Source organism: Varanus komodoensis, unplaced genomic scaffold (assembly GCF_004798865.1).
Source record: "Varanus komodoensis strain SLA01 unplaced genomic scaffold, ASM479886v1 scaffold38, whole genome shotgun sequence".
Classification (NCBI taxonomy): domain Eukaryota; kingdom Metazoa; phylum Chordata; class Lepidosauria; order Squamata; family Varanidae; genus Varanus; species Varanus komodoensis.
Window position 1 is genome coordinate 849,167 of NW_025335909.1, and position 71,107 is coordinate 920,273.

The 71,107-nt window shown below is 44.4% G+C and overlaps 3 protein-coding genes across 5 annotated transcripts in view; all 3 read left to right on the forward strand.

The window, feature by feature from the left end:
• PPM1F (protein phosphatase, Mg2+/Mn2+ dependent 1F) overlaps positions 1-17,599 on the forward strand; it is an 18,170-nt gene extending 571 nt beyond the window's left edge. The window contains exons 2-7 of the mRNA XM_044440937.1: positions 1-2; positions 4,381-4,580; positions 5,560-5,748; positions 7,010-7,153; positions 8,334-8,427; positions 10,184-17,599. The exon at positions 1-2 is cut by the window's left edge and continues 200 nt beyond it. Of these exons, the coding sequence (XP_044296872.1) occupies positions 1-2; positions 4,381-4,580; positions 5,560-5,748; positions 7,010-7,153; positions 8,334-8,427; positions 10,184-10,551 (997 nt within the window). The 3' untranslated portion in view covers positions 10,552-17,599. The remainder of the gene's footprint in view (positions 3-4,380; positions 4,581-5,559; positions 5,749-7,009; positions 7,154-8,333; positions 8,428-10,183) is intronic.
• Positions 17,600-22,827: 5,228 nt separating this feature from the next.
• Positions 22,828-57,962, forward strand: MAPK1 (mitogen-activated protein kinase 1). Of its 3 annotated transcripts, XR_006415720.1 has the most exons (11): positions 22,828-22,970; positions 27,378-27,560; positions 28,060-28,249; positions 29,171-29,287; positions 30,806-30,920; positions 33,760-33,891; positions 36,380-36,489; positions 37,865-37,992; positions 41,531-43,703; positions 46,765-46,771; positions 57,951-57,962. XR_006415720.1 is itself a non-coding variant. In XM_044440664.1 (9 exons), the coding sequence occupies exons 1-8, from the start codon at positions 22,828-22,830 to the stop codon at positions 37,979-37,981; spliced, it is 1,107 nt and encodes a 368-aa protein (XP_044296599.1). In that variant the 3' UTR covers positions 37,982-37,992; positions 41,531-46,036. The 3 variants fall into 3 exon arrangements, 1 of the variants encoding a protein (XP_044296599.1); XR_006415721.1 differs by lacking the exons at positions 46,765-46,771; positions 57,951-57,962 and having other exon boundaries at positions 41,531-41,729; positions 42,477-42,495; XM_044440664.1 differs by lacking the exons at positions 46,765-46,771; positions 57,951-57,962 and having other exon boundaries at positions 41,531-46,036.
• Positions 57,963-63,479: 5,517 nt separating this feature from the next.
• The window catches only part of YPEL1 (yippee like 1), a 16,725-nt gene continuing 9,097 nt past the window's right edge, over positions 63,480-71,107 (forward strand). Inside the window, exon 1 of the mRNA XM_044440665.1 lies at positions 63,480-64,008. Within this exon, the coding sequence (XP_044296600.1) occupies positions 63,892-64,008 (117 nt within the window). The 5' untranslated portion in view covers positions 63,480-63,891. The remainder of the gene's footprint in view (positions 64,009-71,107) is intronic.

Consider the following 71,107-nt stretch of genomic DNA (forward strand, 5'->3'; position numbering starts at 1 on the left):
CTGTAAGTACATTTCCCTTCCATAGTCTCCTGAGCTAACATTCATTGCCATTTGTTGAGTCTGACTCCATTCATTTAAAATGATGAAATATTATACTTTATTCTTCTTAAGCTGTAGATTTTAAAAGTCTCTCTAACCAATTCATCCATGCTTTGTTTCAGGGTAGTGTGGAATAATTAAAAACAAAATGCCTTGGTAAAGTTACATTATTGGCAAGCAGTAGATGAAAGGGAAAACAAACAATACTTAAAATGCCCGTGTGCACCAAAAATGCTTAGCCTGGCACCTAAAAGGTCACGAGTGTTGTGCCATGAGGTTGTTCGGGCTTCGCAATCAAAACCTCCCTGTCTCTGGGTGACATCAATCCTACTTCAGCTAGAAGCAGCACCAAGAAAAGGGCATCAGGAAACGATGAGTGCAGCTGATGAGGTGGTATAGACACGTCTTCAGGACTTTGGGTCTCAAAACTATTGAAAGCTTTCAAGGCAAGCACCAGCCCTTTCAATGGGAGTTGGAGTTCAGCTGGCAGCGAGCGAAACTTTTTCTCAAACTGCCGGTATGCAGTTGGAAAGGGCTGTCGTAATTAAAATGGACGTAGCTGCAGGCTGCATTAACTGAGCTGTCTTCAGTGACAGCCCCGTGTATAATGCATTAATCTCCAAATGAGAGAGAAAGCAAGCAGAGACACAGGCCGGGGGCTGGTCTTGCAAAGTGCAGAATCAGAAGTGCTTTTTCATCAGTGCTTCTGCATCGCCTGGGAATTTCGTCATGCAGGGTGCGGTACAACCGTGCGACAAAAATCGTTTTTGCAGCCGCTTGTTGCAACAGACCGGAGGGAAGCAGAAGCAAACGGTGATCAGTGATACAGGCACGTTCCTTGGGAGGACCCAATTTCTCAGTTTCGCTTTTCTGCCTGCTAAAATGGAGTTCTGTGTAATACAGGACTGGAGTCAAACCTGGGCGGACAAGGAAAAGCCACCAGTGCTGTTCTGCAGGAGCTCAAGAGCTCATGCCATGCTTTTAAGCAAGTTCTTTTGCACAAGCAGAGCAAATGCTCTGGGTTCGATTTCACTGTTTTCAGACAGTGCTCTGGTAGGAGGTGTGAAAGCCCAGAGCCAGAACAGAGGAAGTTGTGTTCCACCACACCAGGGCATTGATTCATCTAGCTCAGTACTGGCTGACAAAACTGTTTCCAGGGCTTCAGGCAAGAATTTATCCCAGATTTATATGGAGAAGTCACCAATTGACACTTGGGGCCTTTTGTGTGCCCTGCATATGCGCTGCTTCGGAGCTGCACATCTTCTGTGAACAGAAGATGTGTCTATGAGCAGAAGGGCACCTTTGGACCCCATCCAGCGCAGCTTGGGGTTTCTGTGTTAAAGATCCATTGTAAACCGCCGAGCAAATTAAAATGCTGGACAAGTTTGTCTTCATGGTATCTCTCCTGTAGTTGGGTCTAAAATCTTCCCGGTTGGCTTTGATATCAACTTTGTGTGGGGTTTGCAGAATGCTGCTTCCTGTGAGGAAGGATGTGGCTTCAAGCCAGCCATGTCCTTCCTCCTCTTCGCTAGAAGGGGGGTGTGGTCGGCCGATCTTGCAAGGGTGGGTAGGAACGTCTTGCGACTGGGCAAGTCCGCTTGTGCCAGACGGTGTTGCGGCTTTCCCTGCCTCCTCTTTATTTTACACACAGTAATAGTGCTCCTCCTTCCATTGATCTTCGTCTCTGATGCCAGAACCACCAGCTGTTCTGAGAAGCCGAAACAAAGCCTCAGCTAGGCTTTTGGTCCCTCCTTTTCTGTACACCCCCCCCCCCCCCCCCCCCGTTCAGCCTGTTGCCAAGGCATGTCAGTTCTTCCTCGAGAGCAACCATTCAGTCATCCTTTTATTACATGTATCGCCCCCTTGGTCTTTTCCTTCAAGGAGCTCGAGGCAGCACGCGGGATTTCTGTCCTACACACACGTTTTATCTTCACGCTCACCCAGGGAGGTGGGTTTGCCTGGGAGAAACTGACTGGCCCAAAGGCATCCCCTGAGCTGAGAGGGGGCTCTGGGACAGGGTCATCCGCACCACGACACCATGCCGGGTGGGCGTTTTTGCACTGTGAGAATGCTGCCGTGGCACAGTTTTCGCGGCCCTTCTGTGACTTGCCTCCCACCAGAATGCGGAGAAGTTGGCTGGGCTGCTCAGCTGTGGGAGGTGGCGTTGCTTAGCTGAAGCAAGGCTGAGGGGCGAGGCAGCTCTGGATCGCCTTGCCCTGGTGGAAGGACTGGACCCGGACCCTGCAGAAGCAGGTAGCCCCGGGGCAAAGTGGCCTAGGAAGGCTCCCAGGTCATGAGTCACATGGTAAGAAGAAGGACCACGATCATTAGCCCTTGTGGGGTCACAAGGGGGTTCGGCTTTAGGTATAGGAGGGGTGATCTAGGAGCAGCCTCCTCCTCTGGCAGAGGCAGATCACAGTGAGTGTCCCGTTCATTAACCTAACAGCACAAAGCATCACATCTGGATTATGAGCAGTATCCTTTGATGGAGATGCCCAGGCTGTTGGCTGTGGCACTGCTCCCTGCAATCCACATAGCACCTTCCTTGGCTAAAAACTCTGGTTTCCACCTTGTTTTCCATGACTTTCTTCTCTTTGACCTGTTGCTGTCATTCCTCAGACCTTTTATGTCTATCCTAAACTCTTCGATAGTTTTCAGCTTGATTTAAAGTGTCATACAGGCTTTATAAGGGACTTTATAAGGGACTGTAGGTGGCGCAGTGGTTTAAACTGCTGTGCTGGGCTTGATCGAAAGGTCGCCGGTTCGAATCTGCACAGCGGGGTGAGTTCCCGTTGCTCCGTCCCAGCTCCTGCCAACCTTGCAGTTCGAAAGCATGCAAACGCAAGTAGATAGAAAGGTACCACTTTGGTGGGCAGGTAACAGCGTTCCGTGCACTTGGGTGTTTAGTCATGCCAGCCACATGACCACGGGGACCGTCTGCGGACAAGCACTGGCTCCCTCTGCTAGGAAACGGAGATGAGCACCACCCCTGAGAGTCAGGCCTGGCTGGGCTTCACGTCAAGGGGAAACCTTTACCTTTTACCTTTACAGGCTTCATAGTTTTACTGTTATGTGTCTAGAGCCTTTGGTGATGCAGCAGTTGGAGCATTAGACTAGGGTCGTTGTGCTAAAGGTTGAAATATCCACTCATCACGACGTTTGTCAGCTCCTATTTCTCGGACCAGCTTACCTCACAGAGTTCTTGTGAGGATAAATTATGGCATGGAGAACCGGGTATGCTGTTGGGAACGTCTTGGATGATGAGTGTGGAATATAAATGTAATTTAAAATGCCAGGATTTTGCCAAACACTGAATATCCTTTAGCTCTTCTGATGAAACCATCTGTTAGTTTTCCCTTCTGAATCAAGCTGAAGTGGCAAGTTGGCTCCATCTAGCGGGAGTCATTAAAACTGCATGTCCTTTATTAAATATTAAATTTACTCCAATTTTCAGGAGCTCTCCAATGAAAGGATGGAGAAGCCGTTATAAAGATAAAGGAGGGTCATTGTTTCATCTGACAAATAGCACTGCCAGATCCTCAAACAAATGATAATCCAAGAATAAAGGAAAGTTTTCACATCCCTGTCCCATAAGAATGTTTCCAAATAAAAATCTATTTACTAAACAAAGGTGGCTGGATACATGAGGTCAGCCAGCTCTTATGAATGTCAAGTAGTTTGAATGGATTTATGGATTTTGGCATATCGAGGCAAAATTGGGCTTTTCTGGGCACGCTTTCTGACCCTGCCTGTGTACTGACTCCATTGTATATGGGTAGATACTTGTGAACTCCAGGAAAAACCAAGAGCTTATTGTGATAAATAAGCTTTTTATGTGTCGGTAGAGCCAAGATGATTGTGGAGACCTCCACGACCCAGAAACAAATTCCTGGGCTGAGCATGTGGTCAGAGGCACTCTGTTCCCTCTGTTCTCTGTCCCTCAAGCCACTATTTTGCTTCTGGTTTGGTTGGTGGACCTCAGTGTTCCAGTAAAAAACACACACAATACGATCCATAAATGTGTAGCCTGCCTGCCTCTGTTCTAAGAGAAAGAAGCCAGACTTGGGGCAGTTATTGTACAGTTGCAGCTTAATTTCTTCATGATTGGTATGGCCCCATGCAGCAAAAACAACCATAGTCAGTGCCTAGAGAGAAATGTGGAACTTTGCCTTGAACATAAAGATGATTAATACAATACTACACCATCTTAGGTAAGTAAACGGATGAGAAAAAATCTTAAGCAGTAGGAAGAATGGTGTGCAAACAATACACAGGGAGCCATACAATCTGACCTTCTCTCCCTCCCTCTCTCCCTCCCTTTCTCTGTTCTTTTACTGGCAGTGCTGGATGGAGAGCCTTTACAGCGCTGCTTCTTTAACAAACTTTGGGATCGGTGCTGCAAATGGCAGAAGCAGCTACCCCCTCTGAAACCACTGGAACGCTACCTCCAGATTTCCACCCATGCAACTCGTAACACCCGCCGGAAAATGGAGGACAGGCACGTCTCTCTCCCAGAATTTAATCAACTTTTTGGCCTGACGGTAAGTTTCTCGGACACAGATGGGGAGACACAGGTACTCAGAGAATTCCCCATTCCTTTTCAACATAACTTTAGCAGCTGAAAAGCAATGAAAGGAAATCGGCCAGTTGTGATTCTTCCGATCGGCCATGCCACAATTTCTCACTGGCCGGCTGGACATAGTCCAGGCACCTTTGGCAGTGATCCCAGGTCCTAGTCACACAGTGTCCCGCAGGGGTGTGGTGTAACAGCCAAGTTGCAGAGCTGAAAGAAGGAAGCTATTTGGCTACTTGATTTGTAGGAAGGGTGTCTGGGTACTGTATGTACACTGGAGCCAGGCATTTTCTGCAGTAAGTTGAATACAGATCATGGCAGTGCATTACCATTAAGGTATATACAAGTTCTACAAAGAAACTGCTGTAGAATAGGTAGAACCAGGTCTGGCCAAGCGCATTTTCCTACCTGAGGTGGGCCAGCAAATACCACCCTCATGCACATTTCAAGGGGCACAGGAACCAAAGCTGGCCAAGTTACTTCGGCAGAGGCAGAACTTCCTGCAAGCACCTCCCCTTTTCTCCCTGTGGCATTGCAAAATATGACGGCTCCAGACTTAATCACACTTTGACTCAATCAAGTCAGTGGGGGTAAGTCTGAGGTTACTAATAACTGATTAAAAATAAAAAATTTGCTGGCTTTTCTGGACACTAAAAGCCCAAGGCAGCTGTCTCACTTTGCCTAAGGGCAGGCCCAGGCCAGACAATTCTCAAAACTATTTGCTAAGATCTACCAACATTAAGTCAGTAAACAGGAGAGTTGCTTAATCATACGATGGTAACCCAGAGTAAAAGGAATTAAGGGCTGTTGGGTGATGGGTGGGTCTTAGGGCCTTTCTCAAAGCCAGTAGGGTGATTTTGATACAAGCACGGACACATTTTACATGTAAATTTCCTTCTATTTCGGGTATCTTTTCTCATATATTTTCATGTCCTTGCTACTAAAAGGATGGTGTTGACCGAGCGTACTTTGCTGTGTTTGATGGTCATGGTGGAATCGATGCTGCTAACTTTGCAGCTACCCATTTACACGTAAATCTGGCACATCACGAGGAACTTCTGAAAAATCCAGCGGAGGCCTTGAGAGACTCTGTCCAGAAAACAGACGAAATGTTCCTTTCTAAAGCCAGGAGGGAGGTGAGTGAGAAGTAGGCACCGTATACTGGCATATTGTTGACCTACCGGAGGAGGTGCCGCTGTTGCAGGCCGTTGACCTTTCTGTAACATGTAAGGTCTATTCGTTTGCAGAGCATCCCAAATGAATAATGTATTGGTACCTTTAATAGACTAGCTGGAGAATCGTGGTCCATAAATTTGAGGCACTGAACGTTTTAATTAGGCCAGCATCAATCAATATCTTGATTTTCTCAGAGCTATAGCCATGTGTTTTAAACACCAGTAAGTTTATCTAGTTGACTTCTTTTTCTTCTCTTCACCTCCACTGGCCGGCTGCGATGAGCTACAGTGTGCAGGCCAAGAATTAGGAAAAACTGTTTCTGGGGTCAGCCCACTACAACTGATCCCTTCTTTCTTATTTGGGTGGGCTATAAACCTGAGAGACCAGTGGACGATTGTCCCACTGATGGAATACTAAAAGTACATGCTAGGATGGTGAGTAAGGTAAGCAGCGGTGTGATAAGACAGACAAGGAGGTGATGTGAGTGGGTTAGCAATTTCAAAGCAACCTGGGACGATAGGCCGGTTTAAATCAACACCATTTTAATCACCAGAAACACCCCACCCTATTTGCTTACAGAGGAGAACAGTTGTGAAACTAATGGATTGCTATTTGGCACTCTCTACACATATGCAGAATAATCCTTAAGCATAATAATGTCACAAATAGCCAGAGCTTTTCAAAAGCAGGCACAGATAGTTGCTGAACAAAACTTCCCATTATATCCCTGCCTGTGACCTTCACTCCTTTAACACTGCCCCTCTGATGCACAGGAAATCTGTACTCATAAATTACTGCACTCGATTCTCTCTCCATGCTTAGAATTCCCCCTCACATCATCGGTGTGTGTCATTGCTCTCTGGATGCTTCTAGATGAGGTTTCAGTTCCTCGGTCACCCTGCTTCACTCACTGAATTTTATGGAAGGTCCAGCTAACGATTGGCTCCATGTATGACCCTCCCTTGATTTCTTACGGCTTTCTCTAACTTTTTTCTAATCAAAGAAAATCTAATCCAGAGTTAAAAATGGAAAGACTCCAGAATGTCTTTGGATTGGTATCTCTAGCACCCTCTCTCTTTGAATCCTACCAATGCTGTTTATTGAGAGAAAGGACCTTCAGCTGAAATGACCCTTAGAAAAGATATCTCCAATTTATCCCCACATAGTTTCATCCTTTTAAAGAATCTTTAGAACATTCCCCTTTTTTTTCTGATTTCACAGAAGCTGCGCAGTGGCAGCACAGCCGTATCTGCCTTCATTGTCGGGAACAAGTTACATATCGCCTGGCTTGGGGACTCCCAAGTCATGCTGGTGCAGCAAGGGAAAGCTGTAACCCTGATGGAACCTCATAAACCAGAAAGAGAGGTAACTGCATCTCCTTGGAGCTATTCCCCCAAAGCTCTTGGGATCTGGTCCATGTTTTGTATTCCCTGGTATTTCTCTCTCCCCAAACAAGAAAATGATTTATTTGTGTGGAGGATTCTGTAGGTTATGCAGAAGGGTGTTTGTTTCCAAACTGAATGGAAGAGAACGGCTCAGGGCCCAATCCTATGTATGCTTAGACAGAAAAAAATTCTACAATGCCCAGGATTCCCCAGCCAGGAGTATCAGATGGACTATGCTCTGTGTAAGCACAGTAGAATTGCATCTTTAAAGGCCCTTAATGGCCACAGAAAAGCCTGTGAGATTCTGGACTCGCAGAATGTTGAAGACAGCAGAATTATGGAGTGTCATGGACATCAGCTGAAGGAAGGGGAAGATGAAAATGGAGCCTGTTGAAGCTCTTTATAGCACAGATCTTTGGATTGGGAAGTAGCATTCAGGAAAGAGTCAAAGTTCACTTTCTACAAATAGTGTTGCCATTAGAAAGATGACTAGGGAACCACCAACCAATGATCTGGACAGCTATTGAGTTTTTTAAAATTCATTTATTACTGTATTTATATTCCTCATCCCACTTGTTTCTCCTGTTGCAAAGAATCCAGTATACCACATCAGCTCTCTTACTCGATCCAAGTGGAAGTGTTACAAAATGCATTTGGCTGGGTGCGACCAGCTTTCATTGTGGGTTGGGGCTCCCCCACCTGTGGCTGACACGCATACAACAACAGGCACAGAGAAAGAGGAGGAGGACGCACAATTGTTTCATTCACGTGCGGTCCTCAGCCACATGATATCAGCTTACAGGCAGCCGGATCCCACATGGCTGGGAATACATGTGTGGACACAAGGGAGGAGGTGGGTGGGTCTTATGGGATTTTTTTCCCCGCTAAGCTTCATGCACATATGCACGGAGGAGGAGAGAACAAGTTCTGAAGCAACGGCTGTAGTGCTTTTCTCATATCCTTCACATAGCAGAGAAACCAATGCCTCATTGTAGGAGTAAGAAGCACACTGTGAAGCAAAAACGCACCCTTATTTCCCTTGGAAGGAGAAGAGGAGGAATGACAGTGGCTTGCCCTTCCCACTTTCCGGAGACTGCACCTGTTTTTGGCACTCTGCAAAACAAACTCTTAGTTTTTCTTCAATTTCTTTCTTTGCGTAGGATGAGAGGCAGCGCATAGAGGCCCTGGGAGGTTGCGTAACCTTCATGGACTGTTGGCGCGTCAATGGAACCCTGGCTGTTTCCAGAGCTATCGGTAAGCACAATTCTTGGAGCTAGTCAGCCTACAATAGAAAGTTCATTGAACATGCTTCATGCTAATAAAATATTACCAGCACATAAATGGTATGGGAGGATGTTGCATTCTTTCTCCTGCAGTTTGTAGCTTCATATTTCTCATTAAATAGGGAGTTATTTCACAGCACCAAGTCTTAATCATTAGAAACTGCATCATAAAACTGTACACACACACACACACGCACACACACACACACAGAATGCCTCTTTTGGAAGCCTGTAATGAAGGAGACCAGAAACAAAATACAGCCAAATCTTAATTGTACTAAGCAGTTCTCTCTCTGTCTCTCTCTCTCTCTCTAATTGCATCATTTGCTAACCTTGAACTTGGTTGCTGCCATTGCTGCACCTACATTTATAATTGCTCTGCACAGTACATTGCCATAGTAACACATACCTGACAGTGTTGGCTAAAGCATGAAGCTCTTTCCGTTCCTTCCCTGAAGCATCTGTAACGGTATTTTAATATTGTGCTGTGAGAGATGATCCGAGCATATCTGTTGGAATCAGAAGCTGATCAGAATCGGCCTCTTCCCTTTTTCACAGAGAGCCAATATGCAGGATTAAGCGTTCCTTAATCCAGGTGTGCTGTCTGAAAACGCCCCGTCCCATGCCCTTGAAAGTGAGGGTGGCTGTGATGCGAGGCAAGGAGCTTTGTCAGGCAGTGCGAGCCTTGTGGCATTTGGCTAACGCACTTGCTTCTCTAAGGCAACATTCCTCAACCTGTTGCCCTCCAAACATTTTGGATTATAACTCCCACTATCCCTTACCGCTGCTTGTGCGGGCGGACGGGCCGATTGATTGGTTGTAGTTCAAAATGTCTGGAAGGCACCAGAGAGGGGAAAGAAAGCCGCGATAAGGCTTGGGCAGTATTGTTGCTGAATTCCATTGCCTCCCTTTAATTTTAGGATCTGTTTCCACGTTGGGGGAATTGTCTTTATAAGTGGTTGGTATTGTATTTTATGGGAGGGTTTTTCTTTTACCTATTCCAAGGGTGGAAAGGCAAGATAATCCGTTTTTTAAATTTGACATCAATAAATCTGCATGCGTGTGGGCGTATTGATTCCATCAATGAGCTCAGTGGCATGAAGCTATTTCCTTGCCAGTATTCCAGCTATTACTCAAGATTCTGCATTCAGCCCAGCAAGTCATGGAGTTTTCATACTCCCAACTGTTTTGAATAGGAAGAACCTTTAGCTGCATCCCTCACAGCACTGTAATGAAAAGTACTTCAGAAAACTCAAACAGCTGGAACATTGCAGCCAGACGTCTTAGGCCCAGTGCAGGCATCATGCTAAACCATGGCTAAGAAAACTTGGGATGATTTCTGGACTGGCAACCCATGGTTTGCAAGTGCCCAGCAAACCAGGCTGGAGCCCATAGTTGGATATGGGTCTGCAAACCATGGTTCATGGCAATGATGATGGTTTGGTGCTGCTGTGGCCCTGCCTCCAGAAGTTGCTGCACTATGGAGACAGAGAACCTGAGCTTGCAGAGTGTAAGGAGGAGAAGGAACAATGGAGCCAATGCCTGGAAGCTTAAGCAATGGCTCGGATTCTAAACTGTTGTTAGTATCAACCATGGTCCTCTTTGGAGGCAGGGGGACATTCACGGGCGGAAAGGCAAGGTCTGGCACTTACAAAAGGAATGGAGTAGCCGGAAGTTCTTACCATGTGTGAATATTGACCTCATTCGCTCCTGCTTCCTTGTTTTAGGTGACCTGCTGCAGAAGCCTTATATCTCTGGAGATGCAGATAGTGCATCCTTTGAGCTGACAGGTTCTGAAGATTATGTGCTTCTAGCTTGTGATGGATTTTTTGATGCCATCCAGCCTTTTGAGGTGGTGGACCATGTTCTGGAGCACTTAATGAAAAGCAAAGGAGATGGCCTCAAGACCGCAGAGAGGCTGGTGGCTGCGGCAAAAGAGAGTGGATCCACTGACAACATCACTGTCCTTGTGGTGTTTCTCAGGGAGCCCAAAGATGTCATGACCGACTGTCTCAGAGACCCCAAAAGCTGCTGTGCTGAGGATGGTTCAGCCAGTTCACCCTTTAACTTTTTCAGCTCTGACGCGAACAATTGAACTGGTAGCAGTCAAAGGGTGACTGCCAAATCCATTTAAAGCACAACATTCAAATATAAAGCAAGCTTTAAAAACAAAACACCCACCTCCCAACTCTGGAAACCAAGGTTGTTGTGCAGTGGACAAAATGCCAGAACGTAAGTGACCAGCACTTCTAAAACCTAGATTCTTCCATAACACAGGCCTGGGCCTGAGCTGTACAGCTGCAGGTTGAGGGATCACAAGACTAAATGATCTTTACAAAAATGGAATTCCTATATCTATGCAGGGGGGAAACCCTATTATATCTGTGAGAAGGTAGGGTTCTATCTCACCTTTTCTTTGCTTGCCATTTTTCTGTATGGAGGGATACTGTTTTATGGAGAAGCATTCAATTAGTCCAAAGTATTTGCCATACCAGAAAGAACTGGGTCTAAGGGAGCTTTGCAGCATGTAGAAGTAATTTTTAGGCTGCTCATTCACATCCCTGTATCTTAGGAGATGGTGAAAGTTATAAGACCAATACTTGGGACTCTCTGGAATACATTTAAATAACATCTGATTTTTAAACCGCTGCATTTAGATATTATTTAATTAAAATATATGTGAATAAGCTACCACCACCACCAAAGACAAATTAACTGCTGTGGACAGATTCAGTATTAAATGAAATAGTCGAGACTGGAACATGAACCATCTTGTTTTGCCATAAGGGCTGTGGCCCCTTCTCTCCCTTGCAGACCAAGGAAAATATTAGTAAGTAACATCAGTAATGTGTTATTGAAGGTTGAGAGGAAAGGAGGATTTGATACCAAAAGGAAAACGATCTGCCAAAAAAAAAAAAAAAAAAAATCCTCTAACGTACCAAACTAGCTGCATAGAAAACTCCCCTGTGGACTTGCCATTTTAAATTTCATTAGTTTAGCTGAGGCCATGTAAACATGAACGGCTGCAGCCAATTCACCAAACACCATTTTGTGCATGAGCCGCTTCCATTCAACTAACTATGCAAGGGAGCAGCGTTCAGTGGATTTTGGGGTGGGGGGTTTGCCAGGGGTCTGTTCAGTGCTATGTATAAACATGTTGTCATCCAGTCTGGAAAAAAATATTGCCATTATGTACATCTTATGGTAAACCATATGTAGAAGTAAGTATTTTATTATTTTTATATTAACCTGTGGCTGGGAACTTTTAAAATAGTATTATATTATTTTGAGGATTTTATTTAACTTAAGTTTTCAATGTATATAGGGCTTATTTTGCCAGTATATTGAAATTGGCTACTTTCAAGTGTCATATGCCTCCTGGCCAAGATAAAAAGGAGCGTATTTTAATAACATACTGTATGGACCTTTTGTCTTAATTTTATATGCTTTTTAATAGGTGATTTATTTCATTCATTTAAAGCCATCATGAAGCACTTAACAAGTTTTTCTTTCTGTATGCAGAAACAGGGGTGGTTCAGAAACCTTTCCATTGTAAAAACACGTTTGGGAAACATACTATTTACAATCTTTCACGAGGAGGTGTGTCTTTGATCTATGTAATATGAGCAGCTTACGTTTAGGCAGATACCACCCGCTAGCACAGTTTTCCCGGTTCAACCCACCCATGATGCTGCCAACTCGTGCGCTTCCTTTGAGCTTGGCTCCGCTCATTGCCCAGTTCCTGAATTTCTTTCTCTCCAAAGTGAGCCCCAATATCCCATCTGGAAGAAAAGCATCAGTGTGGGGGGAATAATGTTCAGGAGGGAAAGTTCCATCACCCCTTCTCTGTACACCCCTTTTGCTTTCAAAATAGGATCCTCCACCAGCAGCTGTCTCCTCACCTCACCGAGACTGACCTAGGCCATAAACCAGCAGGTCTGCCCGTATCATATGTGATTTACACCTGAGTTCTGAAAGTTGGCCCGCATCTTAGTAATTTTAGTTTCATCTGTAAATTTAGACAATTGCTTGGTGGGTGGTAAAACTGGTTGGACCATGCTTGATCCTAGTTTGTTCCAGTGTGTGCTATGATTTTTGAATAAATTGTATGAACTGCTGTTCTGAAAAGCAGAAAGGATGGCATGTGTTGGAAGGAGAAGTGTCTCAAACTGAGGGGTTAGTTTTTCCGAGAGTTAAGAGTGCCAATTTATCATAAAAATAGCAAGTTAGCTTTTAAGACTTTTTGAAGAGAGGAAGAATAGCTACTTGTTCTGGAAGTCTTTGTATCCAAAGACACTATCGTGTCTCAGATTGCATCCTAAGCAGACAGTAACCTCTTCATAAACGTGGTAAATAATTCAGCATAAATTAATAATGTGTACAGCAGTTCCAGATGGCAGTACCGTCTATTTGTACTCTTCCCATGTTTTCCTACTGCATCTTTTGTCTTTCTCCTTACCAGAAAAAAGGCTGTTTTGGAGGCAGAAATGAAATAGATGCACATCGGCTTTTGACTTGCGGCACTAGGGGCTTCCAGCCTGTTTCTGCTGGGATATCGTTGCACATGTTCCATTGCAGGGAGATAGATTGTTACTGGGTATGAATGCCCGGTGTAGTATCGCTGTCAGCTTGGGATTATTTTTGGTTGAGAATGTGTAGCTTTTCAAGAAGCAGCTGGATTGACCTCTACACCAAAACGAAAAGCAGAGCCATCTAAGTCTGTTTTTTGTAGAGAAGTGGCACATTGGAAGATAGTTCAGAGGGGCTGCCAGAGAATGTAAGGTGTGCCTTAAAGCCTTTTACAGTCCTTACATCTGTAAATACTGTGGCATTTGTGAGCCGTCCCGAGGCTTCGGCGAATGGGGCGGCATAGAAGTTCCCCAAATAAACAAATAAATTTACAAAACAGAAAATGCAGGGAAACAAGCCAAACCAAAAAGTACCATTTCTGTACAGACAGGTAATGCCACGCATAAACCTGCTACTGCAAGTTAGCTTCCCAACTCTGCTAATGGCTTGATACTGCGGGTTTGTTCTGCTAGGATGACTATTTGGTGGCTGGATTGTGTTTTTCACAGCAGTGACATGAATAGTTGCCACTTAGTGGAATTCAGGGGCGGGGTTAGACCTTTTCTTCTCCTCTGTGTTCCCAAAGCAATTAGAATCTTTCCTGTTCAAGCCCTACAACCTGCAGAAAGCAGGCAGCAACCCTGTTTGAATTGGGCTTTCTCTTTGTATCCCTGGCAATTAGTTCATCAGAGCATGCCGTTTGCTTAGCAAGTTGGCCAAAGGGACGGTATTTCTGCAGGGAAGGCATTGCTGTATGTTCGCTGAGACCTGAGTGGGTGGCAGGGGCTGGCTCGCTCTGTCATCGTGCCAATTCACGTCCAGCTCTTTGAGGATGGCTCCTACTCTGACAGGGTAATTACATTTGAATATGATTAATTTAACAGAGAATCTGAGGCTCCTTAGTTCAACTTTATCACAGCGACACAGGCTTGTGGCATGCCGATCCCCTCTACGGAACCACGGTGCCTGTGAAGCGCAAGGAACTGCAGTGCTTGCCCTCTACAATCTTGAAGGATGCAGCCAGGCTTAAAGGCTTGGCTTCTTTGGGCGGCTGCCAACAAGCATGGTCCAACCAGGGCAGGGGGGGGGGGGCATCCCTGAAGTCCCTCGGCCCTTCTTGTCCCTCCTTATTCCCGCCCACCTGCCAGTTCTCCCCCTCTTGGAGGCAGGTCATGGGCAAATGGCAGCAGGAACGAGAAGGGAAAGTCATCTCTGCCCCCTTCTGCTCATTTCCCTCCCCATCCTTCTAGAAGGCAGTGAGGCAGCTGGGATTCGATCTGTGTGTGGGAGGGGAGCATACCCCTCATTGTGATAGCCAGATGGGGCAAGGAGTATTTCACAGGATATGCGGTGCCTGCCTGTGTCCACGTGGCACCTTCCCATGTGGTCCTTCCAGTATCCCTTTCTTCTGTAGAATCAAATGATTGCTATTCTTTCCTGTGAACAGCAGCAAAGCATCATGCTTGTGTGACTGCTGGAGTGATGCACCAGCATCCCAAGTATCTGGATCAGGTCAGCATTCCAGGTTTTGTCTCCGCCCCAGCACTCTTGCCACTTTGAGCCCATTTGCTGCCTTAAACTAAACAACAGCTTATCGGCTGGGGTGCAGTCGCGGAGGAAGCAAAAGTTGTTTCGGACATTAGTATTTCTGGCAGTGCATCAAGACTCCATTTTCTCTGGACTGTGAAAGCTAATAAATTTGTTAGCTGTTAAGGTGCCACAAGCTTGTTTTTGCTGCACAAGATTAATATGAACATCCCTCTGGAGTTACGCTGATCCAGGGATCTTCAGTTGTCTGCTGATAGACTTGTTTGGAAACATCCATTGTCATTTTCTCAAAGAAATACTTGATGATCCCATTAAGTGCCCAGTTTTACAAACAGTTCTTTAAAAGGCAGCGTTCATCACTTGTTCTGCATGTATGCCTGAAGAAGAGGATAACTTAAAACATATTTGTCTTAATTAAGGCAATTAATTGTGTTGTATTTTCAAATGGGGATTTCCTGGTACCATACCTTTTGTGCCTTTCTGTAAAGGTGCAGCTTTCTCAATGTATGGCTCCCATTACACTGTTTTTAAGAACTACTGACTCATGTTTTGTCAAACAGCTTAGAGAATTCTAAGAAGTTTGCAGGATGTAGCATTACTGATTAAACTGAAGCTGACCCGCTCAGCATGTTGGCACTGTCTGAATCTTAGTTGCTCTTATGTACCGTCAAGTTGTCTTTGACCTATGGCGACCCCATGATTGAAAGCCCTCCAGAAAGTCCAGTCCATGACAGCCCTGAGTCCAAGGCCGTGGCTGGCTTCCTTTATGGGTTCATTCCATCTCATATCTGGTTGAATCGAGTACAAGAAAACATTTGAAAACAGAGTTTTCTGCTTCTTTTGCAGCTGTTACCTATTCGATTTGCCTATTACACGTTTTTAATGGTGACGCTTTTCCATTTTTAATTCTTGTTCAGTCATGCCTGGAATTGGCTGGCTAGGAAAAAGTTGGGGAATCCTTTTTATGTGGTTTTCAAGAACAGAATTGTTTGTTAAATTGCTCCATGTATTAAGACATGCAGCTCTGAGTGAAGGCTTGGCATAAATGACCTAATGAATCCTTCCAAAGCGTATGCTCCTGTGAAGTTGCAAAGGCGCTTGCATGACTTATAGGAGCCTTGCGCACTGAGGATGACCCGTGGCTCAGTGGTAAAGCCCCTGTATCATACACAGAAGGTCTTACATTCGGTCTGTGGCACTTCCACTTTGGACCCATTTCATCAATAGCAATGCAAGAGGCAGGCATAAGAATAGTTCCATATATCCAGGGTCTCATCTAGTGGTCCAGTATTATTTCTTAATAGGAGAACCATCTAATGCTTCTGTTTTGCTCTAATCCATTGTGTCAAACATGCATTATCTTAAACACTGGAAGTTTTATTTGGGGATGTATATTTATACTACTACAAACAATGCATCTAGTGGAACTGCTACTATTTAATATTAGGTGTTAATATCAGGAATTCATCTTTTCACTTTTCTCTGTTTCTTCGCCAGTTGCCTAACAGAAAAGATGGCATGTTACCCACGCACAAGAACTGCCCTCAGACTGTATTACTGATCTCTGCTGGGGTATCAGTTAGACTAGGGGTACACAACCTTTTGTGCCCCAAGGTCTGCAGCCAGCATTTCTTCCTTTCTCAAAACACCCTTTCTCTGCTAAACCTTTGGAATAGGCCCTTCATCCACTTAGTAGCTGAAAGATGTGAAAGTGAAATAAAGGCATTTTCTTTCTTTCCATCTTCCACCCTTTCTTCACAGTTTTAGTCTGTGAGCTCCCCAGGGCTAGAGGCCTGTTCCCTTCAAGTCTTAAATCAGCATGAACATGGATGACAATATAGTGATAAGAATGTTTGGCAAGTTTGTGCTCTTAAAACGTCCTACTTTAGAACACCGCGGATAGGATAGCAGGTTACAGAATCTTAAGGATAGCCAAGTGTACCAGTAATCTGCACTCATCTTTGTGCCATCAAATTCTGCAGCTCATATTCAGTAACAAGCACTTGCATTGCTTAAATTGCAACATGCAGGCCGGTAGGTGAGGGACAAGACACAGGGGGGAGATAAGGAATAAATCCAGGCACAGAAGGAATAGAGCGGAACCTGTGGAAGCATTAAGCAAGAACAGCCCCTTTGGGGTGCAAGTGTCTTTCATGGTCTGTTTTAAGATTAGGAACTTTTTGGGAAAAAGAGCATATTCTCAGGAAAGGATTCTTCATTTTGCAGCGTGTGGATTGTAGAAAATGCAAGGAACCTTGCCTGTGGGTAGTCAGTAGGTCATCCATGCTTCAGCGTAACTGAAGACGATCAAATAGCCATGGTTACTAATGCGACCATCTTTCCAGCAAACAATTTCTCCAGCATTTGGCATATTATATAACTACCGAAGTACAGGCAGTAATGTTCTACTTCTGTAACCACATCTTTTTCTTTTTTTACAAGTTGTCAGTATTAATGATGTTGCAAGGACTTAACTGTTGCTTTATCGTGGCATCATTCCTTCATTCTAGCTTATTGCCTAATCAACCTTACAAGAAACCCCACAGGCAATTATGTTTAGAAGGAAACTCTTATCTGTGTCATTTTAAATATTATCCTATTTATTTTGAAAGTCAGTCTCCACATAAAAAGACTGAAATAGGGAGGGCTTTCATAAGCTATTACTCCGGCCATTTAGCCAGTATTTTTTTTTTTTTTTGAGGGGGGGTGCGTGTGTGCGCACATGCCAATTTATGCTATACATGTGAACTGTAACCTTATTGTTAATCATGATTACATACTTATGCAGATTGTACCTTCCTTGTGTACATGGGGTTTTTTCTAATGGTGGTTGTGTACATTATGCAATATCTCATATTTATATTGCACGAGGTTGATTGGATTTTGTGTGTTGAGATTATTTTTTCCAGTATTTGCGCAGTGTGCCTCATGTACCTGTTTGCATACTGTAAGGAAGGCTGTGTGGAGAAACCACTAACTTATAGGATGTGATGTTTTGGAGTGTTAATAAAATACTAAAGGATTCATTTTCAGTTTTCTGTGCTTTGTTTATAAATGGCTGAAACAAGAGGACTAATTTTAAAGACAACAACTGGAGTTCCAAAGTCATGGGCACCAGATGTATGTTCACTTAGCTTTCTTCCCCCTCCAGTTGTCAGTTCAAGCAGCCCTTCCTCCTTGCCAGCTGTCAAAACACTATTTTAAAAAGGGGGGGGGGTTTAGCTTGCACACAGCTGGATTTCCCCGTTAGCTGAATTGCAGCTACATGTTTTCTAGCTGCCACAATAGGATTTTTCTTGCTGCTGCTGCTGCTGCTGTTGTTGAAGAGAAAAGGGTGGAAGAAAACAAAGTAGCACACTCTAGTTCGATGGTAATTCTGAAAACGATGGAACAGCACTGTCTCACACTTTGCGACTCGGCGTACCTGTATGCAGGTGGCATCGAAGGTGTGTGTTTCTAACCATGCTTAGAACAAGACACGCAAGAAGCAATTCTCTGAATGAAGGGACCTGGTTATCTTGGGGTAGGGGGCCCACAGAATTCCATTCTTGTCCATTCCTCCTTCCTGGAAACAGATGTGACCAAAGGCAGTATTGGCCCAGCTCTTCTTTGGCAGCCTCCATCAACATCTGTTCCACCTGGCAGTATCAGTGGGAAAGGTGAGGCAGTGAGCGCCTCTCCAGCATCTTCGTGCTTGCCTGCAGTGTCACATTTGACCTCGTGAAGTTGTTTGGGTTTCATCTTTCTTAAAACATAGCCAAGGGAGCTGTCCAATGTTTATACATGATTTTATAAAACAAAAGGATACAATCTAGAAGCAAAAGCCTCAAAACAAAAGCCTCCCCATTTCCTCCTTTGTTTCTTATCTCCTAGATAGGGCAGACCCTGTGAAACTTCTGCAAGCCTTCCAGTAGATCCAGCCTCCCTTCTGCCTGCCCTCCCTGCCTCCTTAGGCATGACTACACTCATGAAGTATTCTCCGTCCCTCAGTTATGAAACATCTTCCCTCTGTGGATTAATCCAAGTCTAAATCAGAACCTTTCAGTATTCTCTTAGGCCTTTGGGATTCATGGTTAAGATTGGAAATGTTAATGAATTCAGTGCAATGTTTTCTTGGAGGCAGGGCTGCCTCTGTTGCCCAGGGCCTTCCAGATGAGGTGGTCTTTAATGTAAATAAACAACAGGAAGATCTGAGCTGCGATCCTGCATACAGTTAGCTGTGCTTAAATCTAGTTAAGTTTTCTCGGCTTACAAGAGCTTAACAATATACAGGGCTGCAACTTTAACCATCTGGTCCTCCCCCTCATGAAAGCCGCTTGGATTATGTAATAAGATGAGAAATATTTTTGTACCAAGTAACATTATCATCTGTGGTCTCCCCCGGCCCCCATCCTTCTCTTGTTCCTGACCACATTTTAAAAAAAGAAAACACGGACAAGAAAAACAATGCTGTCCTACAGTATTGCATTGGAACCTCTTGTCGCAAACAGGTGTCTGGGATGGATGGATGGATGGATGGATGGATACTTGTTGATACATCATTTGTTTGAACCTTGGACTGCACAACTCACATTGAACACCACTGTGTGACAGATAGACACCTGTACTCCCAACCCTTGTGAGGTAGGACAGGCTGTTTGTTGTCCATGTAGGGCATTCACTGCTATATTGAACTTAAAGAAAAGCAAGAAAGTTTTAAAAGTTCAACAGGTAGCATAGCATGCTTTCCCAGAGTCCGAAAGCCAGGAAGCTTTTTGGAGCTATGCTAATACCTCAGGGCCTTCAGCTTGTTAGGAGTACCAGAGATAATTGCCTTGAAGCTGCCTTCCCCCATTATATTTCTTAGATAAAAGCTGCTTTTCCTAAGAGAATTGAAACTGTTTGCCTTATTGAAGCAGCTCTGCCCCTCCCCTGCCTTCCAGAGTGTACTGGCAGTTTCTGAAACAGAAGGAGCGAAGAAATGTACAAAAAGCTATGGCAAAAAATGCTTTTGTTCTCAGCTTTGGGAGAGGAATTGATGAATTGCTCACACAGGCAACTTTCAAAGCCCATGAAGCATCCCATAGGCTATCTATGTGTGGCAAATATGATCACACATAAGGGAGTCTAAGCTTTCATTTGCCTGTTTATATTCTGTATCCACGTTTCAGCATTTTATTAAATAAACATAAGATCATCCTTTACACAAGTGGTTTGGTTTTATCCAGGGTATCTTCAAATACGAAGTGAGATGCCTTGGCTAGAAGTGGCCCTTAGGAATTAAAACATTTGTTGCCACACACAATTAAGTCTAAGTTTAAACACATAGAAACTTTAGACTTTTACACTTTTGGAGAATTTCCAGAGTTTTCTTTTATCTTTCTGCAAACCATGTTAACGTGTATGCCAAGCAGCCCAGTGCAGGAGTAACCAGAGGTAAGTTCAGAAATGATGGGTTGCTTTTAAAATAAAATGAAACAAAGGAAGATTGCGCAAACGAAACCATTTTTGTGTGGAGAAAGGCAGTCCCAGGAAAAAGTGTGAATTTAAGTTGAACACACAATTGCCTGATTAACTTGCTCCAGTACCCTCCAGATAATTCATGCACCTAAGGCTGAGACAGGGAGAGAACTAGAGAAGAGGTAAGCTCAGAGCAATTCAAAGTCCTTACTGCTGGCTTTTGTTCCATCAGGGAATGAGGAAAGGCTGTGTCCATCACAGAAGTGCAACCCTCCCATTCAGGGATGCCGGAAGGAGGGAAAAGATATAAGTGCCCTCACTGATTTTTGCCAGAGAAGCTAAGCAGCCAGATCATCAGACCGAAAAGACTAATTACAGGCAAAGCTGATTAACAGCAAAGATTGTTGTCTCTAATGCCAGTGCAGCAGTGTATGCACTCTGGCTTTTAGTCCGAACTTTTAAAATCTACCCCCTGAATAGGTTCAGCACCATCCAGCTCGCCTTTACCCTTCAGACTGACCAGACGCACTGAGATGGACTGGTTCTAGCAGTTTTCATCTCCTGCAGCGGATCTTCTGTAAAGCCAATGTGTCTTAATGACCCATTGAACACCAGACTTGGCCAAACCACTTTGAATTGTTTCTGGGAAAACCAGTCCCTCCCAGCCACTGTACTACTGCAGCTAAACTCAGAGGGATCAGGGAGGTTGCCGGGAGAGGTATGTTTGTGTCCCTGCCAGGCCTGGGCACACGACACTGCTGGGAAGAAGCTGAGCTAATGTGTAGAAAAATTAGGATGGAGACAGAGTTATCATTGAGCTTGAAGCAACCAAGCACTGAACAGTGAGCTATTAGTTCAACTCTTCTAATTTTACTTTTTAATGGTGAACTGCCTTGGTTTTCCACCCACCTTCTCTTAAGAAACACCTCTGGAGCTTTGCTTTCACTGTATAAATCTTACCTGTCACAGGGACAGCTATAGGATCAACAGCCAGCAAATCTTGGTGGTTTTTAGAAGCTGTGTTTGCATTTTTTGCATGTGTAATCTGAATGAAAAACTGCACTGGGGAGAAAATGCATTCCAGTTTGAAATGGCTCTTTTACACTACTGATGACTGCTGGCTGGAGCTAATGGAATTCCCATGGCTCAAATAATTATCAGATGTATTCTTGACAACAGACAATCGATGCTGCTAGTTTGCTCTGAACATTTTCACTGGAAACATCTAGATGGACAGTTTTCTAAAAATACAGGACTACTTTGAGTTTCCAAATAGGGGATGGATGGACTCCAACAATGGATGCCACAACCCTGGAGTTTACAAGAGCTAAGCAGGGTTGTGAAGGACTGGGTGTTCCGAGGGGAATTCATTCACAGAGTTGCCATAACTTGGAGAGAACAGCACAAAACAAACTTGCAAATTTTGTCATATCCTGTAAAATAGGTCTTTGTATCCCATGCACAAGAGATACATTCCTCTTCAGAAGGAAAGTTTGACATTTTTGTTACAATTCTTTTACAAGCATAGATGCAAACTATGATTTAAACTGCTTTTGGAAGGCTCTCAAAAAGCATGAAGATTGCCGGATTTGCGTTTTTTAAAAATACAGCTCGTGTGACAAGATCGTGATTTAGAAAATGGATGGGTACGGATAGGAAGGTTTCTCTTTTATAAGCAAGATCTTGAGGCATCAAGATTCCAAATAAATCTATTTGTGAGTTTCCCCCACTTGGGGACAAAACCCAAGTCCAAACAGCAGCACCACCTGGAAGTACAAATGAAAACTTCAGCTGCCTCTGTTATTTTTATGCAACCCCAACTTTCACTTAAAACAAAACAGTGAGTAAATGCACCCACTTTCTGTCAGCCTTCTTTCGCCCTCCTCTCCACACTCCAACCTGCCCTGTGTAACAGCTTGGAGAGACCTGGCACGCCTGCGTTACTGTGCTGCTGATGGTTTATGTTGCAATTTAGGCGGCTCTTTCTCCAATCGCATCAACCTTTAAGTTCCCAAGGATGCGCAGACGTTGTTGAGACTTTTTGTGGTGGAAAGCTTGGCATAAATTAAATCCCTTTTAACCTCGATGCGGACATTTTCCTTACGGATAGTACGATTCCCTTAGCTCTGTGGGCACAATGTGATTTACCTTCTCCGGCGCATGACCCTATATCTGGGACGACCGCTGCTACGAGGTGGGGGCCGCACCTGGAAAGCAGGACACGCCCGTACCTGGGCCTTCTTCAAAGGGCGCGGGGGCGGCCACGTGGCTCACAGCCCCCCCCCCCGCCTTTCCCCGTCCGCGCAGCGGCTCCGCAGATCGCGCCGTCCCCGCGGAAGCCCCGCCCGCGCGCCAGGCCACCTGCCGCGCCTTCCCGCGGAGCGAGCCCGGCTCCGCCCTCCCGGCCCCGCCCCGGCAGGGCGCCGCCCAATCCCGGCCGGCCCGCGAAGGCCCCGCCCCGCCCGCGCTCTCTCGAGCCACCTTCCAGCGCCAAGGTAGGGGGCGGGCCCGCCTCCCCGCCCCGCCCCATCCCGCCTAACGGCGCGGGCGCGCGCGCGGGAGCGAGCGAGCGAGCGGGCGGGCGGCGCGGCCCCTTTCTCCTCGGCCGGCGGGTGGCGGTGGGAGCGGGGACGGCCGCTCGTCTGGCTGCTCGCCGCCGCCGCCGCCGCCGCCGCCGCGCTTTCCCTGCCTGCCGGCCTGCGTGCCGCGTTGCCCTGCGGGGGGCGCTCCTCCCCGCCGCGCCGCCCGCCCGCCCGCTCGCTCGCTCGCTCGCTCGCTCCCTCCCCGCCGTGCCTGCCTCCCTCCCGGCTGCAACATGGCGGCGGCGCCGGGGGCAGCGGCGGGCGGCGGCGCCGGCTCGTTCGGCGGCGCCGAGATGGTGCGCGGGCAGCTCTTCGACGTGGGGCCGCGCTACGTCAACCTCTCCTACATCGGGGAGGGGGCCTACGGCATGGTCTGGTAAGCGGCGCGGCGCGGCGCGGCGGGTCTCGCCCCTCGGCTGCGGGGCTGGGGCTGGGGCTGGAGCCGGCTCTCCCGCGCGGGGCCGCCGGGCTGGGTGGCGCGGGCGGCTGTCCGCGGCTGCGGTCCTGATGCTCCGCGCGCCTCCGGGGCGGGGGGGCGCGCATCTCTGCGCGGGCCGGGCGGACCCGGGCGGCGGGCTCCGGCACCCCTGCCTGCCCTGCCCGGGGGCTGCCCGGGGGCAGCGGCTTGGCCCCCGCGTGAACCCGACGCCTGGCCCCTGATGCACGGCCCGGAGCGCCGGCTGCCCGCTCCGCCGGGGGCGTCCGCGTCCTTGGAGGAGCCCGTGCAGGCGCACCTGCCTTGCGCGGCTTGCGCGGCGCTTCCCTTGGCGACGGCCCCCCGGAGCCGCTCGCAGCAGCCTTGCTGGGGGAGGCGGGGGCCCCGCGCGGCGCTTGCGGCTGCCGCGGCGGCAGAGCCTTTCCTTGCAACGCGCCGAGGACCGGAGGAGACGGTGCGCGTCCGGCGTGCGGTGACTCTGACGCCAGCCTGCGGGTGCTGGACGGGGTTTTGCTGCTGTTGCATGCAGCCAGGTCACCTCTGACTTGTGGGGACGCGATGCGATGCGCTGCAACAGTGGGGTTCGCTTCCCAGGTAAACGCACGTGTAGGATCGCGGATATGTGCTTTAAAGCAGTGTGGCTTTGCTGTTCTCGACTGTCAGTGAGGCACTCCGGGGACTCGCTGCCCGATTCAAAACAACCGGGAAACATGCTCCTTGGTTCGTTTTAGTGGTACCATTTTGCTTCTGTCTTCCTTTCCTTTTCCCCATTTTCCCGGTGGCTTGTACTGTTAGCAAAGATGTCCTGTTAACGGACCATCCACAGTGTTCGAAATCCCCATCTAAATTAATGTGGCAGCGGGTTAACTGCATTGGTATTTTGCATTCTAATGGTGGTGAACTGTTTTCTGAGATGTCTCACGCCATAGGTAAGTGCATTTACCTATTTGCAGCCTGGTGGCATGCATGCTTGCTTTGAAGTAAATTCCAGTGAGGTTGATGGGATTTTACTCCAGTGAGGTGTAGAACCTTAATATGCAGCCTTCTCGATCACAGGCTAGTAAAAGAGCTGTGCAATTCTGTCTTCTGTTTACAAAGAAGTAAGCACCATTGCCTTCAGAGGGACTTAGTCACAGGTGGGTCCGTATAGGCCTGTTGCCTAATTACATTTTTCTTATCTTCATTTCCCCACCAGACTATTTAATCGATGCTTTCTGAGTGTAGCAGAAGTTCTTCTTGAAATTTATTAATATTTCAAAAATTAACCACACACCTATTGATCCAAAAGTACTCTTAACAGAAATAAAGATGTTAAGTCAGAAGTTCAATAACTGTGTTGCTCATGGTCTACATGGAACGGCGTCTCTTGTTCATCGGTTATATTCATCTTGTTTAGTGTGTCTGGTACAGCAGTTCTGGAGTTGGGATTTGCAGCCTTTCAACCTGGCTGTGTGAATGGGAGTAAATTCCATTGGATCCCATAGGTTTCCATCCCAAGTAACTGTGAATAACCTTAGTATGCATCATAACAGTGCTGTAACATGCAGTGCAGGTGGTTCACAGAGTCACTGTTCTGTTGCTACTCCTTGTTATTGTCTGTTTTTATTATCTGCTTTTTAGCTGTTTTAAACTTTTTATTTTTTCCCCTGATTTTATGAGGTTTTATTGTGCTTTTATTAGCTGTTTTATGGACTGCTTTAAACTGCCCATAGGGTTTTGGTTGTGGGGTGGTATAGAAATGAAATGAATTAAAAATGCATTCTTATTTGCAGAAAAGGGCCAAGGGTAAAAGCAAGCAGTGTGAGGTTGGGAATTATCTGCTCCTCGTTTTCTGTGCTTTGCTCGCCAGGCACCCAGTTTTTCTGTTCACTATCTGATGGTGCCTCTTCCCATTTCCTTTGCGGCTTTTTGCCACTGACCTATTGCAAGAAGTAAGAAAGCAATGTGCAGTTCAAAGATTCTCAGTTGGGCTTAATTAAAATTAATAATGGTGCATTGCTGCTAACTCTGTGCTGTCATTCATACTGCACTAGAAGCAAGGGAAGGATTAGCAAGGAAATGGTAGATCAAATAATCAGGTATCTTATACCTAGTTAGCAGTATGTTATAGGATACCTGCTTTCTGAAGAAAATGCTTTTTGCAAGTCTAGTAGTGGGTAGCTTAGTACATCCGTGTGTGTGTGTGTGTGTGTGTGTGTGTGTAGTAACAGGGTATTTGGCTCAGCCTTGGAGCCAACTGGGTGGCTTAGGGCCGGTCATAGACTCTCAGCCCAACCTACCTTACAGGGTTGTTGTGGGGATAGATTGAGAGCCGCAGGAGGAGAATGGTGGAAGCTGCTTTGAGTTCTTTAGAAGAAGAAAAAGCAGGCTATAAATGAAATAAATGAGGTATTATGGCAGAAAAAATATAAAATAATGGCATCTAAGCTATCTTGCCGCTTGACTAACACTTGCTTTCTGTCCTCGACATTTTCATTCTTGCTGTGTCAAAGTGTTGCAAGATGTGCAATAGATGTGGTCCAGAAAAATAGAAGACAGTGTGTTCAAATATCCATATGTTGTGATGGAGGGCCTAAGGCGGGCATGGAATAAGGAAGGATCAGAAATAGTGGTGCTGGACAGACAAAAGCTCATTGTCCCATCACACCCCCCCCCCCGCTGCAAAAAAAGGAAAAAAATCAGAACCAAGTGCCAGTGCTTTTGGACGTGTAACCTGCACGGGTGAACTGCTGCTGAAATGAGCAGGATGCCGCGGAGTTCAGTGCAAGGGAAACGTGGTTTGTGTACAGTCACTTGCACTTTGCAGAGACTTGGCTGGTCCAGTACTGTAATCTGCAGGAGCATTTCTCTAGCTCCCTTAGGACCAGGCAGCCAGGGCTCTGCAGTTGGTAGCCAGCCAGAACCAGGCATGCATTCGGTGGCTGCATTTGTACGCAAGAACACATGTATGCCAAGTGCGGGCCATGCTTCTGCATATAGCTGGCACTGTTGTACAGATGAATTCCACAAATCGGTGTGCGTCTGTTTTGGTATCATAGATATTGTGCAGACAGCCTAGTCCAGAGTCAGTCTTTCCTCCCAGCCAAATCTCCCCAAGCTGCTTTTCAGACAATATTCAGTTTGGTTACTAGTTTTTGGATCCTTCTTTGCCCAAAGTTTGAAAGAGAGCTCAATCAGTAAACTGAATTTATATGTGTCTTAACCCCAAAACATGCTTTGGACTACTAAGTATATTTCTCCATGTTTGGGAACTTCCTTTTTCAATTATTACTTTCAATCGAAATATGTTAAATATGTGTTTTAAATGTTAAATGTTAAATATGTGTTTTAAAAAACCCAAACCAGATGACAATTACAGAGAAGGAATATGACCCCCACAGTAACCTGTAGGCCAGTCCAAATCACACATCAGCTTTTCTAGGATACAGAATTTTATCTGTTTCTTCTAAGTTTTGGAAGTGAAATTGTATGAAAATCAAATGGGTTATCTTGGTAAACATTGTGTATGTCCCTTATTGCTGCGAAATTTGTTTGAAAAAGTCAAAGATAGGTGTAAGCCCCACAGTAGCTGAATCTAGAATGGACATTTAATCCACTCTCTGCACATGTCTTAGTGCAATGGGATTGGATTTAAACTGGAAATGTCACACAGAGTCATGTAAAGGCATCGTAAGCACCTTTGAGAACGAGTGTGATATGGTGATTGGAGTGCTGAACTGGAGATCTGGCGATCCAGATCCGAGCCCCCACGAAGCCACGGGGCTCACTGGGGGCCTTTGGGCCAGTCCTGGACCCTCCACTGTTGTGAGGACAAAATGGAGTAGAGGTGGGCTACGCAAGCCACCTTGGGATCCCGCGAGAGGAAAAAGGGTGCGATATAAATTCCCACTTTCTGTGAATAAAGTTTCTACTCATGGATGGTCCTTTTTTGCCAAATTAGTATCTCACTCCATAGATGATTTCAGTTCCCATTGATCAATGTAACTTCAGCAACATTTTCAGGGGAGTGGGGAAGGGCCTCATTTTGCATGTATAACTATGGATTCAACTCTGCTTTGTATGACATTTCTCTCACTGTTTAAAGTTTTGTTTATTTATATTGCTGTTAATGAAGAGAGGAACTGGGTATAGGTAAATACCTAAGAGGATTTATGATGTTGTGAAACTCTTGTAACATCAGTACAAAGGGAAGTCTCTCTGTACTGAAACCTGACCAATAGTTTGTCAAATAATAAACTGATTGCCATGGGAATGTTAAAAAGCAGCTTCATCTCTCAATTTCTGGATCTTTTTCAGTGAATAATAGGCTTTTAAGTTCTGCTTTAACATTGACAATTCTCATTCCAGTTCTGCCTATGACAATGTCAAGAAAGTTCGGGTAGCTATAAAGAAAATCAGCCCATTTGAACACCAGACGTATTGCCAGAGAACTCTGAGAGAGATCAAAATCCTATTGCGTTTCAGGCATGAAAATATTATTGGGATTGATAACATTATCAGAGCTCCAACAATTGAACAAATGAAAGATGTGTATCCTTTAAAGATACATACCCCTGTGTTCTTTGCTTCCGTTTCTGCTGTTTGTTGAACTATTGATTATTTTTTATCTTGGCATTATTCTAAGCACTATATTCAAAACTTGACTTCCTTTGGTGTGAGTGAGGCTGGCTGTTATTAGCCCAAATCACTCCCATATTTAACATGGGAAAACATGCCAGTGTTTTAATTTTTTTTAAAGCAGCCCTAAGAATTTTTCCAGGGGTTTGACTGCTTAGCCAACAATAACAGGGTATTCAGTCATACCATGTCCTGATTCTGGATGGTCTCTGCACCTTGAAAATAATATATTCTAGTGTTCCTTGATTCTCAGTTGGATGCCAGGGCTTTTTCTGTGAATCATGTGCAGCTTCATTTATTAAGGATATTGCATTTTCCCCGGTTTTCCTTAAAATGTAGAATGGTAAAGAACGGAGGACTCAAACTTCAGTGTTTGGAGCAAAATGTTGGTTTGCCTTAATTTGATTTACAGATACATTGTGCAAAATCTCATGGAGACGGACCTTTACAAGCTCTTAAAGACTCAGCATCTCAGCAATGACCACATCTGTTATTTCCTTTATCAGATCCTGAGAGGATTGAAATACATTCATTCAGCCAATGTGCTGCATCGTGACCTCAAGCCTTCCAACCTGCTACTAAACACTACTTGTGATCTCAGGGTTAGTGAAATAAATGCCTCTCAATCACAGAATCATGAAAAACCATGGAGTATTTATTTATTTATAAAATTTGTATGCCGCCCATTACTTTTGCCTCTGGACACCTTACAACATTAATCAGAATAAAATAAATTAACTATTCCACGCTGGCTGAAAAATCCAATAAGATACAAACAATAAAATCCAATTAATACCTATTAAAATATTGATCGAATAAAAAGGACTTGACCTGGCGCTGAAAACCATATAATGAGTGCGCCTGTCTAGGGAGCGCATTCCATGTTCGGGGCACCACCACCGAGAAGGCCCTCCTCCGGGTACTCTGTCTCCTAACATCTTTCACAGAGGGTTCCTGCAGGAGGGCTTCTGTTGATGATCTCAGGGTGGGAGGGCATATAGGGAAAAAAGGAGTTCCTTTAGCTATCCTGGTCCCAAGCCGTTTAGGGCTTTATAGGTAATAACCAGCACCTTGAATTTAGCCCGGACTTCGATGGGAAGCCAATGGAGCTGATAGAGGACTGGGGTTATATGAGAATAACGCTGAGTAGAAATAGTTTACATTATTTATGTCCAATGCAACTTATGTATTGTGTACTTTTAAAAATATGCCAGGAAAGACTCAAATAGATCATGCAAATGTGATGAGATTATGATGTTTTACAGACTCGGAGAAGATTACTAGGAAAGCAAATGCTCGCTATACCTCTTTTAAGGATTTCATTGTATTTCCTTAATACGCAAAATGCGATCTTTAAATGCGACTGCTCATTGTCAGGGAGCAGCCAATCCACAGATTGTAACACGAGCACAGTTTATATTATGGTTTGTGAATCCGAGGGAACTGTGACTGGCAGTACTGACGTGATTGAATGTGACAGCAAGGTGTCTCCCTTGTAATAGCTTTATTCTGTTTCGTGTTAGATCTGTGACTTTGGATTGGCTCGTGTTGCAGATCCCGATCATGATCACACTGGGTTCCTAACAGAATATGTAGCGACGCGTTGGTACCGAGCTCCTGAAATCATGTTGAATTCAAAGGTGAGAGCTGGGTGGTGGCTGAAATATTTGGGTGCAGCAGAATACCGTTTTGATCAAATGCAGACTCTGTTGTACTAAACAACTCTTTTGACTGGCGCACAAGAGGGAAGAGGGTGGGATAGAAATGCAGTATATGACAGTGACCACGACACTTGGCTCTCCCATTTCTCCCTTCCTCTACTCGTACACCTAGAAAATATCTCTCGACCCTAAATCTTGCAATGCAGAAATTGCTCCCTTTAGTCTAATACACAGTGTATTAAACCGAAGCAGCTTGAAGTTTTGCATTGGTGTGGAACCTAATTTGGCACAAGCACGAGTAGCTTTGAATTTGAGGAGAAATCTTTGACTGTCTCTTACTCAAAGTGATGTTGTCTAAGAAGCAGTTGCTTGCAGCTGACTTCCACCCGCTGAAGCCAGAATATGTAGCGCTGTTTCTGTTTAGCTTTGGAATGAAAAGGCAAACATGGTGGGAAATTAAAACTGTTGCACTTTTGTTATTGAAACCCTCAATGGAAAGTCCACCTAAAAGGGTGTCAGAATCAATGGCAAGAGCAGGCAGAGCCACCAGAGAGCCCTGTAACATTTTACATCATGTTCTTTCAAATGTATGCTCACTTCCTAATGCATTTTGGGAGGAATGCAAAACACATTGCAAATCCTAAAAGGTGGAGACTTTAACCACAGACGGCACTGGAATCTGTGTTTGCTCTGGAAGGTGCAAAGTAGGTAAATCCTGACCAGCAATGAACATCTTCACCTCACATATGCCCCCAAAGTTAGTCCATTTACGTAAAGCACTCGCATTTGCTCCCCAGTCTTACGCCAGCATATCACAGATCGTGAGTTCAGGTCAACTGTATGGAGCTAAATCATTTAGAGCACATCTATTTAGCAGCGCTGTATTTTTGCCTGCAATACATAAATAAGCTCTAGTGCGCTGAAGGACAGTCACGTCATATTTTTAATTATTTTAGTAACACTCCTTTAAGTATTATGTATGCAGTTTACCTGGACTGCAGCTGGTGAGCCCCGCTTTGCAGGTGTGGGTGTCAGTCGGAGTGCACCTTGCCTCCCTGTGCTCTATTTGAAGTTGGCGTCTCGTGTCTGTGTCCAAACCTTGGTCTGTTAGAATATCATGCTGGGTTTGGGGGCTTGCATATTTTTAAAAAGTCATTTGTGTGGGTGCAACATGGCAGTTGAATAGATGGTATATTAAATGTTTCTAAAGCTGAAATCCCATGCATGCTTACTTTGGAGTAGGTCCCATTAAATACAGTGGGATTGCGCAGTAGGAGTCTTTTGTAATGTTTTTGCTTCCTCTTCATTTTTCTAATGCACAATGCTTGCCTCATTGTTCAATAACAGTTATGTAAAGTTCTGATTCATCTTAAGTGCTTGAACAGGAGGGCTATGTTACTACAATTTAAGACTGTATTTTAAGATAAAGTATTTTTTATGTATAACAGTACCACAAATGTCATCAGCAACTGATTTTTCCCCACTTTCTACATCTAGGGTTATACCAAATCTATTGATATCTGGTCTGTAGGTTGCATTTTGGCAGAGATGCTATCAAACAGACCCATATTTCCAGGAAAACACTACCTTGATCAGCTGAACCATATCCTTGGTAAGGTTTTCTTAAAGGTATAGATCAACTGCTTTTGTCTACCGATTGCCCTTTCGGTCCATCCTCTCCAGTTCAGTGTATCAATGTTGGCCATCTATTTCTTTTATTTTAAATGTATGTCTGTCTTCTCCTGCTCTGTTTGAAATATTCATAGAACTCTTTCTGGCAAGCTCTGTTAAAACAGGTAGGAAATGAATTTGGACCTCATTTGATATAAACATGCTTTTTGAATCAGCTTGAGATAGATGTATCAATACCACATTCCTTCATGAGAAGTAGTAATGTCTCTAAATTGCCATCTGTAGGCATAGAAAGTCTTGAGTGTGTAATTCAGCTGAAGATGTGGTTTACAAGTTAGTGATTTCTGTGGGTGTGAGTTATGCCATAGTTTAATTTTCCCACTGAAATTAAAGAGAATCAAAACAACAGGCAAAGTCTTTATCAGCAATCCAATTATTTCACATGGTGTATATTTATCCGAATACTCCTATTCCTTTACCTTGTACCTGTTTACATAAATGTGACTTCCACTGCTAAATGGAACTTTTTGAATAAGATTTGTATGCATGTATGTCTTTATAGTTAAAGAGAGTACTCCTCATTCCAGGATACAACAGATTCAGGATAGGACAGATGCACAGAAAACAGCTATCTGTAATTTCAGGGGTAAAAATCAATATTTAAGTCCCTACCTTTGTTTCCAGAATGCTCTTCTCTTGGGGTATTTGTAATCTGATGAATCTTTCTGCTTCCATCAAATTTAGAATGTGTTTTTACTTCAGATGGTCTTTCACTAGTACTCCTGGGTTTAAATGATTGTATAAAGTAAGAGAAAAGAGTCAAATAATATAGATGATAGGAGATTTATGCTAACTCTGTGAAGGCCAAAATGCAATCTATGTGTTTATTAGATTATCCCTTCTCCCAAATCTAGTTAAGAAACAAAAACATAAGTCATATTTTCCATTTCAAAGAAAATAGAGGCAGATAGCTAGAAACACATTCATTTTGTTAAATAACTAAGATCTTGTATTAATTTTAGAGCAGGACTCTCTGACTTCCAAAAACCTTTAATCTCATCTCTGTTGCCCAAAGGGTTTGTGAAGAACATTTTGCCCTGAGGACAAGCAACTGGTTAGACTTAAAAGAAGTGAAACCCCAAAAGAGGAGAGGAAAGAGGTACAGGCCAGCCCAAATGAGCTCCCAACGCAGTGCATATCTGAGTTCAATTGATCTATTCCCATCCATCTGAACAAATGACTCAAGTATTGCCATATGTTCCCCACAGCATCCCTTTGCTTATGCCTCACATCTTTTCAGTCTGTGAGCCTGGATTGTGCGCTGGCATTTGTAGCCCTCTCTGGGAGTCCTTTGAATGAACACAGAGAGATAAATGCTCTTAATAAATGAATTAAACAAAACAGTGCCAACTTGCACAAGTCCTGCTTTAAAGTTAAAAATTTCTGTGATCTCCAAGAGCAAACATTCAACCAATGTTCAGTTGCACCCCTCTAATGACACTGCAAATGAAAAATGTCTTACTTTCCTGCAGTTTATTTTTTTTCCCCAACTTTGAAAATCTAGTTAGTAAGTTAGGGCCTAAGGGGCTGATATTAATTGCCAGAGCTCAAGGGAAAGTAGAACAGATAATAAAGAGATAAGTCCCCCTAGTCATTTTGATTGAATTTGTGGCTGCGGTGTTGTTTATTATTATTTTAATTTTCTTTGGGAACATTCACATGAATTTTCATTTTACTTTATTCATGATAAATTTTATTTTTTTTCTGAAACATCAAGGAAGAATCTGGATCAGGTTATGATACTATATTTCTGAAATTTTTCCTTCTGCTTTCAGTAGTGGCCTAAATTGTGCATAACGCTAACCCATGGTTCATTTAACTCCTGGTTTGTTACCCTACCCAGGGTTTGTCTGACAGATTATCAAGGAAACCGTGGTTCATTTCTTAATCCTTGAGTTGCTTGTTTCCATTCCCATATCCCAAATACAATTTTAGAGCTGTAGTACCAGCATGTAAAGCAGCTGGAATTCTGAGTTTGCATTTAACAACCACCAGTGGCAGAAATAATCTAGAATTCGCAAACCACGGGTTCTTTTTCTGGGTTGTTTCTGCAATGAACCATGGTTCATTTGTGCAACCATGTTCACTTGTCGTAACTACCCAGAATTCAGCGATCCATCTCTTACCATGGGTGAGCATTCTGTGTGAACCAGGCGAGTATCACTACTTCCGGGGCAGTTAACAAGCCTGTAAAAGCTGACAAGAACAATAGACACTCACATCCAGAGCTTCGGAGTTTTAAAAGGCAGTGTGTGTGTGTGGGGGGGGGGGAGTCTTTAGATACCTCCTGTGAGCATAGCCTCCCAAAGCAGAGTGACACACCTGAAAAGCCCCCCCTCCCAGAAATCCCAGCAGATGGCCCAACCACAGGGAATTGAAGAAAAGCCTCTGAAAGTTGCCTTTGTGTGTCAGCAGGTCTGTTTGGGAAAACTTCAGATAGATCTAGATTCCAAACCATAAAGGGTTTTAAAGAATCAGTCCCCGCAGTTTGAATGATACCTGGGAATGGACCGGCAGTACTGAAGTTGTTCTCGGACCTGTGAAATGTGTTTTTGCAGCCACTCTGTTAGTAACCCAGCAGCTATATCTTCAACTAACAGCAGTCTCTGATTAATTTTCAAACGAGCCACAGTGTAGAACACATTCCAGCAGCCTGTAAAGCTACCAAAGCGTGGATACTTGGCCAGGCTGGCGGTCTTAATGTTCATATATATCCAATGCATTCAGTAGTTCTTGCCTCTCCATTCTTCACTTTCCAGGGATACTTGGATCGCCTTCTCAAGAAGACTTGAACTGTATAATCAATTTGAAAGCTAGAAACTACCTGCTTTCTCTCCCCTACAAAAATAAGGTGCCTTGGAATCGGCTGTTTCCAAATGCAGATCCCAAAGGTAACGTAAAAGATTAGGTACGAATGTGATCACATGTAATGACATAAAATACGATTTTATAGCATTAATTTTATGAAATAAAATTAGTGGCCATAACATGTTCCAAGAGCTGGAATCCTGTGAATCTGGAAGCGCTCTCTCCTTTAAACCACATGATACAGAATGGAGCTTTGTGAACTAGTCCAGCATTTATGTTTCTCCTCAAATTCATGGTTGTGGGGGGGAAATAACGTAAGCAGCCTTTGTGATATGCAGCGGACACAATCCAGTGGTCCCTGAGAAGTGTCCTGGGGTTGTTCGGGATTCCCCTTCCAAGGCCATAGACGTTGACCTGGCAAGGCGGGACGGGCAGGGGCAGCTCTAAGGTGCTCGCTTACGCCTGGCTGCTTCCCCAGGTGGCTGCAGGATGAAGGGAAAGGGGGCATTTCAGGGCAAGTGCGGAGACCGAGATGGGAGAACTCTATGGCTGCTTCAGCTCCCCGCAGTGTTCCGTCTCTCGAGAACAGTTTATCCAGAGGCCACCTAAAGAAAAAATGCAAAAGGAGGACAGAGTGGGAAAAAGCCCCTTGGGGGGGGGGGAGGGGGGGGGGGGGGGGGGGCGTGATATCTGGAAGCCTGTGAAATCAGAGGGTGGATTCTACAAGGAATGTAACACATGGCATTAGCCTCTCAGTATAACTAAAAATCCAGATGCTTTAACTGTGCAGATAATCCTTTGTCATTCCTTTTTCTTGGGCTGGTAAGGTAGATTTAGCCACAATAACAGAGCATTTACTTGACGGTTCCTTTATTTATTTATTTATTTATTTATTTATTTATTTATTTAGCACACTTATATGCCGCCCCCCATTCGCCGGAGCCTCGGGGTGGCTTACAACATAAAAAGTACATATCATAGTACAATTATATAAAATCGGAGACATCCTGGCCAAAATCGTTAAAATCAATAAATAAAGTCAGCAATTAAAATGACATTTAAATAAAAAGGTCTTGGCCTGGCGCCGAAAAGCAAATAACGATGGTGCCAGGCGGACCTCTCTGGGGAGCGCATTCCATAGGTTGGGCGCCACTGCAGAGAAAGCCCTCCTCCGGTACATTATGGGGCTAATGTCTGTCTTAGTATAGGGGAAAGAAAGAATTGGAATTCTTTTGGTTTTTATCCCTTTTCCAGAATCTAAATATTTTGAGGGACACAAATATAAAGCAAAACAAAACTTTTTGTGTAATTAGCTATGGGTAATAATTTATGTTAGCAGCTTGTATTGATGTTTCTTCATTATTTTGGTCCCTGTAGCAGCTTAAGCAAGTATTATCCTTCACTAGCAAATCTGACTTTTTCTCAGCATTTGTACAAAAACCAGAGATGGACCCCTTGGTCCATGTTATAAAAGCTGGCATGCAGACGATGGTCCATGGTTGATTGTGTCTTAGTTCTTCAAGACATAATTGAAAACTTTTAAGCCAGTTAACAGATGTGATAAGGAAAACACTGTTCGATGCTTTTAAGTGTGCTTTGAAAATTGTGGTGTGATTTATTGTTATAGATGGAAAATTAAAGAACAGCCTGTATTTTATTTGAATTCATTTACGAAATGACTGCATCAGGGATTTGTAATGATTTGTGAGGCAGTGGAAAGCACCGTGATGGATTGAAAACCTCCCATTTACTGCATGCAAATTCACCTCCTCACTTATACACACTCCCCCTCCTTCACATAAAGACACAAATTCAGTTGTAGCTGCTTTTTGCAACTTCAGGCTGTGAGAAGCAGTGGCACTGTGAAGGGCGGAGCCACGGGAGCCCTTCTTGGGTGCCTTGCATGCCAAATACGGAACATGCTTCTCCCAGCCGGCCTTTAATTTGTGGGGGATGGAAGGCTAAGGGGAAACACCAGTCTGATTTCAGCATGGAAGTACGGTCTAGGCATTCCACGTGTGTGCATGTTTGACAGAGGCAGAGCAGGGATAGAGTACTTTTGCCCTTCTGCTTAACACTTATACATGGACATATACAGAAAATATAGGTGCGCACACAAATACTGTAGAGGCTGGGGCACAGGGAGGGAGGGACACCGTAAATATATGGACGAGTGCAGAGAGAGAGACTGAGGAAACGTCAGGAAAGGTCAAAAGAGAAAGGCTGGTAAGCTTTGCAAGCTAAACAGCATTGTATGATTTCCTGGCAATTGGCCGAGTCCTAAAGCCAACCCAAAGTCTCAAAACGTTCAACCAGTGATGCCTAGTCACCAATTCAGGAGGTTAGAAAGCATTTCCTCCAGCACACAATGTTTTATATCGGCACAGATCTCTGCTATAGGTGATAACCTGTCATCCACTCTATAAACTCTTCTGAATTAGGGTGCAAATGACGTATCGCTCGGATAAGCTTTATTCAGGACCACTTGCTAGACCAAGCACAGAAGAGGAGCATGACTGCAGTAAAATGGTGGCCAGGCAAGGCGAACTAATTCTAGAATCTTCTTTGTAGCTCTTGATCTGTTGGACAAAATGTTGACCTTCAACCCGCACAAGAGAATCGAAGTGGAAGAAGCACTGGCCCATCCCTATCTAGAGCAGTATTACGATCCGAGTGATGAGGTAAGGAGGACTATGCACTGGATCATTTTGAGCTCCGGGGAGGCTAACGAGTAATTAATTACTGGTCCAGAGAGCAAAGTTGTGGGTCGTGTGACTGCCAGGTCGGCTTTCAAATTAGGTGCATTTGAGGGCAGCACCACCTTTGATGTGGGAAACCATTGGTGCATTGCCTAGGCCAGTGTTACACGATTGTTTCCTCTCTAGCCCAATCGGGTCTCCCAGATATATGGACACAGTTGTTTAAAGATGTGCATAGGTTTGTTCTCATTTAGGCTGCCATCTTAAGCACTCTTACATGGCAATATCGAACAGTAGAGTTGGGAGGGGGCCAGAGGATCCAACCCCACCATGCGCTGAACTCATTGGGACTTATTTTTAAGGAGACATGTATAGGATTGTGCTCTTAACACAATCTGTTAAACTTTTCACTTATACTCCAGCTTATAGAATTGGCTGTTTTCAGTTATAATCAGATACAGTTCAGACCTTCCCAGGGCAGGCTATTGAATGAGATGCTTGGGGTGGCAAAAACGTTAATGGGAACAAAACAGTGGTTTTTAGAGTTTAACCCAGTTATATTTCACTCTATAAAAAATCATGGCATGTAGCCATGTGTTTATAAATTATGCTAAATTATGCTTTTTAATCATGCTGAATTATTCTAATATGCTAATGTTGACATTCCGCTCCTGCACAGCATTATATATATACACACAGAGGGTTCCAAAAATGTATACACATTTTAAGAAAGGAAAAAATGTATTAAAAACTTTTGCATGCTGGTGCTAGTATCCCTGTGATTAACGCCATCTTTTAAGCAAATGTCATACTACACATTGCCACCGTAATTCAGTGCAATGTCGGAAAGAAATACATAGATAACGTCTCATAAAACGTGTAAACAATTTTTGCCCCCCCCCACCACCCAGCTACCTAATCTGTGTCCTTTCACTCAGGAGTCCCCCCAAACCAGGATGGCTGTCTGGGCCCACAATTCTGCGAGCAAACACCCAAACATGTTTCCACAAGGGCAAGACATACCCAGCTTTGCTTGCTGGCTGGGGCATGCTTCTTTCTGAACTCAACTAAGATTGAGATCGAAGTGTATTTTTAGAGAACTTGAGTGGCCATTTCTGCAGTGTTCAGAAGTACGTTCTATAGTAAATTATTTTTGTAACCGTGATCAATTGCATCTTTGCAACATAATATAGTCCTACTGTACAAAGAAAACCATAGCTGATTTGTTTCACTTGATTGATCTTTGATGGCCCACCCCTTCCATTCATGGGTTGAAAGAACGCATGGAGCAGACTTGTAAAGAGGGCTACGTAGTCTTAATGCAAATGATTTAATCCTTCATTTTTCTCTTTTTAAGCCGGTTGCAGAAGCACCATTCAAATTCGACATGGAACTGGATGACTTGCCAAAGGAAACACTGAAAGAGCTGATTTTTGATGAAACTGCCAGGTTTCAGCCAGGATACAGATTCTAAATGGCACACGGGTACATTAAATCTCACAATCCAAGTATTTATAATGCAGGAAAGAGAATAATAGATACAGCATGCTTACCATTCCTTTAAATTAATACATTGTTAAGTATTGGAATGCTGGATTTTTCTCAATAATTGTGGTTTTCAAGTTACCAAACCCTTTCTGAAGGCAGCTGCTGCATGAAGTTTTGTTGCATGGTTTTGCAACAAACCTTGAACAAGTGCAATAGTTCCACCTGACTAAAGATTATTCAGGACATGGCTTAATGAGTAGCATAAAAGGTTTGTGTTTAAGCAAATGTGTTCGTATTTTCAGATAGGGAAAAATAAACTGGATATATAATAGCTTCTGTTAGTTTTCCTAAAATGCCTCTTACCTGATTAAAACTACAAAAGTGAATGTGCACAAATAAAATTTGTGGTTGGTTAGAGAGTAAAGTACTTAAAAACTTAGACACAAGTAAAATCCCTGTTCATCCAGCAGCAAAATACTGCACCCGTAATTTATCTCTGATTAAGCGGCTGCAGTCTAGTTTTAATGACCTCAGCTAGAAATTTGGATATAGCCAGTGTGACCACAGGATTAACATCTCAGACTAGAAATGTAAAGCTTATCAGTATTCCTCAGTGTAGGGTAAAGTAATTTAAGATAAAAACGGGCTCCCAGTACGGTATGGCAAAACATGGGTTGCTGCTTCACCTTGGCCGCTTTCACAAGGGCAAAATCTTCGTTGTTCAGAAAGACGCCAAGTATGCTTTTCCATCACGGATGGTAAGATGTTTAATTTACCCAGTGTAAATGTTCTCCTATATTTGGAAATCATTAAAGAGGTGAAGTAGTCGGCAGATTGGTAGACTTTGCCTGGATATAAGCCAAGAGGCACATTTGAACAGCCCACCCCCTTTCACTGTTATCTGTCGGTTTTGCAGATTTAGATGCAGCACCATCTGTTGATACTTCCAATTCCTTTATCCAATTCAAATGTAAAAGATAAAGCGAGAAGTACCTGATGGATTTTACTTGGATATTAACAGACCTTAACCACATCCCACCATAATCATCAGTCTAGATAAATGTATATGGAACCAAAGGTTGACAGCTGTCAAAACTCTGGCTTCCTTTGAAAACAGTTTGACAAGGCTAATCAGGATTTTTTGACAGACATATGTAGCCATGAGATCTGCATATGTCCCTGTCAGGGTGACCTGATGCCCACAAACAAGCCACCCTGTGGGAAGCACTACAGGGTCTCGCTGCTTGGTAACCGCCGTAGCTAGTGACCTACAGAGGGTTACCCTGTCATGCAAATCCAGTCAGTATTCTAAGTTATGCCAATAAGCCTCTCCATTATTTTTAGAGCTTAGGGAGGGGAATATGCGTGTTCGTTAAAATCTGTTAATTGTGAGTAAGCCACCTAGTGGAAGAAGTATTCCCTTGGTCATTTAAAGTTGAGAAAATGAAGCAGGCCGAGTCCTGCACTGAATCTGCCTTTCTTTCCCATTTCTGCAGTTCGTGAAATCATGCTTTGATAATCACCTGATTCAATATTGTCCTTTGCATGTGTTTCTTGGAATAGTAGACTAAAATATGGCTTAATATATTTTTAAAAAATCATTATCCCCTCTTTAGTTGGCTCATCCATCAGTATTTCATAAGAGAATTTTGAGTGCAGATTCTTTCCAAGGTGTTGCTTGTTCATTCGGAATCTTGAAAGCATCTAGTTTTCCTGTTGTGTCTTCCTAGACTCAGCCGTTTCCTTGTGCTTCATGCTCTGATCAATAAACTTTATTAATTCTTTGTCTCTGGGGTTTTCCCACCTCAGATGATTCCCACATATGCCTTTTTCACCATGCCTGAAGAGACATTGGTACTGTATTAGTTGAGGCATAAATACAGTCCTTCTGAGGTGAGTTAGGATGGATCTCAGTTCTGGGGTAGTATTGTTTAATTTTGTGGGCTGGCCAGGTGGTACATTGGATCCTGTCTTTCCCACAAAGTCAGTCCTGTCAGGCCCTGTAATATTCTTTTACTCCCTGAAGGTTTCCCAGTCTTGGTACCATACCTCTTTGTTCAAAAGTGGCTTGGATTCCATACAGGAAAAAAAAAACCTGGGATAATATAAGTTAAAAAGAGGGCGGGAATCATGTAAAGCTCTCAGACAAATTCTATATTTAGCTTCAGTATTACTTCCGAATTTCCTTCGTAATAAGGGTCTACCATTAATTCTGCATAGGAAGGTTAGTAATCACTTGATCTTTGGGTCAGTCAAGAAACTAAAGACTTTTTAGCAGGAGCAAGCAAACCGTTGCACTTAAGCACAGCGGTGTAGCCCCCACAATGGACAGGCCTGGCTGCGGTCCTTTGTGTGTGTACGTGGGAGTCCGTGCAGTGTAACTGCCCTCTGAGCAGACATGCATGGGCTCTGATGCTCTGCGTGGTTTACCTTAGTGAGGCACGGAGGAAGCGACGTGGGCCTGAACCAAAGTGGCGATCATTAGTGCCGGATGGTTTGAGGTCCCTGGGGGAGCTGTCCTTTCCCAAGGCATAACCATGCAACATCTCGGAGTTCTGGCAATCTCTAATGTGGGGTGATCTCTTGGTAGAAATATTTTTCCCGTGTGGCGGAATTCCCTCTAGATTTAAGGAACACTGAACAACGTTCAACCAAAACAGTAGCATATTCTGAGGACAGCAGAGCAAGAAATAAGCATCCTCAGCCTTCACCCAGATGTTTGTAAATGGAACCCTTCATCTTTAATCTGCATTTTCCATTTTAAGAACCTTTCTTAATGGTCTGCACCAAGAGTGAGCAGAAAATAGATTAGGATGTACTGATAGCTCTTCTAGTGATTTTCAGCAGGATAGCGAACCTCATTGAAAATAATGACGACAAAACCCCTTTGTGTGAAATTGGGCAAAAAAGGCTCGTAGGGGCATCAGAAACATTGCCACTGTGTAAAAGCATTTGTATGTAAGCTCCAGCTCTGATACTGGAAACACATTCCTGAGCTAAACTTGTGCTTAGATAAAGAAATCCAGGCCCACCTTCCGGAACCACTGCCTTGCAGCAGGCCCTCGTTTTGCATCCGGTGGACCTCAGGGTTCTAACGAAGAAGAAAGCAGTCCTGCAAGTGTCAGGACTGTCCAGCCCGGCGTATCTTGCACCCATGTTAGTCCAGTGTTTCTCTGGTTCCATCTGCCCATAGACCATAACCCAGTCTCTGTGGTAACTGTTTGATGCCACTTGGGATGGTCAAAGCATGCTGCTCTTTGATGAGTTACTTGCCTTTCTCCTTCTACAGATATCGAAGTCCTTTCAGTTTGTTGAAGCAAATGCACAAATTATACCAGTCTATAAAGAAGTTTGTACTGCTGCCATTTTAGTACTGTAATTTGTGTCCTGTCATTTCCAACCTCAAGTACACACACACTTGTTTTTTGTTAATGAATTTTCACTCAGTCCTCATTAACATTCATTTTCTCTTCCTCCCACCCTCCCTCCCTCCCTCTCCCTCTCCCTCTCCCTCTCCCTCTCTCTCTCTCTCTAGGAGAAAGGAGCTAAAGGGCTGGGCATTCGCCACACAGATGCTCTCTTCCTGATTCCTGATGTATTGCCATGCCTCTGGCCTTTTTCAGCCTCTCCACTCACCACTTCAAGCCATTCAGGAAGGCCATTTCTGGTAGTCCTGGCTTTATGCTCTCAACAGAATTTTTCTTTATGCCTGAAAAAAAAAAGCTGATATTTCTGTGTGTAATATTCATTACTGGTCCTCTTGCGGTATTCTATTTCCATACACCTCCTGCTGATAATATGTTTAAACTGCTTCCTTTTCTGATTGGAAAGATACAGTGCTTTGTTGCTGATTTTAATCAAGGCAATGGCAAACAAAGATGTTTGCACCACGAACCATTTTATTTTCTAGGTTTTGTTCCTGACTTTTTTTTTTAAAGGAAAAGCTACAATTTAGGGCACTTTAAGTCAGTGGCATTCTCCGTACTTTTGCACTTCTTTAAGCATGCAACGGTTTGCTAACATGCACAATGCAAATTGACAGTATAAATCGTGTTTCTGTACTTGTTCTAATTTCCTGTTCTATACATATAAATTAATACAGAGCATTCACTAACATATCTAGAAGTCTTGCTTTTAACCAGACTAAAAAAACACACATTCTCTCACTCTGTCAAGAGGTTATAGGTACTTGTGCAATTTTGAATCTTCATGGTACTCTTAACGCTTCTATCGTCATTGTTGCAAGATATGTAATACAATCCTAAGCATGTTTACTAAGCATGTGAATCCCATTAAGTTCAATGGGGTTTGCTAAGGGGGTGTATTCAGGATTAGCCTTATACAAAGCAGTGGCTCAGTAACTTCCAGGGTAGTGAGAGAATAATTTAGAACAAAATCCTATTTTATTGTCCTGCATGATCTGCATTAGTAAACGTACTCATGTGAATATTGCAAATGATCTCTCCCTATTGAATATGAAGGAAACAGCTCTGCTAAGTTTCCAGCCTTTGGATTTCACACTGGGGGCCATGCCGCAGGAATACTGAGCGACTTAAAAGAGAAACTTGGAAATACTTCGGCTCCTGTAGCATGTCAGGATCTTCAGTTGGTCTCTTGTACTTGCCTTGTGACAATGCACTCTCAAATCAAATGATCAGCATTACCGATAATGCTACCTTTGGGCCGCCAAACACTACATCGTTTTCCACCGGTTCCTGCTTTTTTTACGATAGCTCTTCAAGTATTTGTTTCTGAAATCGTATAATGTGGAGTTTACTAGGTGTTCTGTTCAGTGCAGTGCCTCCTATACTTTTTCCCACTGCTCCGTGGTGAGAAATTTGCCTTGTTCGAGATAATTACTGTGCCCTCGCATGACTGTTAAAAGCTTTCTGTGCAAAGATGATTGTCTAAGTGCCACATGCCTACGATTGAAAACGTTACCTCTGAATTGTGTTAAAAGAAATTCTATCCAACTAATGACTTTTTGAAAGAAAAAATAGCTTTGTTTTAGCTGTTCGTTTTTCTGCCGTGTTGTATTTTGGCAGCAGCGAAGAATAGATTGTATAAAGACTGCTTACTAATACGAACCAAAACGCACTTGTAATTAATCAGAATAAATTTTAATCTTGTTTTATTACATTCAACTTCCAAATAACTTTATTTGCTATTTGAAGCATGTAGATGGGGATCTGGCTTCTTAGTAATAAGGATGCTTGCTGGTGGATAGCTCTGATTCTATTTTCAATATAATTTAGGAAGTCATTGGCCTAGACTCTTGGTAACTCTGCTATTATGCGTATTTACTAAGCTCAGTAGGACTTCACACCTTGTTAGTCATAGCTAGTGTCCTTTTGGCTTTGATCCAACACAATCCTAAATGTTTTTACTTATAAGTCCCATTAAATTTGGCGAGACTTATTACTTATTAAAATTAAGACTGCAGCGTAGTCACTTTACCTGGATTGAGAGCCCATTACAGGGGTACGTAATAGTCACAAAATGGTTAGATTCCTTAACAAGTGTTTTATGAACTAGCTGGTAAAAGCTAACTTCTGATACCCAGATATTTGTCTCCAAAGGGCATTTTCTATTAACTCTTGTGGTCCATAGTACTACTTGTGTGTAAAGCACATGTTGTGAACATTGTTGGGGACTCTCCAAAGCTGACTCTTGGCAGGTGTCAACTCTAATTCTTCTCTTGACTGTTTGTAGTTGTGTGGAAACGTTCCTCTGCCTTTCTACCTATAACTTACCAAAATGCCTACTCCTAGCTGATCTGAACTATAGCCCAAGGCTCCGCCTTTGTGATTATGACTAGCTTTGAGTTAGGACTGTTATTAAAAAAAAATAGCAAAATAACACCACAGGTTTGAGTAAGAACTTCTGACAGCCTTTCATTTTGACTTCTTGCATTTATTTCGGAGAGCTAATTGTTTGCTAATTGTATAAACTTTACCTTTGATTTGCAATCCTACAAAAAGAAGTAATGGGCACACTTTACTAATATCTAGTGCTTTGAAGCATAATTTCTGTCTATTTCAAAACAGATTGGTGTAAAACCACTAAGTGTCGTTAGTCACCAAACGTTGGGACTGTATTTCCACTTACCGCAGGATTTCTGACAGAATGGAAAACCTTCCAAAAATTGATTTTAACCCTGTGTACAATCCTATGTAAGTTTGTTGGACTTTTTTCTTTCTAAACATATATAGGGTTGCATCCTTCACGGTTTTCCCCCTCACCCTCTCGGTCTAATTCTGCATAGCTATTTTTGAAATTCCTATACAGTGATGTAGAATCTGGGCTCAGTGTGCCATGTACCAGTGGTACATAATTATATTGACGCTTTTGCAGAGATACTTGGTACAAGGGGTTAATATGGGACTCATGTGAGCTGGAGGGAACATGTGCACAGTCGCTGGTTACTGTAGAAAACCCTTTTGGGTGACTTCATATTCAGTTTTGAGTCTATGCATATTGATCAGGCAATATACAAAATCCCTGACTCCTTTGTGCCCATTCTCCACAATCGCTTTAGCCTCAAGCTGTCAGACATTCCAGACTTTAAGCAACAAGACCCTGCGGTTCATACTCTGTTTCCTGGCTAGGCTTGACTGAGTTTTGTTTCCGAGGGCTGATCAGTTGTGTTTTTTCTTACTGTAGCCATATATGTGTGCCCTATACAGAAAGCCTTCTAAAGCAGGCTTCCAAGAGATAATTAAACTAGCGCACAGGTTAGAGTTGACAGCTGGGAAAGGACTTTGGTAACTGAAGGCCAACTTCTTTGTTTCCACTGCAAAATGCTCAACTGCAAAACTGCCTTATGCAGTCGGGCTCATCGGTCTCATTGCAGGCCCCTGACTGCTAGTTGAGAGCCTTCAAAACTGGAGGTGCTAGTACTGAACCAAGACCCTGTTTAGCATGCGAAGCGTATGCCCCACCCATGAGTTGCCAGTGTCTTCCCGTGCCTTGAAGATGGCACGCTTATCATGCTTTGGCCAAGAAACCATAGCGGGAATTTAAAACTCCTACTAATACATTGGTTCCTGTAAGTCGACTGTATAATCCATTGAGTAATAAATCAAGTTTAAAATAGCTCAGATAAGGCGCACATAGACATTTTTAGTCCTTTACATAATACTTCTATATTTATAAAGCAATCTATTGAAGCAATCCCGAGTTTAAGGGAGAGTATTTTTCTAAGTGTAGCAGTGTGAGTCCAAGAAAATCCCTTTAAAGTTTGAGTTTGAGATCCATTTGTGCTCTGACCAGATGACTTGTCTGAAGTACGACACGAAAGCCATGCCAAGTGCAGCCCACCCTTGCAGCGTGATTAAGCCTGTGCTGCGATCAGAACTGCAGTGGAGGCCGCTCACCAAGAGGCTAACCGTGTGCTCTCGGCACAAAAGCAGCAGCAGGTTTCCTTGCTAGAGTTGCCTTCCCTGCGGTGTTTCGGTGTAGAGCACTCCTGCAGAAAGATGTCTGCTTTTGTATTTGCTTTGTCCTGTTGGTGCCTTAGTCATGTCCCCCAAACATCCTGCAAAGCTCCTTTTAGTTCATGGTAAGTCTAAGACCTGAAACAGAGTTTTATAAAGGTTTTCTCTCTGTTAGATTATAGCAACTAAACATGTATATTGTGTGACAGACTGGTGATTTGGTTATTATGTATAGAATGATTGTAAAGTAGAAAAAAGTATATTTCGTCTGAATTCTGTGGATGTAAACGTACATATTTTTTTAAAGAAGTTGATGTCTTGTTAGTACGTGCCATCTGATTCTGGTAAAAACAAATGTGAAGAAATCATTAAATTGTGATCTTGGATTACCAAAAAACCAAGTATTCTTGTGAACATAGAATGCCAGGGAAAAATTTGTTTTATGCACGCATTTTGGGATATCCATGTGGGGATTCAATGCACCAGTTAAAATGTAGTATTGGATTTTTCTCTAAACCATGGAAGTGCAGTATTTTACTAGATGTAATACTGAGACAAAATCATTTGTTGTTTTTGCTTTGAAAGATACAGATGATGTGAATGTATTTCTCCTTTGTGTCATTCTTGTCCACAACTCCACTCCATTTTAGCCCTTCTGCCAGCACAGCAGGTGCACCCATGAAGAGTTCCACTGGTGTCACACTCGTGGTGGTGTACTTGTGTGGAAGAGACAACATTTCTCCCAACTCCTGTAGCCACACAGTTACAATTCATAGGATTGTTGTGCTGGTGGATTTATGATTCACTGCTTGGTTCAGAGGTTATGGATAAACTAGTCCTAGACTCTGCCCCGGGCTCATTCAAATCATTTGCTAAGCTCATACTAAAAATGGAAGCTTTCAGCCTCTTCTACTTGTGCACAGAAAAACACGAGAGCTTCAGGACTCTTTTAGCTTTTAAAAAGATAATTGCCTGCATTGGTACCAGAGGAACCGGCAGAAATGAAGCAGGCAGGAGAAATAATCATCGCTGTGCAGATCTATTTTTAAGCTGCTCGTGTTGCTTCTTCGGTTGGTTGTCACCAGCATGAAAATCGTGCAGATGGAGAGAGGGGAGGGTGCACCCGCAAAGCCCTGTGCACTTGCAAGGGTACAGTTGCTGCTCCCTCCCTCTTAATGGCCTTTAAGGCAGCCAGCTGTGTGTCTTGCCATACTTCTCTCAGCTGGTGGAGGTCCCACAGGGTGTCGTTGGGGTGGCCTGGGGAGCTGCATCTATCCCCCGAACAGCTTGGCCACGGTCCTCTGAAGAGAGGGGAACATGGAGGGGCTTGGAGGAGCGGTGTAGGAAAATGTAGAACGCCAGGGATGAATGGAGGGAGGCGGCAGCAGGAATGGATTTGGGGGGCTGCCAGGGTTGGGGTGCCGAGGGTGGGGCAGAGAGCGGAACGGAGAGAGCGCCACCTGCAACATTTTTTTGTGCAGTCTACTTGTGGAGCAGCCTAAAAGGGCAAGCGCCAGTGAAATACAGCAGCGGCATCTCAGCCGGTGTCTTGAAAGTGTTGCTTTGCAACCCTTCCCCAGAGCCTGTGGCAGCATGTTAAGACAAGCCCCTTAAGATAAACCGCTCAGCTGCCCTTTAGGGTCTGTGCAAGGCCCAAGTGGATGGGAGAGGAAGCGATCGGGCAGCAGGTCTCGGAGGAAGTTGCCCGGCACTGTGTCCAACCTTGGTCCCACTGGACGAGGCTTGCCCACACCGGCAGCTGTTCCCCAGGATTTCAGGCAAGACCTCGCAGCCATCCTTGGAGATGCCAGGTGCTGAACCTGGCATGGTCTACCCCTGAGCCATCGCCCTTCACTCCTAACACGTCTATCTTCTCGCTTTCAGGCAAGGACAGGCAAGTTCTCGCCCCAAGGGTGCTATCTGGCAGTGAGTAGAAGGTTTGCAGACACATATTTCCTCTTCCTCCTGTGAGTTCACCCACAACTGCCTCCCCACACCCCAAAAGATCTCAGTGCACCGGGAGGGGTGGTTGAAGCCTTTCAGCGTGAGATAACTCCTTTCGAATGCCAGTCAACTGGGCACTGCACCAGGATAGAGGCAAAGGGTGTAATTTCAATTGATGAGATGTGAGGGAGGGGCTGCAGTGCAGTGAAGGAGAATGGTAGTTTTAGATCTAGGATTTCTTGAACTCTAGCAGGTGGGAGGGGATTTTAGGCTCCCCAGAGAAGGCACACCACGAACATTTCTCCCCTCCTTGCTATTCCAGGCACCGCAACTGGTTCCACATGCCTGATGTTAAAGCAAAATTCCAGTTGAATAAGGAAAATGCTGTGAACACTTGCAATTTTAAATTTTGAATTCAAATCATAGCACTAACCAGAACACTGGAGGAAAAAGGAGTCGTCATCTGCTGCCTTCAGGATATAGAGATTTACATGGAAGTAAGGAATTTATTATAGAGGGATAATGTGTGTTCAGTGGTAAAATACTATCAGAGGAGCATCTGAAACCATGTACCTGCTCAAATTGGCTGCCTGCTAATCCAAGAAGTTAATCCATCAGATGAACACAAATAACCTCAAAGAGACCAAAAGTGAGTTCTTCCTAAATTTTATTCAGGATAAAAAAAATTCTCTATCCTCGTGGTACCCTGGATAGTAATCACTTAAGCAGAACAATCCCAGAGTTTCAGTAGAGCTTTTAGCCTAGTAAAAAACATGTTTAATGGTGGGAAGGTGAATCTTGGATGGGCTCATTCTGCAAACTGGCCCATAGACTGATTCCTCAAGGCCAAGGGCATGAACTGAAGTGGATCTTGGCTTTGCCAAGCCCTTAGACTCCTGGGAAAATCCCTTCCGTCCATGTAAGCTTTTAATAGGATTTTGTCCCACTGAGGGCAAGATAGCTGACCATAGTGTGTGCAGATACCCACGCCAGGCCTCTGGACTAGACTAGCTCATCTTTTCTCACTACATACTTTAGCCTCTCTCTGCTCTGGGGGAGCAGAAGTTCCACACTCCTCCTCGCATGGAGGAAGGCTTTAGCTGGCGTTGGGGGGAGAAACCCTTCCTCCCCATGCCAACCAAGTGCTCAGTCTCTTTGCAGACACCTCCACTGCAGGGATTCCTCTAAGAAGACCAGCCACTGAAGGATTGAGAGGAGATCGCAGAATACAGTGGCGAGCGCGGTGGGCCAGACTCAGGGTTTGCTTTCCCCTAGACTCACAGAAATCAGCATTGACCGTATTTTTATCTGCGCTTGTGAAGAGTTTGAGGCAGACTGTTTTTGGTGGTTCAGTTAACATCATTGTGTCTCTCTTGCCTTCCTTCTTACACAGCACCCCATGGCAGCTTACAAGATTCTCCTCTTTGTCTTATCCTCACAACAATCCTGAGAGTTAAAGGAGGGTGAGGCTCAGCGGCTGGCCCCAGGTCACCCAGGGAGCAAGGAGGAGAACCCAAATCTTCCCCCAGTCCCTCTTCGATCGCTGCAGTGTGCTGGATCTTGGTTTAACACTTTGGTTGTTAACCCCCTTTAAAAAAGGCAGGATACGAATTAGGAATACCTGCTTCCCCTGTGCCGTTCACCCGCCTACATTGCAACTCGCCTTCCCTCAAAGCTGTTGTTGGACCCGAAGCAGAAATCAGACCAGCCCCGTGTCTGAATCTCCCTGCCCAGAGAATGATTTAGATCTGGAAAACTGCATAAAAGGAGGGAGGGGAGCAAACGAAAGACCTCCCGAGCTGCTTTTAAATGAGGAAGATTCCAGCTGTGTGGATTGCATGCATACCAATTACTTTTTAGAAAATCTGCGGATTTTTTTTCCCAAAGGGAGAGCAAAAAAGGAGGTCAGGGCCAGAAAAGGAACCGTAGCAGAGTGATGTCAGTGGCTTCTGCTTACAGGTGCTATATTTCGCTATTTAGACTGCCCCTAACACCAGATTCTCGTTTCCCTCCCTGCTGTAAATGAGACGCTTTCTTTTTGCTGTAGCAGCTTTGGGAATAGGCGAAGCTGTGACATCTAAATAAGGAGACTGTGTGTTCTCCTGTCCTTTTCAGAAACGGGTTCCAGTTGTGTGAAAGCCCGCTTCAGTAAACAAGGAGCTATAATTACAGCATCTCCTCAGAAGAACCCACATGCTGTGCGCTAGCACAGGGGGGAAAGGACGATTTGGGAGGCTCGTGTCATCTCTGTGTCTCTGAGCATTTCAGCTGCTGCAAGTCAATGTGGTGCCGAGGATCTCCGACCTTTTGTTACATGTAGAACAGCCGAGGCAACGTGACCTGCACTTCCCCCTTCTGAAAAGCAGCCCTCTCTTCGCAAGGCTGGCTGAGCAAACCTTTCAGTTAGAGATGGGTGGGCAGTCACGAGCAGCAGATCACAGCTGGCCCAGGACACCACACCTGAGGGAAGCGGACTAGGTTATGTGTCCTCAGGAAGACCATGCTGTACGAGGCACACACCTCTCTCCTATACGCAACACCTGCTGCTGCTTCTCAGCATCTGCCCCTGAGGCACTTTGACTAATCGTAGGAACAGCCTTGTATAGGAGCTGTGGAGGGAGAGGTACCGAGAAGACATCCAGGGTGCTAAAGCTGCACCAATAACCACCAGGAAAATTGGTCGAGTTCTCCCAGCTTATGAGTCTTTTCCAGACTTTATTTAGAATCTTTGCTCCCGAATCACGAGGCCAGAAGCTTCATTTCCCAGGAGCGAGCGTGGAGGGTTAGAGGCCTCCCATAAAAGTGAAAGGATTCCTTTGCATATTTTATTCTGAGGAAAGTTAAGGGGCTGCAAATGGGGCATTGAGAGGGGGTCAAAACCTGTCCTGGGGGTCACTGGGGTGCCTTGCTTTCTCTGTACTGGTTGCACCGACACGGACAATGAGGATCAGGGAACCCATTGCCTTTTGGAGCCACAGGTTCAAAATCTCATCAGCACTGGCCAGCATGGCCCACAGGGAATAACGCCTTATGGCGGAAGTGCCAAAACCTTTGGCCCAGGGACTGCATCTGGCCCTCGGGGGGTCTCAGTCTGGCCTCTGCATTTCCCCAGAAAATTATGCCCCTTTCCCCACAACCAGCTCCCCTTTGGTGGTTCCCAGCTGCCGTGAAGGTTTTGTTTCCGCCACTCTAAAGGTTGAAATGCATCTCCTAAGCCTGCAGTTTGGCATAGGCTGATATTTGGGGTAATCTTAGCTTTGCCTCCACAGAATTGGGCACTCCACCCACAAGGGGTTCTTCATTCCATTCGGAGAAAGAGAAGGGCTCCTGGCCGTGTTCCATATGGCCGCGTTTGAGCCAGGTTGCCTGTGACGGCTGCGTCGGCAGTAACATTTCGGGCCATGCATCTGAGTGGGCGTTTCTTTTTCTATTTTTGGCAAACAATAGTGCTGTTGCGGTTGTTACAGAGTATTTTGTGTCACTGCCTAATGCAGGCAGCCAAAGCACACTAACCCTTAGTAGGGACACATTTCTATTATTAGAACACAAGCAGCTTAAAAAAAAAAGCTCTGTCGTGAGGGGTCTCTCCAGAGAGAATGATATAGAAAATTTGTCCCTGTGGCGGCATGTTACCTTTCCAGTCTGTCATCTGCAGCAGGGAGTGATTTGGCCTCGGAAAAAGTGACAAGAAGGGAGGTGGTGATCTGTGCAGGAATAAGAAAAGTGCCGTTTTCCAGTGTCAGCCAGGGATAGGCACTCTTTTGGGGCCGTGGACATGCTTGGCGAGGTGAGAAAGCCATTGCAAGCACCACCACACAGTGGCTGCCAGGGGAGGTGTGGCTCGTCACAAAGGCCAAGTAACCAACGCAAAAGAGCAGAGTATAGGGCAGAAGTCAAGTAACAACTCCTCGGAAGCCCAGCAGAAACCTATTTTACAGAAACCTTTTCTTCCTGCTCCACCAGCCAATCTTTCCCTCCTCCCTGCACCCAGAGAGCAGAGTTTTTCAACCAACGAATCGTATAAAGATTGGCAAATCAATTCTGGTATTACTATTCCATTGCCTCTTGCTATGGGGCTAACATGGGCCAGGGGAGAGGAGGAAAGCCCCAAAAGGGGTCCGTTGATTTGACATATGGGGTTATCCTCCTTTCACAAAGTGTGTGGAGAATGAAGGGTTGGCCTAATTAGTCTCCCTTTCCTTAACACACGCTAGTCCATTGGAAACTATCTTGGATTCAAGATAGTTCTTATCTTGAATCAATGCTTTCTTGCCTTCGATTGAAGTTAATAACACCATTATTCTTCTCAAACGCCTCTCGGCCACAAGATGGCGCCATTGGAATAAAAATTCACGCAGGACAGCTTCTTGTTCCATGGCTCAGCCTCCATTCAGGCAGGTGCCCTCCAGATGCACCGGAGTACAACTTCCGCCATCCCACCGCTGGGGATGCTAGGACTTGTAGTATAACACATCTGGGGAGTGCTTGGTTGGGGTAGGCTCCTCGTGTGAATCCCACATGCAAAATGCAGTGTGATACAGACCGCATTTCTCGGTTTTGCTATGCCGGGCGACGCATCCTTTGTGTGTTGATTGTACATGTTCGTTATTTTTACAAACAGGAATGGAGCAGTCGCTGTCACATCTATCCTTCTAGCCCAGTTGTGTCCACACTGACTGGCAGCAAGGGTTCTGCAAGCTTCCTAATCCTACCTGGAGATACAGGGGATCGAACCTGGGGCCTTCGGCGGGCAACACAGGGGCTGTCCCACTGAGTCACTGAGTGGTTTAGAAGACTTAAAGGAGAATGAGGCAAAGGCCTGAGGTTTACTGCCAAGGTTTGCTAATCCTGCAACCTCCGTATCAGTCTTCCCAGGCTTGTGGCCTGCTAGAAATTGCTGGACAATAAGACCCATCTGCTCTGACCAGTGACCATGGTGGCTGGGACTGCTGGGCTTTGTGGTCCCATCACATCCGAGGAGATGTTTGCTCCTTTGCCTTAGAAACCCATTAAAACTAAGTCTGGGCATGACCTAGTTTACAGACCAACAAGCGGCGCAATTTGGTTTGCTGGCGATTTGAAGGAAAAGGAAAACACGCCCGTTTGGACGATCAGGCTGGGCCCTTACTTTGTAAAGGAATCGGACCTGCTCTGCCAGTACTGGGTTTCTGATGAGCCAGTGTTAAACAGAACCATAGAGTTGTAGAACAGTAGAGTTGGAAGGGGCCAGAGGGTCACTGGGATTAGGAGTGTAGCAAGGGGAAATCTTGAAGAAAAAGCAAACGGCCAGGATTCCTGGCCGTGCTGCATGGCTGCGCCTGGAGGTTCTCTTTGTGTGTTGTCAGAGTGACGTCATAAGTGGAGCTTCGGAGTCCTGTTCAGGAACAGAGCCTTCCAGCATGTCTGGGCTTGCCAGACGTGATCTCCAGGGTTCCTTACGGTTTTGCAGTGCTGTATGTAGCTTATCAAACACTGTTGATGGGGTGATCCCTGAAAAGGAAGGAAAGGTGAGCTGTGTTTACTACCTTTTACTGTGTTTACCTTTAGGTAGGTAAGAGGCTTGAAAAACTGATAGAAAAGCAGCCAATTCTGCATTACATATGCAGGTGTGTCGCAAATAAAAGCCATTTTGTTATTATTTCTTTAGTCATGTCAGATGCTAAGTTAAACATATTTTGCATTCCAAAAATATGTTGATCAGCTCCAGGGATCTGGAGTCATCTCAGCCAGGCACAGAACTTCAGGACCAGGGGCTAGACTGTCACTTCTGGAGTTCCTCAGAAGGCCAGGCCCTTCCTCTGGCTTTTCTCTGATCAATCAGAGGTACGGGACTACAAGACCATGCTGGCTGGGGATGCTAGGAGTTGTATCACAACATATCTGAAGGGTTTGAGGAAGGCTGAGAAGTGTCATAGTGCCCACCTTTAGCTCCCGGCTCTGTCCTTGCTCTAACTTTGGTAAAAACCGGAGCATCCTGTGCCAGTAGCCTCTCTGATGCTTTGCCCTGGGCTCATCTTTCCAGTCAGGGGATGGCCTATGGACAGACATAAGCATTCATCAGCAGCACCCTCTCTTTGGCTAGAAGACATCTAGCATCGCTGCAAGATTTCCCAGTCTGCTACAGCTGTCTAAATTCTCCCTCCAGAATTCCAGCAAGAACTGGGAACGATCAGAGGAGGAGGAATCATCTATCTTTGAAGAAACGTTCTTCAGGGCTTGCTCTTCTTAGCTTGTTCATAGAATGGAGCCCCCAGAAATTTCTCTGTATTTTCAGAGAAGTCAGAAATTGTATAGATCAAGAGATTTGGATTTCCCATTTCCTTCACCCTGCTTCTGCTTAAAACAAAACTGCAAGGTCACAGACTTCTAGTACTGCTTCCCCCAACCTGGTGCCCTCCGGTTTTGGACTATAACTTCCATAATCTCCAGCTTCAAGGCACACTGGTGCGGACTGATCAGAGTTGGCCCAAACTATCGGGGGGGGGGGGGGGGACCAGGTGGCCTGGTTTTAAGGATGGTGCAGGTTCTGAAGAGTTCCTAATTTTTTTCTGCCCCCAGAACTGTACAGGGGCATTTTTCTCCCACAAATGTAGGTAGATACAGGGAGAGAGAGATATTAAAAATGCATCTAATAACCAAGTATGGGTTACATCAATCATCTCCCAGTCAAATCTCAACTTATTAAATCATACAAAGTTCCCCAGTCATTTTGATACACTACAAGTGGAAGGTGCACTGTGTACTTTAAAATGGATATAATCACTGAGGAAACAAAGCTTTGACAAAACATATCTAGGAAGCCGCCCAACTACTGCAACTCGGAGAGGGGCAGGGAAGGACAGCAGAGGCAGGAAGCCTCTTATTCCTATCATTGTGACAGTGCTATGCATTAAGAGAGTGTCAAACGCAACCCTGCGCATGGTCAGATGACGATGATTGATCAGGGCTGGCTAGAAGTTTTCTTCTTGTAGCTTTTTCTCTTTCCTCATATGCTACATGTTTCTACCTGAAATGATGCCGTTCAATCCCTGCAGAAAGCCCCGTAGGATCCAATGTCCAATACTGCCTAAGTGATTACTGACAGTCGTCCTCGTCATCACTGGGCTCCTTTGCTTTGGTTGTGGGGACTTCAGCCACAGCCATCGATGGATGGGGATACTTTCCTCCCTACTCCTCATAAAACCGCCCCTCTGCAACACAGACAGGCTTAGCATCTGAATATAAACAAGGGCACTTCCTTCTTTGACTCATCGTCTGTAAAGCCCTCATACGCAGCGGGTACCGGTCGCTCCGGTGTCCTACGGGGCACGACCCCCAGTTCGGGCAGCGATCGGAACCTGCGGGGCGCTCGCTATCCATGGTGCTGAAGCCGCGGCCCGGAGGAGGTTCAGCACCACGGACAGCTCCGCGGAGGCGCGCCTCCGTCCCCGCACGGACGCGGGAAGCGCGGCCCGCCGCTCCAGCGCCTGCTTCCCACCGGAAAGCTCCGGCGCATGTGCAGGCTGGTCCAAGCGGAGCAATGCCTGCCCTCGGCGCAGGGAGCGCAGCGCGGCCGCCCGGCAAAACGGCCGTTGCCGGAGCTCTTCCACTGGGGGCTCGGGCGCCCCGGGTTCCAGCGCCCGGCCACTGGCCCTCGGCTCATCTCCCGGGCAGGGCTGTTGCGCGACGCAGGTGGCGAGGCCCGCCCGGGGCCCCTTGCAGGAGGAAGGCAGGCGGGCCATCGGGGCAATCCCGGTACTCCTGCAGCGCCCAGCGCGGCCCCCATCTCCGAAGGAAGCCCCCCTGGTTCCGCGGCAACCCCTCCGGTGCGGGGGCGGCGCTTTCCTCGGATCGGCTTCCTCCAACTCGCTGCGCTCGGTTTGGGCTGCGTGCGCCATGCGGGCTGGGGCTGGTGGGAGGGGGCGCCAGGTTGGAGGAAAGCGGAGCCACGCCGGCAGCGTCTCGGGAAGGCCCGCAAGGGCGCTTTCCCGGCGGGCCCGCGAGCGCGAGGAGAAACAATGCCGACGGCGCGCCCGCTGATTGGCCGGCCGGGCGCCTCGGATCTGCACGCGCCTCGTCCCCCTCCTACCTGGGGAGCGACCGAGTCCGGCGCCGCCCCCAAAGGCGAGGCCGCCCCACCCACCGGGTAACCGCTGAGCGCCCATTGGCTGGCTCCGTTCGCCGCGAACACACGCCGCATTGTTTCTTTCCAGCCTCCGAGGCGGCCCTGCGTGGCCTCGTTCCCTTCGGGGGCGTGGCCGGCAGAAGGAGAGCAAGGAGCCCGCCCGCCTCGATCCCGGCCACTTGGGTGCCCCTCATTCCCAAGTAGATCCATCAAGAGAATTGCGCTCCTCATCCAGGCATGAGTGGAGGGTTAAATATTTATTGCAGTTTTGTCGTGCACGGAATAGAATGGCTTTAGTTTTATGTCTTTGCAAGTTTTCTTGTTTTCTACTTGTGGTTTATATCCCGTTTCGGAAAAGCATCTGGAAAGGTTTGCGCCACCCCCTTTGCAGGTGGGATGCAAGTATCCTTCGCCTTCCCCAGCCTGGTGACCTCCAGATGCTTTGGACTATGCCTCCCGGCGCTCATGAACATGGCCATGGCTGGGGCTGATGCGGATCGATGTCAAAACCATCTGGAGAGCACTGATGCTGGGAAGTGCTCTGCAAATAGTGCTGGTCCGCAGCTCCCATCAGCCCTGGCTGCCTAGCCAATGGTGAAGGCTGATGGGAGTTGCAGAACAACTTCTGGAAGGCCAGATTCCCTAGCTTTGTTCCGTGTCATTCTTCCCCCCCCCCCCCAACACATTGTGATAGATTCAATGCTTCCCCAACCCTCGAAAAGTCTGTCCCGCAAATGTGTATTATAGTTACAGCCCACCTGTTTCCCCCACCACAAAGAACCCGCGTCGCCTTACATAAGCCGCCTCCTCCTCCTCCTGACAACAACCTTGTGAGATAGACGATTTATAGCATGTAGTTGGACTACAACTCCCATCAGCCCTGGCCAGCAAGACCAATGGCCAGCAACCACCATAGCACCACTATAAGGCAAAAACGCGTTTCCCGTCCCTAGCTGCAGCCCAAGCACTCCCATCAGCCCCAACTAGCACTAATGGATAGGAACGATGGGAGTTGCAATCCAGATTATCTCCCGGTTGCCGGTGTGCGGCGAGCTTGCGGGGGGGGGGGAATGAGCCGCACTGTGGCCCGCGGTGATTGGTCGGGAGAGGCGGCAGCTGTAACGGCCAGCAACGGCTTCTACGCTCTCGCGCCCCCGCTTCCCCCAACGGCGGCCAACGAACAGCGCGGCCCAGTGCGCGTGCGCGCCGGCTCTGAGCGCGCGCGAGCGAGCCCGAGGGGCGGGGAAAGGCAATCAAGGGGCGGAGGGAAAGCCGCGCGTCCGAGCAAAACAAAGCCCCGCCGGGAGAATCGGGCGCCGGCAGTGCGCGTGCGCGAGCGTCTCCGGCGTGGGGAGGAAGGGGAGGGGGCGCGGGCGGCGGCGGCACCGCGGCGGCGACTGAGGCGGCAGGATGACTCGGTGGCTTCTCGGCCCTGAGGAGGAGGGGAGCAAGCGGCTCGGGGCTGGCGGCGGCAGGCGCAGCGGCGGCGGCGGCGGGCGGCGGGCTCTATGACCCCTCCCCCAGAAGGCTGTAGCCCCGCTCCCCGCCCGCGCCTGGGTCGCCGCCGCCGCCGCCGCCGCCGCCCGGAGCAGCGAGGGCACGACGACGGCCCGCGCCTTTCCCCGAGCGGGAGCGAGTGTGTGGGAAGGAGGACGCCCCCGGCACCGCCACCCGAGTAGGTAGTTTTCGTGCCTCCTCTCATGAAGCGCCTCGTCCTTGCTCCCTTGCGCCCCTCCCCCCGCGCCGCTGGCCAGGTGCGGAGAAAGGAGCTCCTGGGCGTGCGCGTGTTTGCGCGTGCGCGCGGCGCCCCCCCCCCCCACTTGCACGGCGGAAGGAGCCCCCGTCCGCCGCACAACCGGGGTGGGCGACTTCGGCGCCTGGACGGGTGGGGTCGTCCCGCGAGGGAGGGGCCAGTTTGAATTTTCGCCGAGCGGGGGGAGTCCCTCTCTTCCAAGCACGTGACCTGCTTTTGAGGAGGGGGATTAAGTTGCCTGGGGCTATTAATCTCCTAGCACCAGGTAAGTATAGGCTGTGGCACAGTATCGTTTGCTCCTCCACCCCCCAAAGGATTGTTTAATATCCCCCGTGTAGGCGGTTCTGGGCAGTCTCTTCAATTCATAGCTATGTTCGTTTGTTGAAGTATTAAATATTTGTATTCTGCCAAGGCAGCTAAGGACTTCTCTTAACAATGGGTTGCAAGCAGGTTTAGCTGCACGTAAAGCGGACCCAGTAAAAATAACAGGGCTAAGTTTGTTCTAGATTATTATTTTTAGGCTAGAGCCTGCCTTTTTGCAATGCAAAATCCTATGTGTGATTCTTACAAATTCATTTGAGTTCATGGAGACTTACCCTCAGGTAAATGTGCATAAAGTGCAACCTAAAGTAATAGCGGCAGTAATAGAAATGCAGGTGCATGGCAGGTAAAGTTTGGGTAACAAGCTGTTTATGAGCAAAGTTGCCTCAAATAATAGAGAAATGCAGAGCTGCTTTATTAATAAAAATGTTACTGGCACTGGAGGGGCAATAATTGTTCCCACCAATAATGATTAATCATTCATCACTGGTATCTGCCCTCTTGAGCCCCTTGGGATGAGGGATGATTTTTTTATTTGCTCTTAGGAGGAGAAAGATTCAGGATGGCTAAAATAAAGGTTATTTATTTAATTTATGGGTCCTGCTTGCTTTAGAAGGGCTTGCAATTGAAGCGTAAATGCATCCTGAACTCTACAAAAGAAGCTTCCCACATATGTGGGAAAAGAATAGTTAATTTGATGATGATGATGATGATGATTTGGGGTTTGTAGTATTACCGAAGGGTTTTCAGAGTATTTAGAGAGTCAGTCTGCCTAAATTGACTCCAGTCTGGTAGTGGTGGTGGCTACATGTAGGTCCAGATGGAAAACCACTCCGCAGCCTGCTTATTGCTTTGTATGTTCCAGAGCTTCAAATTTAAGTCAGAGTTTGCATGCACATTCTACATGTTGTTCTGACCTCTTGCTTATCCCTTGTTTGATCACTCTGAGAAGGTAGTTGGAGGACATTACTTTTGCATTGTATGGAGGTAATCATTGCTTTCATGAAGGGGTAGTGTTTGTGAGGTTTAGAAAATAATTTTGTTGCAAGATGCTGTATTTTTATTATGGAAGAGTGCTACTGGGAGGGGAATGAGAGCTTGACCCTATCTGATCAATCCTTTTATATATGTGTTAGTGCTGTATAAAGAGTAATTTTATTCAACCCCCTGTCATCCCCCATACGTTAGGGCTGTGCAGCACGAAGAAGGTATGTTTACTTCAGATCCTTGCATCCTTGAAAGATGCAGGCAGGTTTTGAATCTGTTATCTGAGGCAGTAGAACAGTAAACATCCTCAGGTCAGTTTAGTGAGGCTTCCCTTGCAAGGTCTTTGGTGGTTTGGAACTGGAGTGTAGGGTGGGTGGCATTTTGCCTGTTTCTCAGCTTTGCATATTTTTCTGTGACGATCATGCTGAGGCGAGGTTTGTCTGTACGTGCTGTCTGTTGTCCAGATTCTGGCTGTGCTTGAGTCTGCCAGGCTGCTGTTCAGTGGTTCAAACCAACTGGCCCCAGAGGTAAAGAAATTTTGTTTCGCTTCAGCTACAGGAGTAGATCTGCTTTTATTTGTTTTGCTTTGTTTAATGGCATGCTTACTTGCTCTTTTTCTGTCGGCCTTCACGGCTTTTGCTACATGAAGTCTCTCATTTTGTTCAATGTCTTGTTCCTGGTGCTGACCCGAGTACTGGTGGTGCTAGTGGGGAGGCTTTGCACAATATTTTCTAGCTGAAGTCCCAAGCCGGAGTGGGGAAGATGGAAAAGCACCCTTTCCCTCTCTCCATGATCCCCTCACTTTTCATCACAACTAGAAGACAGGCTGAGGCAAATGTGGTTTCCTGCAAGCTAGATCAGACCCTGTTGCGGTTGTTTAGGCACTGTTTACAAACAGATCTGATTTGCAGCCACCGTTGGCTTTCTTTTATAATCTGAATGCTGCTGACAGGCTGTGGTAGAAGCTGGCTGCTGCTGATTTTGTGAGTGGGGAGGCTGTCTGGGGCTGTGCCAGTACACATTCATCTTCCCTTCCCCAGGTGCTGTATTGTCCAAAGTGGCTGAAGGTGTCTATTTTTAGAGGACTGTCTCTTATAATGTGCTTCTTTCTTTCTCTTGCTATGAAAACTTACTTTATCTACAAGCACTTCAATATCACTTTTTTCAGATAAAAACTGGTAAACAACCCCCCCCCCCCAAAAAAAAAGAGAGAGAGAGAGAGAGAAGAGATGCTTTGGTGAAAATCAAATCAGGCAGTTGAGTATTGTTTTGTGGTCTGGATGTTTGGTGAGAGGTTGATCAGGACAATGTAATGGTTCAGAGTCTGCATGAAACCTCTTTTTGTTTTGGTTTTTTAAATTTAGCAAGTATATGATCCAGTGAATGTTCAGTATGTTTTGTGGAAATGTGTTTTCACAGAAAGGACTTCATACTATCTGGAATAAATCAGTGTCGTCTTATACCTTAAACTAACTGGAATGTATAGATGTGATATAGTCTAGAATGTTATTGGTTCTTTAAGGTTCTTTACAGTTAACTGACCTCATGGGAAGGCTCAAGATAAGAGATTACAGTGAAAATAAGACTTGTAATAGTAGGAGACATTTGTAAAAGTAATATTTAAGATAGAAATGGAAAATACTATACAGTAATTTTAAATGATCTCTTGCTTTCATTTTTGAAATATGCTGTCTAACTGTTGGTTGGTGGCCAGCATAGTATTTTGTAGGTCTAGTGCATGCAGATCTTGTTCACTTGCAGCTAACATGCTTAATTATTTGATTATACATTCGGGTACAGAGTAAGGACAACCTACTATGCTTTAGATTGGCAGTGGGTGCTTGACCACCAAGATTATGCCCTACATTCAGTGATGTTAGTAGGCAGAAGAGCTATCATTGCATAAATTCTGTGTATGAATCGTAAGATCATATTAAAAATGCTCTTATTTGTACATCTGATAAAAATGGTGGTCTCTTTGGCCTTTTGAAGACCGGGAGGATGGCCAGTAGCCATTGGCAGGTTGTAGTTTTCATTTCCATCATGTTATTTACAGCTTCAACTTCAAGAATGTTGTTTTTTTTAAAGAACAGTCCCTTCTGACTTTTGAATCATGTTGCCACTTAGGGTTTGGAATATAATACCAGAGTTGTGCAGCACTATAGTTAAAATGATTGAAATTCACTTTATTTTTTAAGGTATTGTCAGAAGGAACAGGAAGAGGACTTTGCTTTTTTAAACAAGCAGCATAATGTTGCTAAGGAGCTCGGACATGATGCGTTTTTGTACAAATGTAGTTAGTATTTTGTTGGCATCCCTTTGTCTAATACCTTCTTTGTTCAGTGAAAAGATGTATGGGCAGGAGAACGTTGAGTTTGTTATGAACAAGAGGATATTATGAACAAGAGGAGGTATATACTAGGCTCTGTACCTTTATTGAAACTCATAGGTTCATTGATCTATGAGTTGTCTACTGTAGATACATTAAAGGATATGCTCTGTAATCTGGAAAGCTTGGGAATTCCGGATTAATTCAAATGCCTTCTTGACCACCCTAGTCAGGGAACCTATGAAGCTACTCTCAATAGGCCAATCTGCAGCCTTGACAGGAAATATGTTGCAGTGTTGAAACTGCCTCAGAGTAGAACAGCAGGGTACCGTATTTCTTGTGATACTGTTTAATTCTGTGTATTTCTACTTGGCTGTTGAAGCAGGGCCTTTGTAAGCCTTAGTCAGTTCACTTTATTAGAGCCCTGAAATTCACCAACTGGATCCTGGTGCAAAAGAGGTACACGTAAAAGTAAATCTGAACTGAGTGCCAGAACTTCCCTCCCACAAAAATCCACTTCTGTTTACCTCAGGCTTTCTTTGTTTCAGCAGCATAAGTTGAAATGAAACAGAGAAAGTTTTTCTGTAGGTATTGTTAAACTTTTAGGAGTCAAAAGCCTTGCTTGAGCTACTAATCATTCAGAGATCTTCCAGTATATCCAGAGGTACCTTCTGCCAATGCCTAATATAATGCTAAAGCACTGAGGTTTGGCATTGCTATACCATGTTTTATTGCAATATAGTGACGTGTTGGTTCTGGAGAGGAGGCAAGAACATAGTCTCTCCTTCCTCCTGCCACAGTAGTGGGTTCCAAATTTTTGCCCAGTTCTTTTCACCTTGTCTTTCTGCTGTAGAATGCAGGCATGATTTCTTAGAGATGCATTCACACACAAAAACTATATATGGTGTTCTGGCCAAACTTTATTGTGCCCCCTAGTGTGAGTGTGTTGCAGTGCAAATACACTTGAGAACATGCAGAAATTCCCCTGCAGTTATGCCCTCCAGAGAATGATCAGCAGTGGAAAGCAAGCTGTCTTTTTAAGGTGTGTTATTTACCATTGCTAATATTTTAAAGGACAGGTTGCCTTGATAAATTGTGCTTTTGGTTTAGGCAGTGTGGTGTAGTTGTTAAGAGTGTGGTCCTAGCCATGGAGCCAGCTGGGTGACTTTGGGCCAGTCATGGACTTTCAGCCCTGCCTACCTTACAGAGCTGTTGTTGTGGGGATAAGATTGAGAACAGCAGGAGGAGAATGATGGAAGCTGTTTTGAGTTCCTTAAAAAGGAAAAAAAATCCCTCTTTGGATATAAATCAAATACATAAAAATAATCTCAGGAAGAGCTTTCATATTAAGCATCCAATATTTTTATTTATCAGAACATTGTTTAAGTGTAAAATATGTGGGAAAGCCAAGAACCAATGGGGACATTGATGTATGAAATACACTTTACTGAGTAAACCCCATTAAACTTTATGGGATGTACTTCTGTGTAATTTTGCATTGAATTAGGCAGTAAACCTTCATGTTTTGGGCTCATACTGGATGGCTCTTATGAATTTGTCACTGTAAATAAATGTTTATTCCACTGCGACGGAGAAATTGAAAGAATAGCCAGACATGGTACTTATAATCTTACATGTACAACACGTTTTTAAAATTAAGTGCAGGAACTGTTTTGGTAAGAGGCAAGAGACTATCCCAGAACTATAAATCCCAAATAAGAGCACACAACTATATTGTCGAGCATTATATAGTAACAAGGATGAAGTCATATAATCTGTTACTGCAGAATGCTGGTCAAAATACTTTTTCAGTAAATCGGCTATCTGTGGACTTGGAATCCTTGGGACAAAGTATGTTCTGGTCCACCTCTTTGCTTTTCTAGTGGTAAAAGCTTGAGGAAGCACATTTGGATAGAAAATCCTATGCAGTCCCCTAAGGTCTGGACACACTCAATGGACACAGAATACTGATTGTTGGGGACCATAGGGAAATGAAGTGTTGTGGCCAGCACTTGACACTAACAGAGCACTCCGCATACTCCACATTCAACAATTTCCTGCCTTAAACAGGATAATATTTAAGCGCTAATATTTATAATTGCACCAATTTGTCAAACCTGGAGACTGAATAAAAGGCAATGGCCACTGTGATGATATGGTAAAAACTATATATTTCATTCCTGCATCTTCCAGGTATATACTTCACACCTGGTATTTCTTATACGGAAAGATTCATCTCAGTAAATAGGAAAAACCCATGATGAAGATATGATACTAGTATCAGTGTTGCTGATCTTCCACCCCAGATGAAATGATCTTTTAGGATGCAAATCCTCCTAATCTATTTCCCCTGCAGTCCTTTCAATAATGAAAGGCAATCCCTCCACCCTTGCTCAAACCTCAGTTCACCTTCTCACTCGTATCCTTTTCTTTAACAAGGCTGAGGAAGATGAAGTAGCTGGTCAAGGAAAATTCTACTTGTCAGCTCTTTGTGTTGACATGAAACAACTTGGATTTACTTCTTGCTCATCCAGTTCAGTTCCCCCACAGTTGGTCCCTGTGGTTGTGCTTACACATTGCCATCTGCTGAAGGTTCTATTGTTGCATGAAGGAAATATGCATGTGCAGGTCTGGTCCAAATTTACTTTTGATTTATAGGGCTCTCTCTGTTATGCCACCTTTTGGGATCCTATGGTGTACTCACACAGGAACACCACATTATTGATTCATGGGAGATATTTTTATGTAATCAAATGTGACATTATATTTTGATCATTCTACTGGTTGTATATGATAAGTGAATGTTTGGTTAGAAATGTGTGCCGTGGCTTATACTTTTTTCCCCTTTTGTTGCAGGTTATAACTGTTTCTTCTGTGGCGTCTGTGTGGAAACTGCCACACACACTCCAGAACAACAACGGCTTTTGCTTGTATTTTCCAGTGTTTCTTTTGTCAGCAAGTTCAGCAGAGTTGTAATTCTTCAAGTGCCAGCCCTGATCAGAGTGAGGAACCAGCAACAGAGATGGTAAAAATGACAAAATCCAAAACGTTCCAGGCTTACCTGCCAAATTGTCACAGAACCTACAGCTGTATCCACTGCAGAGCTCATCTGGCCAATCATGATGAACTAATTTCCAAGGTAAGTGGCTTGTCTCTAGATCATGATGTAGAGTCTTGTTCTATAAACTATTCTAATTGCCTTTAATGAAACAAAAATCGTATTCCAAAAGTTGCATATTCATATATACTGCTAGAAATGCACTGAATAAGAATTTACATATTTTCTGCTTGTGCTTGGTTGCTACCTCTTGAGCTAGGTTTAATTTCTGTTAGGCTGGGAAAACCTTTGTTAAAGGAGTGTCTGCACCCTTGTTTAGCACAGTGCCCAGACTTGTGGCTACTTTTGGTCAGGGGCGGAAACCCTTTTTCTATTCCTGCAGTCTTTCATGGGTAATTAGTCAGTGGCCATGTGTTGGCAATGAGCTAGTCTAAGGCCAGTGGTGAGCAGAGCAAGAGCCAGGAATAGGTAGGTCATTCTTCTTCCCCTTCCCCTCCCCCTTAGTGTGCAGTGGACTGCCTGGAAATGGGCAGAGTACAGAAATATCACTGGTTGCATGAAGGATTTAGAAATTGGGTCGAGGACCACATGCAGCCCGTGGACTGTAAGTTGGCTGGCGACCCCTGCTTGCAACAGTGTGATTATTTTAGAGTTGTAAAATTGGTATGTGTGAGTCTTCTAGAGCTACGCTATGGACAGTGATTTAATATATTAAAGTGTACAGAAGGTTACGTTATTTTACAGGCTGACACCTTCTAAACAAATTAACTGTATTTAAGAATAATAATTTGGTACATCTAGTCAGTAATAAAATAGCTCTCTTAATTAGTGTGTGTTTGGCAGGTAGGATTTTTTTTCTGACCTGGTCAATAAGTGATTCCTGAAGTGATGGAGCATGTTTCTAAAGGGCACTTTGTATTTCATTCCTCCTTTATCAAGTCCTTCAAGGACTTTGGTGGCAACTTGGACTTAAGGCCCATTCTTTGGTGTCTATAGATACGAAAAACACCTTCACAGGCAGGTTTTCTGACCTGTGTGGAAGGGTGTTTTCGTATCTATAGACACTTTGTATTTCATTCCTCCTTTATCAAGTCCTTCAAGGACTTTGGTGGCAACTTGGACTTAAGGCCCATTCTTTGGTGTCTATAGATACGAAAAACACCTTCACAGGCAGGTTTTCTGACCTGTGTGGAAGGGTGTTTTCTTTTGCTTGTGAAATGAGAGAACATTTTCTCTCAAGCATACTCACTTCAGTGGGATTCTTTCCCTTGCAATTATTGGAGAGGAACTTTGGATATCAGGAAGAAAATTCTTATATGGTTTGGATTTTTCTTCTCTGTGATAAGGTCTTGAAATGTTTTGCAAGCTACATGTACAGTTTAGAGAAGATGTGTTTGCTAGCAGTTACTTAGCATCTTAACCTATGTAGCATACTGATTCATGCTATGGATTTTAAGTTAATTGAGCACAAATCTGCACAAGAAAAGCAAGTGAAATCCTGGGTGTCCCCCCCCCCCCCCGTCAGTGATTTTCATGGTCAGTAAAACATCCTCAAGGAATTTTGTACTTCCCATGTGTGAGCAATACTTCTGTCTCCTCAAGTGAAAGCATTTCAGAGTTTGAAAGGACAATTGACCCAACATAACAGTATTTTCAGAACCACAATTTTTGTAATGTGCACCTTCTTGAATTTTTATAAGTTAAATATATTATGGCTGATCATCCATCACCCATTCTTTAGGGGGCTAAGTCATGCAGGGGTAAAACCTACCTGGCAATTAGATACTGCATTGCTCTTTATTAGCATAGTTTAAATAATAGCGAGGTGAAGTATTCAGTTGCTTTTCCTAAGGAATTATGTTCACAGGCCTTTGATGAGAATGAGTGTTGAATATGTAGCCATAATTTAAAGGTGTAAATGATTGAGTGTATATATTTTAAAAACAAATACTATCATTGCTAGATGTTGAGTCATGGTTGCCTTTAAAGTAGACTTTCTCGGGTCTGCAAACCACACAGCAGGAATGTGAATCATTCTTTAAAATGTGATGGTGGGGACAGCTGATTTCCAGCGTGTCTCGTAATCACCCCCTGCAAGTTTTCCTCCTGAATTCCACTTTCTTCCAGATCCTCTTTAACAGTTGTGAGCAACTTTTAAACAGCAGGAACATGCTGGGGAATCCACTAAGGAGAACTATAGCAACCTAAGTTGCATCACTCCCAAGGCACTGATTCATTCAGATTTTGCCACTGTTGCATATAAATTACATACAAAGAATGGGTAGGTGTTGGAGATACTGGTGTTACTTGAATTCTCCCCCGTCCCTCCAAAAAATCTGCAATAGTATTACTGTGATTGGCAATATTAATTCTTATTTAATTATGAAGTAACATGCCATTTCTTTGAAAGGAACTAAGTTGTAAAATGGTTAAGCCTAAATATGGTAAACAAAGTCATATTTCATTGCAAATTAGCAGGTCCAGTCTTACCATCTTCCATCTCTACTATTTAAGTTCCATGTTCTGTTGGTTGCAGATTAATGTATGGACTTAGTCATGATTGAGTTATGCCTCACTGTTTCCACAGGTCAGATCTGCTCTTACGTGTGACCAAGATTCTAGTTAACTCATATTTCAGGCACAGGGAGCTCAATTTTAAAATCTCTGCTATCAAGGATAATAGTAAATAAAAATATATCGTAATTCTTCTGAACCCTTCTCACAAGATAGGAACAAAATCTAAAGAGATCATAGAATTTGCATTGCCTTATGGAATAGACAACCATCTATAGTTGTGTGTGTAGGCCAATTCCTGATTGAAGCTTCTATTCTTTGCCATATTCATCAGCAATCATGATGCATTCAAGAGCATTTATGCAATATATTTCTGGAGAGAGTATTTTGGAAGGAATATGCTACAAATACAGTGTAGCTTCTAGTATGCAATGGATAGCTGATGTGGAATCCTGTCTTCTACTGCACAGGTGTACAGCTAAGGATTCACAGCTGAAGTAAAGTACATAGGACATGGCTGAAGAGTGTGGGGCATAGATCACGGCTAGGAAAAGGTAGTGAGAACTCGATCCCAATAAAATGCATCTAGTCCAGTGTCTAGCTTCCACCCTATAAGTCAGTGGCTTCTGGAAGCCGAGAAGCAAGGCATAGTGATAGTCATATGTTTGTCCCCATTGCCAGGCACTCCAGTGAGAACTATTTTTGAGGACGATCGTTTGTATTTGCTGATTATGCCCATATCTATGGATGTATAATTCCCCCCTTCAGTCATTTCCACAGATCTAATTCTAGTCACTGTGTGTGGCCAGACTCAACCCACAAACTTGGTACCTTGCTACGTAACTCCTACAAGTTAAAATAGCCACCTACTTTCTTCCCACAGCGTGGGCTTCTCCAGCAAATGAATCAAGTTCTTGGTTTGGTAAGGGTGGGGCAGGACTTAGTAGCTGGCAGCCTTCAACAGAGTAAGCTTTTATTGTGTGGCATAAACTCGTCATGGAAGAAATAAATATTTAAGAAGAAGGTAAAACTGGATGAATATGAGGAACACTGAAATAGAAGGATGAGGAAGTTATGATCAGTTCCATAAATTTATACAGGCCTAAAGCCAAATTCATTGTGTCTCTTATCTGTGAACAGAAAGTTTTAGAAGGGTGGTGTGTGTGTGTGTGTAATCATCACAAATAAACGCTGTGAATTCAGTGGTTTTTCCATCAGATTATTAGGCGAGTCCTTTTATTGTTGTTCCTATGCATATTTCTGCCCTTACTCGGTAGTATGTCTTCCAAGGCATTTCCCCCAGCTTTTTGCAGTCATTCATATCAGTGCAGCGACACAGTTTAATCATATTTGATGAAAAGAAATCTTTATGATCTTGGCTAACAAGTCTTTCAAGCTCAGTTTCTTACCTAATTTCTTGAACAGAATATTATGAAACAAATCCCCAATATATAACTGCCCAGTTTTATTGAAAAAGTTTATCAGAATCCAAATTTATCAAAATGGAAAGCGCCCCGTTTGTTGTTTAAGGTGCTTTTTTATTGCTTTAATATGCAGGGAAGATATTGGGAAGATCTTGAAGTTCTTTTTAAAGAGTGCTATGGATTTTAAAAATGAATACTATCTTTGTGTAACTTTGTGGTTCTTTAAGTGGGTGGTTCTTATGGCAAATATTTCAGTAAGATTTTTAAATTCCTGCTGATGAAAATAAGATTAACATATGTTTCTCCCTGGCCTTTAATCTAGAATTGGACACAGTAATAGAAATGCTACATTTCTCTCACATTTTTTTCCCTTTTGGTAACACTTTAACCTGATTTCTGATTTCTCATCTGCACAGAGCATTTGCAACATTTCATATATTTAGCAATGTATCAGGTGCAAGGCCTGACCATGTTTGAAATAATAATACCTATTGCATAGTAACACTTATCTTGAATTAAATATATATTTCTGAACCATGTCAAAATACTAATGCGCAATAATTATTGAAGCTGAACCGATTGCCAGCAAAATTAACTCTGTCCCAGACTTCATTTCTAAGAGGTTGCTGAAATAGAAGTAGTAAATATGTTACTGGAGTAAATATGTTACTAGTAAATATGTTACCACATGGTCCCAAACTGGCTTGCAGTACACTGCAGAAACTTTATCATATGAACTTCTGTAAATTACATGTTGCCCTTACTGAGTTTCTAATCAATGTACAGATTCATGTCTCATTTATGGACCCAACAACTTAACGGAAAAAAAATCTATGCATATTTATTTAGGGTGGATTACAAATAGAGAAAAGAATGCCATACAAAAGCAAATCATTGCCATGCAGCAAACGGAGGCCAGACCTTTCATTTCTCTAGCTTTGGCAGCCAGCCAGGCTAGAAGCCGGACTGATTAGAGGGGGACTCAAGCTCAGCAATGAGAAGGTAGCATTTGCTCTTACTGGTTCATTCTAATTTGTTGCCTTCACATGTACCACCTTCCTTTCTGGCGATGCTTAACGAACAAATTCAGTGACCCAGACTTGTTTGAAAGTTATACAGCCTTCAGGAGCTCAAACTGCCAGTCACAATTGCTAAGGCACCAGTTATGATTGCATGTCTAGATTTTTGTGTCCCTGCTCATTACAGCTTAACAACCCCCTTTAATTTAAAAAGCCAAAGAAAAATTGATCAGATAAGCTGCTAGAAAACACAACAGTAGTCTCTCAGTAGATTTTGTGTTATTTTGCAATTGAAAGAAACTCTCTTGTGACTCTCTTCTTTATCAGTAAAAATTAGCTCTTCAAGGTAGCTTGCACATTTAAATACATTCTGGGTAACTGAACAAGCAGGAACTTTACTCCAATGTCTACTCAGCTAAACTGGGGTGCTCTGTTTCTTAATTATTCATGATGCCTAAACCCAGAATTGTGGGTTGCTGTGTGAGGAGTAACTCACACTTATAATCCTTGGTTGTATAAAAATGTAGATCAACAATTCTAGGGTCATTTTTTCATTAAAATAATTGCCTTTTCCCCAGTTGAACTGGTATGAAATGGTACTGTAGCATCTCTAGGAACATAGCATAGAACCTGTAAAATCTGTCCCAGTAAAATGCATCCCCAGTGTGGTGATAGAATGTTTTCTCAGTTTATTTATTAAACATTCTTTATAACATGTTTTCCCTTGGCCTTAATTTCTAAGTGCTCGCTTAAATGTAAGAATAAATCAGTTAATTTTCTTCCCTCAGTATAGACCCTTTATGTTGGCAATGTATCTTTCTTTTTCTAATCCTCTTAATTTCTGGTTAAACAGACGTTCTAATTTTGTCAGGCATAGAAAGGGCAAGGGTGCAGAAGGTTAATCCCCAACCATTGGAAGCCCCATCTTTGGGGACTGTAATAAGCATTGCCTATAAATTTTCAAGCAAATATTTGTGGCCAGATTTTTTTTTAATTAAAAAGCTGTGGTTGTGGGCATTGCCTCATAGTCTGCACACAGCCTGCTCTTTATATCTGCCATTTGCATCTCCTTATTTTTCTGAAGTGAAAAGGCCTATTTCCTTGCTTTGGATGTCTAGAATGGGAAAAAAACTTGTTTTGTCCTTAAAAAAACATAGTAACATTCCAAAAGGGGAACCATTTTTAGTACAACAAAAACAATGGCCTATGGTATTTGTAAGCCTAGCGGTTTTATTGTGTCATGTGTGTCATGAACTAGAACAGTGGTACAGAACCTCAGGCCCAGAAGCCAGATCTGGCGCTCAGTGTTCCTAGAATGCTGTGCCCCATTCCTCTTTCCCCTCAGCCCTTCTCCCAGTGATTCATCAATTCTTTGCTGGCTTTCTGTCTTTTGTGCAGTCATTTTCTCATTCTAAAAGGTTGAAATGACTTTCCTAAGGCCTAATTACTGGCAGTGACATTTAAAGCTAAAATAGGCTGTTTTGGGGAATTGCCTGCCCACCACTAGAAAGAAGCCCCCAAGTGTTTCTCTGAAATTGAATTTGGGCTGAAAGAGGGTTTGTGAATGTGGCTGAGAGTGACTTTAGGCATGTGTGTGAGTAGAGAGTGAGTTCTGTGCAAACCTGAGATGAAACAAGGCCACTGTGACCCATTCACAACAGTAGCTGCTGAAGATGATTTTTTCTTTATACATGTTTCCAATAGTGTAAAAGAAACCATTTAATTTGCCGATTAGGTTTAATTCTGTGCTGAAGCTTCCTGCTTGAAGCTTTTTGGATGATATATAGTGATTCTGAGGGTGGCAGTGGCAGAAACTGAAGGGGCATCGCACTGCTTACTTGCCATTTTTTGATGCAGGATTCATGCTCCCTTATTCTGTTATCTAGATGTTGATCCTTTTGTCACAGAAGGACTTTGATGGTTGGTATATATAACATTTTAGGTCTGTGTGGGTGAATTATTCCCAGACTCTATGGCTGGTTTTCTATAATCACCATTTTTTTAAATACTATTTTCTTCCCTCCCATTTTCATGTCTGTGATTTTTAAGAAGTCCAGACATTTATATGATTTTATATGCAGTTTCTAATAATATATTCCTTTTTAGAAGCATCTCTGTAATATATGACTTTTTGTGTACCATTTCCCCATAATGTGTGCATTTTGATCGTAGAAAAGGTGAAGTGTGGAAACTGAAGGATGACTGTGTTGCAGTTTGCCTTTT

Bases quoted from the DNA above. Each gene is read 5' to 3' on its own strand.
- MAPK1 (XM_044440664.1), top strand. From the start codon at position 22,828: ATGGCGGCGGCGCCGGGGGCAGCGGCGGGCGGCGGCGCCGGCTCGTTC. The intron at 29,288-30,805 runs GTGAGAGCTGGG...TTCTACATCTAG, and splicing joins AAATCATGTTGAATTCAAAG to GGTTATACCAAATCTATTGA. The intron at 36,490-37,864 runs GTAAGGAGGACT...TCTCTTTTTAAG, and splicing joins ATTACGATCCGAGTGATGAG to CCGGTTGCAGAAGCACCATT.